We start from the raw sequence: 72,089 nt of genomic DNA on the forward strand, positions 1-72,089 counted from the left end.
TCAGTCCAGTTTCCCCAGTGGACTGCCATAGACCTCCCAGAGACAAATTATGGATTGGGTGACTACCCGTGGCAGTTCTTGTCCCACAGTCAAATGTACTTTTCTAGCCTAGCGAACCCCAAACCGGACAAGAGACAGTGGCTTGGGTTCATTGTGTTCCAGTTTTATATCCCGTCCCATGACTGTGCGGAGCATCTGGCCAGTACAGTGCCCTCAATAATATAACTCAATTTGTGGAACTATTCTTGAAGGAGTTTAGGCATCCAGGTCAGAGCAATGACCTGGATCATCTTTTTAGGGGAGTCAGTGTGATGAACAAGCTTGACCTGCCATTCCACACCTATTATGAGTGGATTGACAGGGCAGCCTCCACAGCTCAGCTTCAGGCCCCGGCTGACAGGGCAGTGGTGGAGGCGACTCCGATATGCAAGACCGAGGACTGCGGTAAAGAGGCCCAGCTACAGTGTCCCACATGCAGGAAACTGGGGATCCATGGATCATATTTCTGCTTTTGGGGATGTTTCAAGAGCAGCTGGCATACTCCACAAGAGGGCACTTGCTGAGCTCCAGCCTGAGGTCAATGTGGCAACCTCATCTCCAGAGCTACAGCTTGAGACCCACGAGGTGGTCTCACCTGCTGAGCTCCAGCCGGAGGTCAATGTAGCGACCTCGGCTGCAGAGCTCCAGCTCAAGATCCATGAGGTGGTCTCACCTGCTGAGCTCTAGCTGGAGGTCAACATGCTGACCTCATCTCCAGAGTTCCAACCTGAGGCCCACAAGTTGGTCTCACCCGCAGTGTTCATGTCAGAGGTCAACGTGGCGACCACATCTCCAGAGCGACAGCTTGAGACCCACGAGGTGGTCTCACTTGCTGAGCTCCAGCCTGAGGTCAACATGGCGACTTCATCTCTAGAGCTCCAACCTGGGACCCTCGAAGTGGCCTACCTGCTGAGCTCCAGCTGGAGGTCAATGAAGCGACCTCAGCTCCAGAGCTCCAGCTCAAGATCCACGAGGTGGTCTCACCTGCCAAGTTCCAGCCAGAGGTGAACGTAGCGACCTCGCCTCCAGAGGTCCAGCTCAAATTCCACGAGGTGGTCTCACCTGCAGAGCTCCAGCATGAGACGCACAAAGTGGTTTCATCCCCAGAGTTTTAGCCTGAGACCCACGAGGTTGTCTCATCTCCAGAGCTCCAGCATAAATTCAACTTCCTGCTAAGGGTCAATGAGGTGACCTCCCAAGTGAAGTTCATGTCTGAAGTCGAAGAGGCGACCTCTCAAACCAGTTCCTGTCCGAGGTCGAAGAGGCGATTTCTTAAGTCTGATTTCTGTCCGAGGTCGAAGAGGCGACCTCTCAAGCCAGTTTGATATCAGAGGTTTACAAGATGGCCTCCCAAGACAAGTTCCTGTCCCAGGTTGAAGAGATGGCCTCCCAAGCCAAGTGCATGTCTAAGGTTGACAAGATCGACGATGTGACCTTCAATGCCACGTTCCAGTCTAAAACCGACGTCATGACCAACCAAGTTATCCTCACACCAGAGTCTGTTGATACGACCAACCAAGTTTTCCTTATGCCTGAAACTGACGTCAAGACCAACCAGGTTCTGCTCACGCCTGAAACCGTTGTCACGAGCATCCAGTTTCTGCTCACACCTGAAGCCGATGTCACGAACAACCAAGTTCTGATCATGTCCGACTCTGCTGACATGGACAACCAAGTTCTGCTAACACCCGAGTCTGCTGACAAAGACAGCCAAGTTCTACTCATGCCTGAAGCAAACATCATGACTAACCAAGTTCTCCTCATGTCTGAGACTGATGACATGATCAACTGAGTTCTCCTCATGCCTGAGACTGACAACACAGCCAATCAAGCTCTGGGTACACCTGAATCTGCTGACACAGCCAACCAAGTTCAGCCTGCTAAGTTGATGGAGAACGACGCTCAGACTCTCTGCGTGACTGAGGATACCACACAGCACCACTCACCACTCCCTATACAGCTTAGGATGCCACTCAGCCACCCTGTTCTACTAAGAAAGTTTCTCCACTTCTCGTTGCAGCCAAGAACTCTGGTTTGCTTCCCTAATCTGCCGTGGATGCCACTATGCCAATGTCGTTCAGCCCTCCTGCTCCACTGAGGATGTCGATCCACCCTCCTGCTCTGCTGAGGACATCGCTCTGCATCCGTGCTCCGCTGAGGACATTGCGCCGCCTCCGTGCTCCACTGAGGATGTCACTCTGCCTTCCTGCTCTGCTGAGGATGCTGCTCAGTCTTCCGCTTCAGCTGAAGACAATTTGCCCAAAGGGCCAGGTCCGCCAAGGGAGGGGAGTGTGTTCTGGTGCTCTGTCATGACTTCCCCTTCGAGCAAGCGCTGCAATATTTCACATTTTGGCATATTTGTTGTTTGCCGAGTATGAAGTGGCTTTAGCTTTTGTGGTTCTATTATTGCGTAACTGATTTAGCAGTTGATGGAATAAAAATGGTAAATAACTGGGGCCCCAAGGGATGTGTTAGCCCCAGGCCCCACAAAGACCTCATTAACCCTCATGGTCAGGTAATTTTAAATTTAAACCATAATACTAAGCATTTTTTCATGCTTGGCTCTTTTTTCAGTTTTTCTAATGAACATAAATGATCATTGTAAAAAGTTTACCAGCTTCCTATAAGGGTTCTCATTTGGGACTGATAGGGAAACACCCTGAACACATACTGTAGAATCTATAAAGATTACCCCAGAGAGCTGACAGAAGAATCCCTAAGGATTCTAAAGTTTAGAACTGAGAGTGTGTGTTATTTTATTTATTTTTTTATTAAAGAATGATGACTTTTATAGTGACATTTAATATTGTGTAACATAAACAATACAAGTTCCTGTTATGACTTACATTGTAGCAGCTACATTATAATCAGTTCTTCCCTCACCGGCCTCAGTTTTCTTATTCAGCCTCCATTTTATTATTTATAATAATAATAATAATAATAATAATAATAATAATAATAATCATAATAATCATAATAATAATAATAATACAAATAAAATGCAGCTTGTTAACTGTTCTGTCCTAAAAATGTTAGAAAACTTAAAATTACAGCTTTCACTTCATGAAAAGAGCTGAAACCAGACCAGTAGACTCTTGTATACGCCACTGAAATTTGGACATATTTAGAAATGTACTATCCTGGGGTGGTAAATTTCACCCAGTTATATAACTTTTCGGGTGTATAGTGACTGATCTAACCTTCTGTGCTATGGCCATTTGTTGCCATGGAAGATAATCCTGTCAGGGGATGTTTTCACACCCAAGTGATGATTAACATTTCTCATCTATTTTTCATTCATCTAAAACTGGATTGGTTGCCCTTAAACTTAACTTGACAGCCATTGGGCCACTGTATGCATTGGCTTTCATTTTATCGCTTACACTCAAATTAGCCCATCCCAAAATATTGACAGATATTGGGTCACTGCATTGGCATTCGTTTTATTGGTTAGACTTAAAATCTGGCCCACCCAGGCCCACAGCCTTAGGTTATACACCTTGCTACAGGCTTTCAATTAATATTGTTCATAACATAAATTCTGAGACAATAATTTGGCTTTACATATCTTTATTAAAAGAATGAAACATACAAACTAACAGGAATAGTATGGAATGTCCAAAATATAACAAGATTAAAATATTAAATAATAACAATAATAAAATATCTAAATTAACAATAAAATATGGAAAGTAAAAAAAATAAAAATGTAATGCTAAAAAAGGAAAAAGAAAAAAAAAGGTTTTGAGGAGAATTTACCCTGTAAAGAGGAGAATTCAAGAAGACTACTGATTGGCTATTCGCAGTATTTCAGCCTTTCTATTGTTTTTTGTTGTTGTTGTTGTTCTGTTTTACATTTAGTGAATTAAAAACTGAAATTGGTTTTGATAATATTGGTTTTGATAATATTTCTGTGTGAGACCCCACATCCAGCTACAGAGGTGCCAGATCCATATAAAAAGGTTCCGGAATGCAGGTGTGCTCTATTTTAAAGGTGCCAGATAGACACACACACACACACACACACACACACACACACACACACACACACACACACACAGACCTATGAACAATGAAGAGACCCCAATCCATTTATTGGAAAGTTTTTTGGGGTGGGGGGAGGCCAGGGAACCTGGAGAAAACCCACGCAAACAAGAAGAGAACATGTGAAACTCTGTACAAACAGTAACCTGGGATCGCAGTCAAACTGAGGACTCTGGAGCTGTGAGGACTTCAGCTAAATTGTGTAGTGTAGTGCTGGATAAACTGTTTGATTAAGAAAAAAATTCCTGTGTTATAAGAATAAAAAATCATTCCAGTGTTCTGTGTTGTACGTTCAGATGCAAGGACATCACTTCTTTTTATCAGATGGTGTTTTATTTAAGAGAATAAAAACGATAGAATTGCCAGTGTTATTGAGGTCTAGACTGATAAGATGAGGCATGTCAGCGTAACATACAGGGCAAGGTCAGGAGAAGCGAAACAGGAGTGTGGTGATAGCAGCAAGCATCTAACCCCACTATAAACATTTTTGGGAGGGGCAGAGGTCAATAAATACCACAAGTGATCTCAGATCATCATATTCGGTCTGATCGTGTCTGATTTTGTTCCAGGATGGGCTTTTCTCAAGTTCTTTTTGGAGTTTTTTTGCTTTTTCCAAGCATCATAGCACAGAACACCACCACAGACATGTAAGATCTTAATATATTTTTCAGATTTTCTCAGAGAGCCTTGTAGATTTAATATGAAGAGTTTTATAGTACAACTAATATTTTTGTTAATATTGTATGAATGGAGCAAAATAGAATGATGAAGTGCTCATAACCTAAATAAATAAACTGAGGTTTGTTGAAGAGGCTGATGGAGAATTGGTCAACTCTATCAAATGAAAAATGAAAAAATAAACCCCATAATTACAGCTCTATACAAAGGTTTATCCAAGACTATTCCTTAAGTGAGGAAAATAGGTAAACAATATAAATGTTTACATTTGAGATATTCTGAATTAGTGATGCAGGGATTCAATGAGGCTTAATATACTTAAGTGAGGAATATTTTTTAAAAAAAAATATATATATATATGCATAACGCTGTACATACTTTAATCTGTAAATATTTATCACATCCTTTTTTTTTATTTTTTACTACTGAAGCAGGATTTCTCAACCTTTTTCAACACCATTTGTAATAGCAATTTAAGGTCTCAAAATTCTTCACTCTCCCATCCTCTGTCCCCAATAAAACCCCAACTCTAAGATGGTATTAGTAGAGATATTAGGATATGTAACTGCTGTTGTAGGCTACAAACTTAAATATCACCCATGTGTCACCCTTGTCCAGTGCAAAATAAGCTTTCAGTAATATTATCATATATTATATGCTTATAGAGTGCAGTTGCTGCTACAAACTGTAGAGATGGTAAACATAAGCTAAGTAGGAACTAATAAAACTATTTTCCCTTTTTTTTGCAATAGCTTTTACCTCTTGGCTGTGACCTCCCAGGCTGTAGGGGGCACCACAGAGACGCTATGTATCACGGTGGACCCCTATAAAGAAGTCTCACTGGAAGTGAACCTGGAGCTTAATGGCAACAGAGTGGTACTTCTGAAGGAAAAATCTATTAAACAAGAATACTACCGCTGTATCCCGTTCCAGGTCAGACGCCATCTTAAAACATTTCTCACCTCACAGGCAGGGATTCTTATCTCCAGTGATGAGTCTAAATGTTTCCCATCTTCTAGAGCTGCTGATTTTGATCCTCTAAATATGTTTACATGAGTTCAGGTTTGTTAATTAACAGATGAAGAATCAGAAAAACACCTCTGATTTAAACAATATTCAAGTTGATATTTGATGGAAATGTAATATGCCATATGAATAAACAAGCTATAAATATTGCCAATATTTTTTTTTTTTGCAATGTAAAGCCTGGTTTGCTGTATAATATTTAAAAAAATGGATATAAATAAATAATAGTGTAATGTTTTCTAAAGTTGCTATGCGTTATGATTTTGCCGTTTTGTTATTAACAGGTTCCTGTCGTAAGCGTGGAATCAGTGGCGTCTATTGACATTCAGATAAATGGAGAAAGCACATTCCTGAACAAGACAACAAAGATCCTCATCAAACCTCCGACTTCTCTGATTATCATTCAGACGGATAAACCCATCTACAAACCAGGACAAACTGGTAACACTGTCTACATGGATTTTCACACTTCCTGCCTTCTGTTTTCCTAGGTTCCTGCCCCAGAGCCACCCTTAAATTATTTAACCCTGTTTTAAAACCAAATCAATTTCAGAATGCAACAACATTATAGATATTATCTTTTATTCTCTGTAGTGATGTTCCGCATCGTCTCTCTGGATTCCAATTTCCTCACCTACAATCAGACGGTACGACAACTTTTACCATTTCTCTAAAATACTACAAAATATACAGTAGCAGTTTCAACAAAAATCATATTCATCAACTGTTATATCTGTCTTGCTTTGCTTTGTAAGCATTAACCAAACAATTTTAAATTAAACGTAGCATTAGTTGTGTTTTATAGTTCCTCAATATTAAGTTTAATAAATTAAGGTGAATAAGTTTGTTTTCCTAAAGTATTGAGTAAAAATATCTAAGTCCAAACCTAAGTCTAAGCTACTGCTGAACTTGAAAATCACAGGATTCATCAAATGTATTACTAAAAAATACTCTCATTGTATGTTTAACCTGCTTTTATCTTTTCTTATTGTTTCAGTTTCCGACAATAGAAGTGCAGGTACGGTGATGTGTGAAAGATTCAACACTTATTAACTGGGCACTTTGTGTATTTATGACTTGCTATGTCTTTAAAACAATAATAAGTGCATTTACAGGCTTTTGCATTAGAAATCTTATAACTATTATTCTGATGCTGCTCTCATTATGAGGTTAAAAAAACTGAACATGGTATTCTCATTAATGGAGGCTTTTGAGCTCATGACCTTATATGTGGCACTTTTCTGGACTGAGATCTAAGAGCAGTGTATTTTGTTTTTATTTTATTTCAGGACCCAAATTCGAACCGCATTGGTCAGTGGCAGAACGTGCCCTCGTACGGCAGTTTTGTGGATCTGTCATATCCCTTGAACTCTGAGGCCACACAAGGAATTTATGTCATCACTGTCCGGAGCCAGAAAAATGAAGAGAACACACAATCCTTTGAAGTCAAGGACTACGGTCAGGCTCAGTTTATCTTTATAATTGTCCTTAGAATACCAAATATATCTTATCTTTATTTAATGATTGGTAAGAACAATATTGATGGAAATACCAGTTATTTAGTACTTCTATTTTCTTAATATGTCCTGAATACAATGTTTGTATTACTGTAAGTATGAATTAAAAATGACTTTGATCCAAGTTGATCTAAACCTGTTTCATGAAAATAGTATAATGTTTAATAATGCGTTTTTTGTTTGTTTTTAACCAAAAAAAGAGAGTAAAATATCAGTTTTATCAAATTCAAAAACCACACGGTCTAGCTTCATTTCATTTAAAATCACTAATTCCTAATTATTCTGCAGTGAAAATACATTTCACCGGTGTTTTGCTGTTTTACTTATTAACCAGGTTGCCAGTCATTTCTATATTCAGGGCTCCAAGTTTCATGTATTCCTCGTAATGAAGATTAGGACGGATACAAATGCAGATAAGAATTTATTTAGAGAGAGGCAGGCAGACAAATCCAAACCATGAGACAATAGCATGCTCGAAATAACAGGCAATGGGTCAGCAAACAGGTATAAATGAGGCAAGGCAAGAATCGAGAGTGAGTAACAAGAAACTAGAACAAAAACCATGAATCAATACGAGGAACAAGGTACAACCACTTGGTATGGTGAAAGAAAAAAAAAAGTCTCTTTTATAGCATGGAGTGAGTGTGAGGTTGGTAACAGGTGTTTGTAATTAGAATTCTGGAGATGGTTAATGTGTGTGGGTGGGTGGAGGGGGGGGCTGTAGTCCATGGCGGCCATGTTTGTAGGCCACAGTGCAGGATGGGAAATGTAGTCACTGGTTTGCTGTGATATGCCACCAAGCACCTGGTCAGAAAATCTATGTGGATGAGGTTTACTGTATGGTTGAATAAAATAGAAAGAACAGTGAAACTTTTTATGAATAATACAAATCTTTATAATGTATTATTTCAATTAACAGTCTAAAATATAAAAACATTAATGATGTGAAAGCCAGGAGCGTGTTTGGACGGTCAATTTGGCCTGTGACTGCATTTTTCTAGATAGTACAGTAAATCTGTTATAAAGCTCCATGTAAAACATTTAGGGACATACGACTGGGTTCTAGAAATAATCCTTGTCAAATCTGATGACTGTGTTGAACACAGTAATAGAAGTAAATGAGAATAGAGTAAATTAAATGATCATCTACTAAACAACACAATTCAGATTAGCAGCTGTATTTTAGCACTGCGTTTATTGTCTCTTTTAGTTCTGCCCACGTTTGAAGTGACGGTCCAACTTCCTCCAGTCATAACCATCCTGGACACACAGGCTACGCTGAAAGTGTGTGCTAAGTGAGTGTTCAGTACTCAGTAATGTTCTTTCTCTTAATGTTTTTTTTAACAATACAATTGTAAGATACCCAACATGATGTCCATACTGGACATCTGACTTACAAAATTAGGAAATTATTGGAAGAAATGAACAAAGCTCAAACATTTATGTTGGAAAAGTTATTTTTACTATTGTTTCACTTACATTTTTTTTTCAGAATGTGTCATTTATGTTCTTATACTTTTTTTTTCCATTCTCTGCAGATATACATACGGGAAGCCAGTGAATGGGACAGTGAAGGCCAAAGTCTGTCATAACAGCTACAGCTACTTCTGGTTCCCACTAGAAAGCACAACCCTACCAGACATCTGCAAGGACTATATATTCAAGGTTAATCATCTTACTCTGAAACCAACCGAATATGCTCATAAGTGAAACAATAACGCCTACTCAGATACTCTTCTGAATCAAAACAATTTTGTTAGCAAATTTTTCCAAAGTTAGCTTTTGCATTACCTTCATTATAAACCATTTCATTCACTTTTGGACAGAATTTGGATGTATGTAATACAATGTTAGTTAATGTTACTGATGGTGTTATTATGCTGAAGTTCATGGTTTGTTCAGCTTAAATAATGAACTAAACAGTGCATGCATCAGTATTAAAACTACTATGAAAAGGGATTATTAAATAAGGATGTATTTCTTATTCATTTGTTTTTTTAATCATTTACTATTTATTTTTGCTTTAGACTGACAGGACAGGCTGTGGAGAAATTGTCTTAAATCTGAATGAATATGCTTTAACTGATTCACGCTATGAAGGTGTAATCAACGTTCAGTGTGATGTGGAAGAATATGGCACTGGTAAGATATTCCTAAAATCAAGCCTCTTGTAGTAATGCCTTCAATATACTATTTAAGATTGAAAGTTTATATTATTATTATTATTATTATTATTATTTACATTTAAGGGGGGCATGGTGACTTAGTGGTTAGCGTGCATGCCTCACACCTCCAGGGTTAAGGGTTAGATTCCCTCACTGACCCTATGTGTGCAGAGTTGATGGCAAAAAGATAGTAAAAAGATAAAGCTGGAGTTTAATTTCAATTAATTTAATGCAGTACATAATATCATCAAAAGATTCTGAGACTCTGGAGAAATCTCTGTGCACAAGAAACAAGGGTGAAAATCAATTTTACATGCCTGTGATTTTCGGGCCCTCGGGCGGTACTGCATTAAAAACAGGCCTGATTCTGTAATGGAAATCACGGCATGGGCTCAGAAACACCTCCAGAACTCACTGGCTGTGAACACAGTTCGCCGTGTCATCCACAAACGCTGGTTAAAGCTCTATCATGCAAAGAAGAAGCCATATGTGAACATGAACCAGAAACTCTGCTGTCTTCTCTGGGCCAAAGCTCATTTAAAATGGACCGAGGCAAAGTGGAAAATTTTTCTGTGGTCAGACAAATCCAAATTATAAATTCTTTTTGGTAACCATGGACGCTGCATCCTCCAAACTAAAGAGGACTAAAGAGGAGAGGGACCATCCGACCATTTTTTATCAGCATTCAGTTGAAAAACCACATCTCTGATGGTATGGGGGTGCATTAGTGCCTATAGAATGGGCAGCCTGTGCATCTGGAAAGGCCCCATCAATGCTGAAAGGTATATACAGGTTTTAAAGTAACATATGCTTCCATCCAGATTCCATCTTCAGAGAGAATCTGCCTCTTTAAGATGCTCTTTTTATACACAATCATGTTACTGACCTCTTGACAATTAACCTAATTAGTTACAAAATGTTCCCCCTGCTGTTTCTTTTTAGTCACACTTACTTTTCTAGCCCTTTGTTGCCCTGTCCCAACTTTTTTGAGACGTGTTGCGACCATAAAATTCAAAATTACCTTATTTTTTTCTTAAAATGGTACATTTACTTAGTTTAAACATTTGTTATGTTCCAATTTGAACATATGGGTTTATGAGATTTGTAAATCATTGCATCTGTTTTTATTTATATTTATTTACCGTTTACAGTGGGGTTGTATATACTACAGACACAGTGTGGTCAAGGTTTTGGCTGAGTTTCATTTTACATACAAGAAATCTGTCTGGGGGAAAACAAAAACTTCCAGTGTATTTTGTGCTGACAGAAAGCAGAATGTGAAAAGACTATGGGTTGGGTTATTTAAACATCATTTTAACTCTGTGTTAACCCTGTAGGTGTGACTCTGCCTGCTTCAGCCAGCTCTTTTATATCATCTAATATCGTGACAATTTCATTTGAGAATTCACCAACTGTGTTTAAGCTCGGAATGACGTATGAAGGACAGGTAATTTCATTACTGACCTTTAAAATTAATTGTATGTTTTGTTAATTCGCTTCTTTGTTAAACATTAATAAAGGCACTGATCTAACATGAACAGCCCCTAGCTATCTGTTATTACATAGCAAAGCAAGCAAGTGTGCTAATATTAGGCTAAATATTATATTGTTCCTAAAAATCTAGCCAATTTTGCTTGCTAGTGTAATTAAAACCAGTGTCCAGTTTCAATACCAGTTTATTTAATGTTTGGATAGCTGTTTTACTGTGTAATGCAAACTAGTATTTGACTAAATTAATTATAAACATCCAGCAAATTGTGTTACTTTGTAATTAAATCCCTAACATAAAATAAGTTTCCTAGCCAGATATTTAATATTGTGCAAACTATTGTGTAATTAAAAGCAGTATTTTGGGCTTAGTCAAGGTCTGTGATAAGTTAATTGATTTTTTTGATGTTTTTGTTTCTGATATTGTCCTCTGATGTTCCTGTCCATTTTCTTTAGGTTAAAGTGACCGGCCCAAACGCCAGTCCAATGATAAATAAAGTAGTGTTTCTGACTGTAAGTTTTGCTAATGTTAAAAATTCAGTCCAAAGGCTGGTTACAAATGACAAAGGCATCGCAAACTTTTCCCTCGAAACTCAAGAATGGGGTCTGGAGCAAGTCTCTCTTCAGGTAGGTGGAGTCTTTGTTTTTCTTTTCAGTTTTTTATTTTTATTTTTCAAAAACGAACTCTTACGTGAAATGTGAAAGGCGTCTCCATCCGCTTGTAGATTAAGACTGCAATAGAGATTTATTGTTTATAGACTGTTTTTTAATGGTGCCATAATGATTAGCAGTTGTTTGTTTTTATTCATAAAGCATGGGTGCTTGGTAAGGCGTGGCACATGTCTACTGGGCAGAAAGCGACCACTAATGAAATGAACTGATGAAATGAAACGCTAATAAATTCTGTGAACGCCCTCTTTTTCTGAGGTAATTTCTCTTGCTAGCTTCTAATATGATGTAGTGCCTTCAACTAAATAATTTATAAACAAATGTGATCGGATAGACATCAACACAGGATCTACAACAGACACAGAGTCTGTGAACTATATCTAGGTCCCATAAATTTATACGGAGATATATGATTTATTTATGTTGTTCAGTCCACTGAAATACTTTTCTGGTTCCACATCTAGACAGCGGAGCACCAGCTGATGAGGCCTGATATAACAGCTATAAAGATTTGTTGCCTCACTATCTACTGAATGTATTATGACGAAAGCTTTTTGCAGAATTCAGCAGCACTATGGTTTAAAAATGTGTAATATCTTAGTGTTTTATTTTTCTTCTTTTCTCTATTTATTCTTTTAAACAGGCAGAGTATGAAATGACCAAAAGACCAGTTTTATATGTGGCAAATCAGCTCACACCATACTACCCCACAGCCTACCTCTATCTTCAGCCTTTCTACTCCAAGAGCCTGAGTTTTATTAAATTGAGGAGCAGCTCGATGCCTTTCAGCTGTGATAAAAATGCTGTGATTGAAGCGGAGTACATGATACGTGACGAAACACGCATACGATCGTATATGTCCTTCTTCTACATGGTGCGTTTGGCTTTCACTCTAACATTTATTTATAATCAAGAAACTTTGTAACTCATTGGATTTCCAACATATATTGTATGATGCTTGCCTTTGTTGGAATTTTCACTAACAGAGTTGGAAATGACTGTTTCTGTACTAACTGAACTGAACACTTGTACATGCTTAAATGCTCAATCCTTGTATGTTTTCAGATTTTCATTTAGACCTTCCAAGTAGTTCTAACTTTTAAAAATGATAAAAATGCTTTTTTAACAATTTAATTGTAATTCATGCATTGCAATTTATGCATCTTAATTTTAATGTGTAGGTGATGTCTAGAGGACATTTGGTTCAGCAAGGACGTCTTTTGGTGGCTATACCCTCAGGAAGAGGTTAGTAAACATAACACCATCCATATATTAACTCCGCATGAATTTTTAAACCAATGTAGTTTTGCAAATGTAAGTGCTGGAAAACTTTGTTTTAAAATATCGTAAATTCTAATTGGGATATTTGTTTACTTTTTTCATTTGATTTTGTTGGCACTGTGTGGCTGGCTGTTGCACTTAAACTTTGAATATTTATCTGTTTTGTAGTGGAGATCAGAGGCACACTGTTTCTGTCACTGAGGAACATGCTACAGTTGTCCCCGGTTGCTCAGGTGGTCCTGTACACAATCCTTTCCAGTGGTGAGGCTGTGGCAGACAGCATGAATTTCCCCATTCAGCTGTGTTTGGCTGACAAGGTCAGAACTGAATCCTCGCAGTTTGCAAGCCTTTTGTTGTTGTTGTTGTTGTTGTTGCGTTTTTCGCTACCAAGGGCTATACAATGACCCAATTTCAAATAGATATGTGGATATAAGATTTTTTTCACTAGAGACAGAGCAGTGGCCCTAGTGTGGGGATCTAGTAGAATGTGAAGCTCCTTAAGCTAACAGAGAGTAAGGCCAGCATCCATTCAAAGGAACCTCCATCATATCAGGCACTGAAATCAGGCACTGCCCACAACTCATGACCATAGGTAAGGATACGGAAGTAGATTGACTGGTAAACAGACCACTTTGTCCAAAAACCAACCTTCTGCTTCAACACCATGGACCAGTACAACAATCATAACACTGTTCTGCTGACCCAATCTGTTTGTCAATCTTGTGCTCTGTTTTTCCATCACTCCAAACTACTTAAACCTCTGCCAGATCAACAGTCCTCTCCTCACTTGAAAGGAGATAGGGACCTAGAACTTGAAGGTGCTGATTTTCATCCCACCTCCTTCACACTTAGCAGCCAAAAGTTTGAGAGTGGATCATTGATTAGGTTTAGGATTATGCCAAAAGAACCACAACATCTTCAAATATCTGGAATAGTACTAGCCCCCCATACCAAGTAACTCTCCAGCCTTGGCTGCGTCTTGATGTCCCATCCATGAAAACGATAAACAGGGTTTAAGACAAGATACACTCTTGATGAGGTTCCACACCTACTTTTACAACAAGAATGCAGAAAACAGAAGTCTCACTGTGCTCATACAGAGACGATTCCAGCAGCAAGATACCTTACCTCGGCTCCTGCAATACCTTCCCCATCATTGTCAAGGATCATGATTATAGGCCTTCTCCAAATCCATAAACACCTGTAGAGTGAATTAGCATACGACCATTACCTTTCCCAAAGCTGTGCATGAGTAAAGAGCTGGTCCATGGCTTATGAGGAAACTACATAATTCCTCCTGTATTATAGGTTCAACTATAAGACGGAGTATCCTGCCCAGAACCCTGGCATAGACCTTTCCTCAAAGGCTGAGGAGTGTGATTTCCCTATAATTGGAAAACACCTCATCCAAGTTTTTTTTATAAATAGTGACCACCATCCCAGTTTGCCAGTCCAAGAGCACCAACCCAGATCCCCGTGCAACATTAAAGAGCATATTAAATGCATGACCACAACCTCATCCAGCCTTCAACTCCTTTCAATTCATATCTCACAAAATATCATCTCTAGCCTTGCCACTGAAGAATGAAGGATTCTACCTGCCATTTTAACCTCAGACCAGAGATATCTGGCAATGCCACCTGAAGGGAAAAATGTTCATAGGGTAAGGAGTTCCTCAAAGTGCTAGTCAACTATCATTCAACAATGTCCTAAGTTTTCTTTCAAAGGCCTAGCCCCACTTCTCTACTCCCGATACCTTGGTTAGCACCTTGTGCACATCAGTTTTCAGTTGGCTCTGCACTTGGGTTCTATCTGCCTCTGAACCAGTCACCTATTACACCAATAGTGTCTTGCATGAGTATTCACCTGTCTTGAACTCTTCCACATTTTGTACCGTTACAATCTGGAATTGAAAATGCTTTCATTTGGGAACTTTACTGTCAGATTGCGTGAAAAACATAAGCAAGTTTGAAGTATTGCTACAGATTCTCAATCAGTTTGAGGTCCAGGCTTTGTCTGGACCATGGTAACACATTCAAGTTGAGCAAATGATTTTGAACCACAGTGTAGCTTTAGCAATTTGCTTAAAGTCATTGTCCTGCTGGAGGGTGAACCTCCACCCCAGTCTCAAGATTTCCTTCTAGGATTCCCCAAATGCTAATGAAAGGCATCCTCAAACATTATGTTCCCACCACCATGCTTCACAGTGGGGATGGTGTTCTCAGGTTATTATTTTATAGGGATTCACAGTATTGATATTATTATTAATTAATTATTAATTATTATTATTGTTGTTATTATTGTTATTATTATTAAGATACTGATAAACATTAGATTTTCCATTTAACATAGCAACAAGCCAGCTCTGTGAAGCAGCAGTTTAATAAGTATTAGATTTAGTATTGAACTTGACAATACCTGAATAAAATATTGGTATGTTGGTTTTGATAAATGACAAATTCTTGCATTGACCAGAAGTTTATTTATTTATTTACTTTCTTACTTAATTACATTGTTGTGGTTCTTCAGGTGTCTCTGAATTTCTCACAATCGTCTGAGCTTCCTGGTGCTAAAGTGTCATTGATCCTGAGAGCCACCCCAGGATCACTGTGTTCAGTGAGGGCCATCGATCAGAGTCTGTTATTGCTGCGACCAGAGGAGGAGCTCAACATGGATTCTGTGTGTTTAATCTAACAAAATGTCTTTCAGTTTACTCATTTACATAATAACTTGTTTTCAATAGGTGCAATGTTGTTAATTATAACAATTATTACAATGGCACTCCTTTTGAAGAATTACATCACAGCCGATTATTCCAGGTGTTCAACATGCTGCCTGTGAAGACGTTATCAGGATATCCATACAACATCGATGACGAGTATTCATCCCAATGCTCTGGGAACCCACCCATCAACATATTTGCAAGACTACGGCCAATTTATATACCAACCTACGGAAAAATCGACGTGTACAAAACCTTTAAAGTAAGATATCATTCATTTTTTTTAAAATAAACTTTGGTGTAGGTACTTTATATTTTGTCTGTTGTGATTAGGCATGTAGTGATAATCAGTATTCTACATTATACCACAGTACTGTTGAATTTTGGATACTGATTGGACAGAAAATGTTGATTAATTTTGTATAACAGCAGTTCTGACAGTAGTGCAGCTGCAAATCACAGGTTTATATTAATGCAGTCATTGTAATGTGATATAATTTCTATAGGAACACCTCCTTCACAGGCCATTGGTGGATGCTCCACGTTATCTAAGACTAATGGAAAATGGAATAGAAAGGTGTTGGGAGGGAGGGGTAGGGGTGGGGATGAGGGGGCAGAGTCAGCACCTCTGCTGTACTGACAGTGGAGGATATACATTATTGTATTATTAATTTCAAGAGAGATAAAAAAAAAAGAGAGAGAGGCTGGTGAGGGAATGACTTTTCATAGCTGCTATAATGTAAATGGGAACAGGAACGAACTTGTTTCACAAATGGACCTATAAACAGTATGACATATTTTAATACTTTAAAACTAAATTAAAAACTGTCATTTTTGGCAAATTGCTGTGGTATAAGAGGTAGAAAACACCTGGAGACATGTTGTTATAGGAAAATAATCAACTTCGTGGTGGTAACCGTAATCCTGATTCATAACACCACTCCATCATTAATTAGTTTACAGCATGACATTGAGTGATTTATTCATTACTTATTCAGTAGTATACTGATTTTCATAGTGGATGATTCCAAATATCATTTGCAGTACAATATTATACCCCTTGCAGCACCTTCATGAGAAGGCTTGCGTAGTTAGGGCAGTATTTTTGGGTAGACATAAATTGGAAAAAAAATTACATGGAGTATTGCTTTTTCCCATAATTCTGTTCCTTTTTTGCCTATACAGGTAAACCTATACTTGTAGTAATACTATAAAACAATATTGTGAAAATGTCATAATCTATTATTAATTATCTTCAACATGCAAAAATAATTTTGTGTTCCCATTTTTCTTTCAGGATGTTGGAATCAAAATCCTCACCAATGCCATAGTCAAGAAACCTTCTGAGTGTTTGCCGTTTATGAGGAGTGAGTGGCTTTCTTCAGTCATTTCCTTTTTGACATGATATGTGTATGTTATATCACTGTACAGCTCCATCCGCAGATGAGGTAGCCATGGCTGCGCCAGCCCTCTTTGCCAGAGATGTTTCAGCTGACTCGAGTTCATCAACTGGATCAGTTGCCCCAGTCGTTACGATCCGCAAATATTTCCCAGAGACGTGGATTTGGGATCTCGTTTCAGTCAGGTGTGCATGTTTAATTGAATTTTGTTTCCACTTTCTTCAGACTGAGTGTTACTGAGTCAGTGTTTTTCCCTCTACAGTCAGACTGGAGCAACTGTCGTTATTAAAACGGTTCCAGATTCCATCACTACGTGGCAGGCTGGTGCATTTTGTACATCATCTGTTGGGTTCGGAGTCGCACCGAAAACCCAGCTCACTGCCTTCCAGCCTTTCTTTGTGAGCCTCACCATGCCGAGCTCCGTCATCCGAGGAGAAGTGTTCATGCTCAAAGCCACCGTCTTCAACTACCTCCAAAGCTGCATGATGGTGAGCTGACATGTTTAGTTATTAGTTATTTTCTGAAAAAAGATAAGGCATCACAGTGTTAAGAGAAAATGACATTCAGATGGGTTTTAATTTCCTACAAGGATTCCTCATGTATTGTATTGCCAACTGACTGATGTTAGCACTACATTTTGTGACTAATTAGATACCTTTAGCAACTTTATTAAAAAAAAAAAAAAGAGCCTGGTGACAAATCTAGAGATTTTTGAGCACATATTTGTGACTGTCCTGCACTTGATATGTCTCTCCAGCTCACATCACAGTTGCTGGTTATGAGCTGAGACAGCAGGGTTCACTTGACTCCACCAGTATGTAAAGTCAACAGCAAATCACTGCTCAGCATTGTTTATCCCACTGGCACATTTTCTGGACACCTCCTACTCCTTAGGACATGTTTTATTCCAGTCAGTGCGATTCAGTGAATATGCAAATTACTCTGTGATGTCATCTGTGGCGTCATCTCGTGTCACACTACTTTCCCTTGAATAAGGATCAACTGAGGAAAAAGTATGGTTAGTTTTCCGATAGCTGATGGAATGAAAACTCTGTTAAAGGTGAACGTGAGTTTGGCTGGCTCAAAGCAGTTCGCAGCACAAGTGTGTAAAAACTGCAGTTACACAAGCTGCCTGTGTGCTGACGAGAGCCAGACCTTCTCCTGGACCATCACACCACTGGTTCTGGGTACGTCAAACTTTTCAACTTAAAGTTCATAGAAAATGCTGAAATGGAAATGTAAACCTTCTCAAATTATATAATTAAATATTAAATAGTTTAAAATAGCTTCTGCTCTGTTCCACAGCTGTCTCCTGACATTTACAAACAGCACACTAAAACCAGACATAAGATACATTCTAATTTCTGACTTTTACATTATCACAAGGTCATCACTTCACCGTCAATGGGAAATGCAGATTAAATATTATAAATTCATCAAAGTGTAACTTCATACACTATTTTTTCTTAGAGATTTTCATGAGTGGCCTGATAATAACAAAAAATATAAACATTTTCCACATTATATTTATAATAGAAACAATTTAAAGCTCCCTGCTTGATCTTTTTCCTGAACTTTAAAGAGCAAAATATAAATTGGGAACCTTCCTTAGTTACGTTTAGTTCATTTGAATTTCTAGGGGTGCCAATAATTGTGAAACATGTGCAGTACTTTTGTTAATTAAAGATTAGATTTTTCTCAGCATGAGCTAATAAACCATGTGTATATATATTTTTTTCAAAAACTTTTTTGTAACCTTTACCAAGGGTGTTAATCGTAGAGTTGACTGATACATCATGTATTATAACTAACCAGTTAGCAGTAGTCAGTTCTCCAGTTTTAGAGTATAATTTGTGATTTCAAATGTGTGTGTGTGTGTGTGTGTGTGTTATAGGGGAGGTAAGCATCAATGTGACGGCGGAGGCTGTGCAATCATCGACTCGGTGTGGGGCGAGTGCAGTTACTGTACCACAGAAAGGACGCATCGACATGGTCATTAAAACACTGCAAGTGAAGGTGATTACATTATTATTATTATTATTATTATTATTATTATTATTATTATTATTATTACAGCCAGAGACCTCTTGAACTGTAACATACATTTTTTAGTACAGATTTTTTTTTTAACCTTTACCTTTACCTTTCAAATATTAAGCTCATTGTTTAAATGTTTACAGTAATATTCTGTTTGTTTCTTGGAGCTAATCCCTAATCAACTCAAATGACTAGTCAAACAGGCAAATATAACAAACTCAATAGTACTCAATAATAAATGAGTGATTTTCATTACCTTAACAAAATTCTTAAAAGTCCTGCAGATCCCACTCTGATAACCCCTCATATAAACGTACAGCGTTCCTGTACATTTCTACCAGTCTAAACATGGTAGAAAAAATACCTACTGGACAAAATATATACCGGTATAACATAACACTAATATTTAATATACTGTATAAATGAACACAGGATGCGTTGATTATATCATTGTTCAGCCTATTCATCATTATTACATTTCAATTATTATTATTTTTTTCTGTCTTTTTTAGAATTTGATTTTGTTTGCAGTAGATGGGTCTGGTCATAACTGATGCTGATTGATGCTGTAATTGTGAATTTGGTCCATATTTACAGTTGCGTAGAGAGAACATTTAGAGATTTAACTTTGGACTTCTGTTCAGATGTTGTTACGAAACAGGACTCAAACAGGAACTAACCGCAGGAGTAAAGTCTTTATTTACACTTAATTGCTGAAAGCTGGTAACCCTTCAAAGCACACCCTCGCACCTCTGCCAATAACTGAACCGGGCGGGTACAGAGCACGAACCAAAACAAGTGCACATGTCCATTGTAAACACAGTCTTATCGTCCATGCGCACTTCAAGCACGTGCACATGCTCTCCAGCTGCTCGTGAACATCGTCGCCGCAGCGCCATCTGCCGGCGAGATCGTGACAGATGTTCAGTGTGATGCACTTCATCAGTCCATATTTTCTATCCCTGATTTCTTTCTTTATTTATTTATTTATTTACAGCTTTTTTCTCTTTAGACAAGGGCATAAAGTTGTTGGTCGAGATGCTATTGAAAAACTCTCAACTCAAGGAACTTCATAAAACTTGCTAATACTTCAACATTTTCTTAACCCTCTTACCCCTAAGTTCCCACGGTATTATGTCCCATAACCCTATGTTCCCCAGAGAAACAGCACGCCAACCCTGAGTTCCTGGGCCAAAATCAACATTTTAATTTTTCACATTTTTAGGCCTTGAAACAACTTATAATAATGCATTTGTGTAATATTACTTTGAAAATGAAGCAGTTCAGTGTTTTTACTAAACTTAGAGCACGATTCTTAACTAGAGAATGGACGAAAAAATGCTCGTTAAAATCCTTCTACTCCTTTAGAAGTACCATACGAGCATCAGCGTGGTCAATGCCTTGCAATAAATTCAAGTAAATAATAAATAAATAAATGCATTTTAGCGCCAAAAGTCAAGTTTCTGGTGATAATCAGACCAGCACGAATGCACAGAGATGGTCAGGTCATGACTCCAGACCCCTGCAGTGTCAGTCGCTCTGGTTGATGCTGAAGATGAAGACGGGTCAGGGTCTGAATCAGGAGAGTTTGCGTCTCTATCAGTTTCGGTTTCGGTTTCAACATCGCCTGAACTTTCACTGCTGTCTCTATCTAGAATCCTCGCTCTCGCCTGTGTAACGGTGTATGTTTTCTCTTTTTTTCACTGTTTTAGATGTACCTGTGTTCACTGTAGGTGTAACTTTAGCTGGAACACGATTAGCTTTTCGCTTTGGCATTTTTAGTTCACTTCTACTATTACACCAATATTCACGCTTGGATCATCTTCATCGTAATGCCGGCGTAAAAACGTGATTACGTCGTGACGTCATAAACCTTCCAGGTCAAAAAGTAATAATTAAATAAGTAAGGAATCACAGCAGAGTAATGCCGGTACACCGGCCTTACGGGGATAACGTTTACACTGTAAAGCCGCTATATCGGCCTTACGGGGATTTGGCATAGACGACCAAGCCGGTATATCGTCCTTACGGGAATAGATCAAAGACGGGCAAGCCGGTTAGTCGGCCATATGGGGTAAGAGGGTTAATATACTGTATAATAAATATTAAGTTCATATATTTGAACTTAAGTTGTTGCTCTTAATACAGCTCTTTGACTCACGATGTAATTGTGATTAATGATTGGATTATTATTCTGTTGCCATTTTCAGGCTGAGGGAACCAAACTATGTAAAAGCAACAGTGAACTTCTCTGTCCAGGTCAGACTCACTTCATTCCTTCACCTTATTTATAACGTTTAACCATCTGATTCATATTATCATTTGTGTTTTAGAATTGTTCACTGATCATTTAGTACTTTAGTACAGAGCAGTTTATGATTTCATTGCTCAGAAATACATGGATTATTTGGAATTAGGGGTCAGTGCTCAGGAGGAGGCATGTGGTTAATTCTATACGGTTACATTTATATGACATTTACTTCTAATTAATCAAAGAATGCTTGCACAGGATGTGATCCATACACACTGACGACAGTTTAAGGGTCTTGTTTAAGAACTAAACACTGGGTCTATGCAGTTGTACCACATGTTTTCCCCTTGGCTTTTGTTTTGGTAGATGGTATTGTTCAGACGAATGTCTCACTGATTCTGCCTGCGGTGTTCGTGGAAGGTTCAGCCATGGCCTCAGTCTCTGTCCTGGGTGAGTTGAAGAACTGTTTCTATTTCATCAGTTTGGACCATTATTAGTAGCATTTGAATATAACATACAGCATCAAATCAAGTTTATAAGTAAGGGAAATAATTTGTGAAGAATATATTACAATAGATTTCACTTTAACATCCCAAAATACAAAAGAAAAAAGAACTAATTGTGGTCTAATCACTTAGAGATCAAAATTCTTGTTTTTTATAATCTTCCATCAAAATCCTTTCTTGGAACGAGACTTTATCATGGTGAAGGGGCTTGTGTACTCCTGTGAAATTCATGGCTATGTCACCAGGAGCTTAATGCTCTCAGAATGGCCACCCTGATAAAGAGAGATCCTAATTAACCCGATGAAAGGTACGTGTGAAAAGAATGTGTGTCCTGCCATGGTTATGGTTTCTTGGACCCACCCCTAGAGCTATGTCTAGAGGTCCATGTCATGTCTAAGCCATGTCTAAATACATCCACCCTTTCCCTATCCACACACAATAAGAACATCAGTACCAAAGTTCTTCTTTTAGGGGGTGGCATTTCTCCTACACCAGTGTTCACACAGGAGTCCCCACAGAAAATACTTGTAATAATGTGGTCATAAAGTGGTCAGTAATATAATGTGGTCATAAAGTGGTCATAAAGGTTGCCTCCATTAGGTTTCGAGTGTCATTGTTTGTGCATGTGTAAGAGGCCGCGCTACACCGCCAACAGCCAGCAGAGGGCGGCAGCGGCACTCAGTGAAAACTGGCGTTATGGAGAACTCAGTTGCCCAGAATCCTCCAGGCTGTTTAACCTGGATTGCCTGCACCTGACAGGCAGGATACTTAAGGCCAGCCTTTGATGCATCCTCTTGTCACACCTTTGTAGAGGGGTGACTGGTATGGTATGTCAGGGCTTTGCCCCAGGTAAGTGTGAAAGGAAAAAGAAAATATAGGAAAGGGAAAATAAGAAGTATTGAAGAAGCTGAAATGAAAAGCAGAAGGAAAGTGGAGGAAACAAGGGACATGATAAAGATCCTAAGATAAAAAAATGCAAGAAGGGTGAATTAACTCCTATATAAACTCTTCTTGCCCACTTATTCATAAGCAAGCAGGAGTTTTCACACTGCAGTTGGGTCCACACTGAACCGTCCCATAACACCAAATAGAAGTTCAGAGTAAATTTCATGAAGTTGTCTTGAAGAAGGTGGCATAGGTGCTTCGAGGGTACTTCTTACTGTCTCCATAATGCTCCTGGGGGACTTCAGTGTTCATATTGGAAATGATGGTGATACTTGGAGGGGTGTGATTGAGAGCAGCTGCTATGGCTGAGAGGCTGTCTGTGCCTGGTGGTGGTAATCTAGGACACGGTGGTGGAGAATCTCTTCAAGTTGAAGAGAAATGCAAACAATTGAGGAATAGGACAGAGGGGGGAATTCAGGGAGTCCATGAAAAGATGTTTGGGTGTCCCTAAAGATGTTCTGGCAAACCACTATGTTAAGGAATTGCAGGGGAGTGTTGAACTCTATCTTCTGTTTGTCTGTTTTTTTATGGACAGGATATGAATACACAACTAAGACGGGAAGCCAATTAATTAAACTATTTATGGGCGCCTATAAATAACATCTCTTTAAAGATGTCGTTCATTTGGCAGCATCTGAACTGGACCTCTGACATGCACTTGAATGTTTCGCTGCTGTACGTGAAGTGGCTGGGATGAAAATTAGCACCTCCAAGTCAAAGGCTATAGTTCTCTCCCTTTAAAGGGTGTAAAAACAGTTCTAGCTTTAACCCTAAAATCTTCCTTGAAACAGAAATCTGTTGTAGAGGTATTGATTCTTCCAGAGAGACAAATCAAATAACCAGTGACTTTTTATTTAACAAAAGTATTAAAAATAGTAAGTACACTAAAATAGTATGTTAAACGAAACATTAAAATAAAATATTAACTCAAGCAGAAACACAGTGCTAGCTTTAACACCCACTTTTCACAGTCTAATCAAAAGTAAAATCTAGAACTGCATTATTTCACAAACAAATATCCAATTGTATTTAGGAAGAAAAATTCACTGTGATTTCCACTGCACATTGCCTTTAAATAATCTTTTCTGTGCAGGAGATCTGATGGGCAGAGCGCTACAGAACCTGGCGAGTCTCCTGGCGATGCCGTACGGCTGTGGAGAGCAAAACATGCTGGTCTTCGCCCCCAACATCTTCATCCTGCTGTACCTGGAGAGCACCAACCAGCTCACGCCCCAGATCAGGAGCACTGCCATGACCTACCTCGTGAGCGGTGAGGACTGTTTCAAATAAGACCTTTTTGACATCCACCTCCTCTACCATTTCTCCTTCAAGTGTCCCTTTTGCTAATCCTTTTTTCAATGGAAAGAAGTACATAATAGCTTTAGATATTTCTGCTTTAATTTTATAATTTATTGTTGATGACTGTACTGGTCTTGTGTTCATCCAATTAATTTCTGTCTCTTCCCCTCCCAAGACTTAGATAGTGGGTGGGAATAGCTGCATTTAAATAACAAAAATAGACGTACATTGCATTAACATCACACAACTCCTTGTTTGTCCCATTTCCTGTACAGGATATCAGAGAGAACTGACCTACAAACACACTGATGGATCTTACAGTGCTTTTGGGATGAGTGATCGATCAGGCAACACATGGTGAGTCTCATAGAATGCAGCTGTAAAAAAAGCTGAAACTAAACAAGTAAAGTCTGAAATACAATAATGTTGTGGAAAGCCTACTAAAGTTCCTGGTCTCACTGTTATTTTGGCTATAAACGGTTGTCTCACTGTTACAAAGCACTGACACTGGAGACTCCTTCCATAAATAAACATCTCACAGAAAACAATTAAAAGCCATATTAAATCATTATATATTTATTCAATTGTAATTAATCCGATGTTTATATATTAATATTAATTTATATATAGATGCATTTAAGCTGACGTCTGAAACACAAATGAGTCCTGTAATGTTTTCTACATTCCAAATAATATTGTGGTTTTGATTTCAGATTACAGACCTGATCATGTTTGTGTTCTCAGGTTGACGGCGTTCGTGATGAAGTCTTTCGGAAGTGCCAAGCGATATATTTTTGTAGATCAGGTGTTTGTAGATCAGGCGAAGGCCTGGCTCGGTCAGCAGCAGCAGGCTAACGGATGCTTTGCCTCAGTGGGACAACTCATCCACACTGACATGCAGGTCAGGAGACCAGTCTGAGTCCAATACCACGTGCTGTTAGAGGACAATAATTAACAGCAGGTGGTGTGATGAAATGGAGTTAGTGCTACAACCTTAATGTTGATTTTCTTCTAACAGCACGTTCTGGAGTGTCTTATTTTTCTTGTAACTTTGTGTGCCAACAATTACGTTGTTTTATGTATTAAAGATTGACACTTTTACACACGAGCAATTACACTTTTTTTTTTTTTAATCCATTTATGTATATCATCCACTGTACGAATCCCTGTGAATAAGCTGTTTATTATAGAAACGATATCAGATTAGAATGAGTGCATTAATATAAACCTGCGATTTGTAGCTGCACTAATGTCACTATCTTCCAGTGCTGGGATATAAACTATTTAATTTTGGGACTGAAGAATTACAGTAATAATCTCTCTCGGTCTCTCAGGGAGGGGTGAATGATGAGGTGACTCTCTCGGCGTACGTCGCAGCTGCAATGCTGGAGCTCAATTATACAAGTGCAGTGAGTAAACTGTTTCACTGATGAACTTTTACACACACAAATTCAGTGAATTTTGGATCATCACATGGTAATGTAGTGTACGTTTATCAGTGTGTATCTTTACAACACGTATGGAAGCAAGTGGTGATTTATTATTATTTTTTAATCAATGTAAAAATATTTTACAATGAATCGGTTTTTCTAACAAAACATGTTCATTAATGCGTAGTTTAAAGTTTTATATTTAAGGTGTTTGCTCAAAAAAAAAAACCACTTTGAGTTGAGTAGTTATCAAAGATATTGACTTGTCTCTCGTGAATCGATCATGATCTACACGTTAATATGTATACGACAGGATCCTGTGGTGAACAGGAGTCTCGCGTGCCTGAGGAATGCGTACACTCAGGTGAACGCCACCTACGCCAAGGCTCTCCTTTTCTACGCCTTCACTCTAGCTGGAGATCAGGCGATGAGGAACACGCTCATCTCAGACCTGGATGCAAAGGCCATAGTCTCAGGTTTGATGCTCCAAGTCTGTCTGTCTATCAAAACACCACACAAGGAAAAATTGACAAACCTTCTCCAACAGCTGACATAGGGCCAATATTTAATAATGGTGTAACATAATGACACTGTCTCTATCTGTATCTGCTTAGTGCTCTGAATAACCGTATCTGTATTTATACTGGTACTTCTTCCCCTCCTCATTTTCTTCCCAATTTGATCACCCAATTCTCACCCAGCATCCAGCCTTCCACTATCATAAGACATCTATTAAGCAGAGAGGGTGAAGGCTAACACATGATTCTACCAACATGTGAAGCTAACCAGTTGCAGCTGTTGCTCATGCTGCGTAACAGGGCAGTTTAACACACTCGCAGTGTGCTATCTATCATCTTCTGCATACACAAGCTCACAGGCACCAACAACCATCTAGTGTTTGTGATTGCCAGGGGAATGAGTATACCATCTCTCCCACCCAGAAATCATCCATATGGAAATGTACACTGCTCAAACACATTCAGACCGTTTTAAACCTTTTCATTGGACAACCTTGAGTCAATGGCTTCAGTATTTCTCTAATATCTCCTTCAGGGGGCGGGAGGCACTGGAGCAGAGTGGATAGTGGGTCTGTGACGGACTCTTTGGAGGTGGAGATTACCTCGTATGTGCTTCTGGCTCTGATGTCTGGACCCCAGCTCTCCGGGTTTGGCCTGGGTTACAGCAGCAGCATCGTCCGTTGGCTTTCTCAGCAGCAGAACCCCTTTGGGGGCTTCAGGTCTACACAGGTACAAAGCTTCAACACATCAGTCTCATACTTTAGTTTCCATGAATTTTCCCCTTTTAACTTCACACCTTTTACACAAAAAATGTACTTGTAATACTTGCTAATTATCGCACAAATTCTATTAAATTTACAACTATGTTGTATCTTGCGTGACCAGCTTTTACAATGTACCGAATTGAACAGTAAAATGAATAATCCCAAAGTCTAGACTGCATTTTTATGCACTGCATCATTAAAGCATAATTCACTTACTGACACAGTGGTCAGTTTATTTAGCTTAATTTCTCACCCATATCTCGCTCTGTCCAATGACTAAATTACTTTCCCTGTGCTTTAACCTATAGACTTATTTTCTGTGTAGATCCAGCACTGACAGTTTAAAATCTTAATTACTATATATAGTAATTCATGTATTTGTGTGTATATATAAGTTACTGTGTAATAATTTTAATTATAAACATTAATTATATTTATTTAATTATATATAAAAATAGAACATCAGTGTACTTTTTATATTACTAGTGTTGGGTTTAAGCCCACCTTTGAGTTCAAGTCGAGACCACGTCATTAACCAATTGAGTCTGAATCCGTGTCCAAAATGGGCCGAGTTGGACACAGGTGAGGCCTTACTAGTTTCCTATACAAATGGTTTATATAAAAAAAAAAAAATAAAAAAAAAAGGATATAGCGGTATATGTAAAACTTGTATTATATTTCTAGGGTATGAATTGGATGAAATGGCTGTCTGTTGTTTGATTTCCATTAATGACACAAACAGCAGCAGGTTTATTAGACCGCGATCACTTTAAGACCTAATGCACAGGTCCAACATATTATTATATACTGTATTGACACCTGATTTTCCCCCCAGTTGTTTCCATTCATTTAAGACATAACTGACTGTGTTTACATGAATACTCAGCCAGACCTGCATGTTGACGTGTGTATGTATTTATTTGACCGTCCAAGCGTAATAAGCCGCTAAAGAGAACTCAATCCGGTACTCGCACGATGAGAGCGAGGGAGACCTTCATTCATTTCTAGTTACCTTAACTTTATGTTGCTATTCATTTATGTTTATTTTCGTGTTACACGTGACGTGGACTTGACTGTACTCTGAAAAACTTCCGCGTCCGAAATGCACGAGTTGTGTCAAGTTTGAGTACAAATTTACCCGAGTGTGAGACATGCCCAAGTTCGATCATAATTGGACTCTACTTCGGATCGAGTCCCTCTAACTATTACTGTACTTGTTAATATTTGTATCATAAAATAAAATTTTCTATTATAGAAGCATACATCTGGTTACTACAGTTAAAATGTTCACTTGGATAAAACCTCATGAATAGTTTGATCACATTTTTGTTCTCTTTATACTCTTATCCATCATACAGGACACTGTCGTGGCTCTCCAGGCTCTGGCGAAATACAGTATCATCACCTACAGTCCAGCAGGAGATGTTAATGTTACTATAACATCACCATCAGGGGTGATTAACACGTTTAACATCAATCAGAGTAACAGGCTGCAGTATCAGGAGAGTCAGCTGGAGGAGGTTCCTGGAGATTACAACGTCACAGCACAAGGGAAAGGCTGTGTGTACGTGCAGGTCTGTACATCACCATTTCCCACTTTACTTTATCACAGTTCCTCAGGTGTAAATATGAGTGAAAGCTTCATGTAATGGGACATTTCACACATTTTACCCAATAATTCTCATCAGTTTTTTCTGTTTGATGGTTTCTCTCTCTTCCTCACCGTGCCCTTGTCTTTGCAGGCTGTTCGTATGAACATGTTTGCTTTCAGTTTACCCATAAACATGTGTACATGGAAGATATACACATTCAAAATTTACCGTCTTTCTCGAACACCAATACGGATCAACAATTTTGATGGCATCATTCTACACTTCAACTTCATCAGATTTTCTGTCCAATTAAATACTGTCTAGAATCTGAAGTGTCCCGCCCACAACATTATACAAATCCATGGGTATTAACTGTCAAGCACGTTTTAGCGTGACTATGACAAACAAGCGTTACCGTACTGGTCACTTTTGTACATGCACAATTTCTCTCCCAATAGATGTTTTATCTGGAACAATGGTAATTTCACATGTAACAACAAGTCACTGTCCATGGAGAATTGGTTCCAGCATAACATATTAACTGTAAACGAGCCTATTGACAAGAATGGGTAATTATACACTTCTAACTGGAAAAAGACTTTTTAAAAAATATTTAAGACTATCCCCAGTGGCATACCAACTTTAACCAAATCTTCAGTTATCGATATTAATGATTCAACCTTACAAAGTCCCCAACTTTTAGTAAATGGTCTTATTGTTTTTGATAAACTTTTTAGTAATAATTTTTATAATAAACTCCATTATTGTTTGATCTAATCCTTCATGCAAATCAAGCTGGCTTAAACCTCACCATTTATAACCTGGACAGAACGTTTTAAATATAAATCTGTCTTCTCTACCTCATTTAATGTTCACGTTAAAATGGACCCTTCAAATAATTAATTAAAACCCTGTGATATTTTACTTTTCTGAAACACAAAATTACATCATTAATCTTTTCATTATTTTAGTTTTGCATTCACAAGATGAGAGGAACTACAAAAAGAAAAAAAAAACCTTCATATTACATTCTATAACACTGATCTTAAGATATACTTTGAAGACCTTTTGAACATGAGCATATAAAAGAAGAAACTTAAGAAAACGGTAAAAATGTTAAAGCTCCCAGCACATTTCTAGTGTAAGGACAGGGTCCTCATCTCTTCAGTGCTCCCTAAGTAACATGTTTCAGCTGGTTTATAGATTTAATGTTAACTGGCTAATTAACCAAGATCAATTAAGTATGTTTTAATGTAGTACGCTCACTGTTTGCAACTGTGACCTCACGTTAAATGAAAACTAAGCTAACGAGTTTACCGTTACCTCAGGATCGAATTTATTAAAATCTAAATCATGTATTAAAATAATTCTTTTTTTTTAGATGCATATTTTGATTTATTTAGAGATAATTGTTTAAAAGATGTTAAAACTACAGGTATGTAGTAAATCCTACGAGCAGATTTGTGACTGTTGTATTTTTTACGCTGGCTTCACTTTTAATATGTAATACATTTGATAGATGGCGTGTGTCTCCTGCCAAATGTGTGAAACTTGGCAACCCTGATAAAAAAGAGGATTAGTTGTGCTAATATCGTTGGGTTTTTTTTCCTTCTAGTTCACTTTGTGCTACAATGTCCCTCCTCCTCCTGACCAGTCTGCATTTACTATCTCGGTCTCAGCATCTGGAAAATGCAAGGTCCCAAATCTATCTTTTGAAGTGACCATTAGTGTCAGGTGAGCTCCATATACAATTAATGTATGCATGCATATTTATGTACTATTGTAAATAATGCCTGTTACAATTATTACATTGATGCCACAATATAGTTGACAAGGAATGCAAAAGTTCTTTCCTTATAAATTGCTTTGACACTTAGCAGCTTGGAGAAGTTTTCTCTAAGGAGACGTTTATCATTTATTGAAGGAGTCTCCAGTGTCAGGGCTTTGACAATCAGAGGTAAAGCTGTAACTCAGTTTTCCGAGATCTTCAGGACAGAGTTTACACTTTGCGGTTTCTCAATAACACGACAAGCTGGGTTTTATTTTTGTTTTATTAACTTCAAGAGAGGAAAAAAGTGAGGTGGTGACGGAATGAGGGGTTTATAGCTGCTATAATGTAAGTTACTGTAGGGCCACGAGAGACAAAACAATTATTCATGAAATAATCTATACTTATTGATTTAGATAAATATAAATCTGAGTCATTGTATAAACATAATGTGCAGATATCAGTTTTAACTGAGCATGTATATGTATATTTATGAGGATTTCTGACACAGTTAAAACACTGAACTGCAATAATAAACATAATCTGAGTATAATAGTCATTTTTCTCTGGTAGAATTAACTTTTAGAAAGCAGAGTTAATTGTATTAGAAAATGTTTCATAACCTTTGATGAGCAAATCATAAAATGTGAGGGCTTTAATGATCTTTTGATTTCAGGTATAACGGTCAACGATTGGTGACCAACATGGTGATCATTAACGTCAAGCTTCTGTCTGGATTCAGTGCGGACAAGACGTCTGTGATGCTTGTGAACAGCAGTCCAAATGTAACGTAGACCTTTAACTTTAATTATTATTCACTGAACATTGAGTATCAGGGAATAGTTGTTCAGCCGTGGTGACGGAACAGTTTTCATTCCACAAATCGAACACTTTTACTCGTTATCATATTAAACTGGATCAGTTTGTATTCACATACATGGTTTTGTTCTTACAGTTGACTGATGGATCTGTGAAACGTGTGGATCAAGCTGATGGTGAAGTCATTATCTACCTGAATGGAGTAAGAGCACACACAGCTTTATTACAATGTAACACAAACCACAATAGCATATTAGAACAAGCGCATTCGTATAAACCTGTGATTTGTAGCTGCAAAACTGTCAGAGCTGCTGTTATAAAAAATGATCACAGCTCTGTGCTGATGAATTTCCTATAACATAAACAGATTAAAAATGCATAATTGTTGATATAGTTTTCTGTAAAGAGACATTGGAAGGAGTCTCCAATGTCACTGCTTTGTGACCGTTCGAGTTAAAGTTGTAACATTAAAAAAAAAAAAAAAATTCCAACATCTTCAGGAAGGGGTTTACATGTGGTTTCTCAGGAACATGTCAAATGTTTTCTTATTTTTGAGAGTGAGAACAGGAACTAACATGTTCCACAGAATTAAATGTAACTATAAATTGATCAAAAGTATGACGTTCTCTAATAAAAATTGTATTTAACAGTATTTGGAAATCGTTGTGGTATAAAAGGAATAAAACACATAAACAGGAATAAAACATTACCAGCATTGGGCTGGTAACAGTAAGTCCGCTTCATCACACCACCCTGACACTTAGTATTTTACTATAACAGCACCACAGAGTTTTATTCCTTCTGACCAATCACAAGCAACTTCATGGTGTAATAAAATATTTAGAAAAGGTGGTTAGTTTTAATCTCATTTTCTCCGCCTCTTAATCTGTCATCAGCCATCAGTGGGATCGGGATCCCTGATCACAGACTTGATTTCCATCAATATTATTTAAATGAAGATTGAACTATTATTATTATTATTATTATTATTCTACATTGCTATAAAATGTAATGAGATGGTCTGAACAGAACAGGAGGATTAATTTAGTTTAATATCTCCTGTCTGTTTCAGCTGACAAAAGGAGTGGAGAAGGTGTACACCCTGAGGATCGTGCAGGACATTGCAGTGGCGAACCTGAAACCAGCCGTTGTGAAGGTTTACGACTACTACGAGACCGGTACGCATCATTCTGTTAATCTTTATCAATCATTAAAAGCAGATGTTTTTCTGTCCAAAAAGCTTAGTGTATGAACTTAACCATGCTTTCTATTTTTATCTTTGACTTTAGGTGACTCGGCTGTAACTGAATACGCCTCACCATGCACTTAATACAGAAAACGTGCGCTTTAATCCATCTCTTTTCCTTTTCAATTTTTTCTCCATATTTTACTTTCATCTACAGTAAAACTTTGCAATTTCATAAACGTTTAGTAAGTACTAAATGATTTGTTAAAAATTCCCGTTTCTTTATATTGTAGATCATCTACTTAAAAGTCTTTATTCTGCAGATGTAATCACGAGGCAGTTCATGAGGTGCTGAGCAAAAATGTTAATGAAATGATTGAATGTGTCGATCCTGAGCAGCACAGCAGAAATGTCTTCACCATATTGTTCACATTTTGAATTTGAACTCTGACGTGAAAATTCTGATAACTACTTACTTTTTTTTTCTGAAAACGATCAGTAGCATGAACATAGTATGACGATGTCTGTTCGGATGAATTTCTTGAAGATGACAAAATACGGATTAAAATCTGAACGCTAAATATCATTTCGTGGCTTTTCTTGATTTACCTGCACGTTGTAAAGCTGTTCATTTCTCTTTAAGTAATGTAACTTTCAAAAGCACTTGAACAGTGATGTATATGGCGTGTGTAAGCACTAAAACCTGTGCCTTCATCTTTATTTAGTGTCTCTGTACTGTATGTGTTGCTTTGCTCCAGAGGATGGCAGTGTTCGCTCACTCACCTACACTTTCACAGCTCGCAAATTTCTCTCTCTTTTGAAAATGAACCTGATGAGCAAGAAAATTATAATAAAAATATAAAATCGGTATATAATTAAAATCAAATGTAGATGTAAAAATAAATAAAATAAAAGTTGACCTGATGGTCATTAGATTGGTGTCTGCTGATCAGGTCTCTCTGTAGGAAACCCGAGATGAGGTGTGATTAACCTGTTCTACTTCGGTCTTTTAAAGGTCCACACTTCATATGAGACATGTGAGGGCCATACAACAGATATACATGTGTACATACAGTACATTTCCTCCAGCTCCAGTCATCATTATTTTCACCTGTGTCTTGTTTTCTCATCTCGTCTATGTATGTATTTTATTTAATTTATAGTCAGTTGTTGCAAAGTCTTGTTCCATGCTTCTAGACTGCAACCTTGTTCATTATTGATAGTTTAAACACTCATGGTTGTGCTGTTGTAGGAAAATAATCACTGAGATGTGATGTGTAGAAGAGTTGATCAATGTGTACCACACTGAAGTTGATTATTTTCCTAGAACAGCATGCCCCAAAGTATATTATTCCTCTTCTACGCCACGCCATAGCTTTTATCCGTTTAAAGTTGCATTTAATATTGTGAACAAGTTAATTCCTGTTAAGCTTATTGCTGAGAAACTGCAGAGTGTAAACTCCTTCAGGACCGTCTATCCTGAAGACTTCCCCAGCTACGTCTTTACCCCTGACTGTTACAAAGTGCTGACACTGGAGACTCCTTCCATAAATGTTAAATAAATGGCTCCTTATCAATGAAAGTGGCACCATATCAACGATTACAAACACGTTTAAGTCTGTTTATGTGCCATACAAGTACCTGTGAATGAGCTGTTACTATAGAAACAATTAAACATATTCATACAGGCTCATTAGTTTAATTTAATTCTAATTTTACTTTGATATAGACCTGATTGCTGATATTTGAGCTTTATATATAGCTTTAAAGTGTTAGTATACTGATTCAGACCTAATTCTAAGTGATTTTACTCTAGTCTTGAATAGGCGAAAAGGATGCTTCTAGGATAACCTTAATAATCTAGCAAAGCCTTGTTTCTAATTAAAGACAGTTTTATTAAGATTTCATTACTGAGCCTGATGCTTTCCTACAAGATGCATTGTGTTCTCTTATACAGAGCGTGTTTTCTGTAATTTGATCGCTCTGCTGTTGCACACTGGTGTCATGTTCAGGGCAAAAGAACATTTACTGTATGGTGGTTGTTGTTGTTGACAAAATGATAAGGTACTTACCGGATAAGGTACAGTCAGTTTAAATACCCTATTTTCCTACCAACATCTTCAGCTAATATAGTTTTAATATACTGTATGTCGTGACACAGGTATGCATATGAAACAAAGTCTTCAAAACAGGAGCTCTAATTTTAGAAAAGGGTGTGAACTAACAGACTGCATAGCCTGAAGACCCAGCTAAGTTATTAATTAATCATTTCTGTTTCTCATAATTCGGCCTTGGTTGCATTAGCCTATAGTTCATTTTATAGTTTATTAAGTACTAGATGTGTTGGAGAATTTAACATAACATTTTAATTATGTGCTGCAGAAATGAACGAAATGACTCGGAAAAAAAGATTCGTTCATTTTCTGAACGAGATTCATAGATCTGAGTCAGTAAAATGATCTGAACTTCCCGTCACTAGCACTGATGGCTAGATAAATGGCAGGCGAAGCTCCGCCTCTCCCGAAAAAAAAGAAATTACAGAGGGAGAGAATTTTATTCACACACATTCTACTGGAAAAGCAATAAAATACACAGAGTACCCAAATGATGCCCTGTCTTTTCTTTTCTTTTCTTGAAAACAATTTGCGCCCCTCTTCCGATCTCTCCGCGCCTCCCGGGTTGAGAACCACTGGGATAGATCATGTTAGCTAGCTAGTGTCAGCAGTGATGATAAATATGGAAGTTTATTAATTTGATTTAAAATATATATATGTATATGTATATCCTCTTACAAACATCCTGTCAGGTGACTCTATGTATGCTAAATAGCATTAGCAATAAAGATGATCAGAAATGAGACAGCTGACAGAAATACCTCATATTGCCACACAATTAGACCACAAGATTAGACTGTGTGCTGCTTCAAAACATTTATTAATCACGAAACATTGTTATTTATAAACTGACCTAATAACAAAGACACCATAAGCAGAGCTGAAGGAAAGAAAAAGAAAAAAAAAAGCAATAAAGATAAACAAGTGAGACAGAAGATTTGTGGAGGATCTGTGTGCAGACCACAGGGTATGTTTTTGAGTCCATGTGCTATATAAACTCACTGATATCTTTACAACATTTATAAATATCAACCTGTCCTATAAAAAACTAGCTTTCTTAGAAATCCTGTCAGGTAAGCTCATGTTAGCTAGCTATGTTAGCAGTGAAGAGTTTGAATTGAATGTGAGGTAAAAATCCTGTCAGAGATGCTGCTGTTAGCTATGTGTTAGCTAGCTAGTGCTAACAGTGAAGATACTGAATGCTTATGAATTTGGATTAAAAAAAAAAAAATCCTCTCAGAAATCCTGTCAGATTAGTTTGTAACTGCTAATGCTAACTGCTAATACTAGCTAGTTAAATATGAGCTAACATTACAGAAATGTTAAATTCACAAAAGTTACTGATTTTTTTTTTCCTCTGCTAACACTAGCTAGCTAACAATCTAACCTGATAGTATTTTCTGAGAGGATTATTAAATCAAATTGATAAAAGTCTTCACTGCTAACACTAGCTAGAAAATATGAGCTAACATGACAGGCAGTGATTAATTTTGACTGATATATGACAGCATTTCAGAAAAGATTTTAAAATTAAATTGCTTCCCTGCTAAAGCTAGCTATAGAACATGACCTAACCTGACAGGATTTCTGTCATAAGACTTAAATCCTGTCAGGAATCCTGTCAGGTTCGCTCCACTTAGCTAGCTAGCGGGTGAACATGAAAACATTAGCAGGTTCATTCTGCTTTCTGTGATCTGCAGTCAGAGCCAGTCGGGAAAATTAAAAGAAAATGTAGAAAAGAGGAAGACAAAAATCATTTGAGAACATCCCTCCTTGTACATACTGTAGATTTATATTTCTATCACTGTAATTAATCCACTGTGCTAACAATTTAAAGGGATGTTATGATACAAATCTAATAGCAGGACAGACTTTAAAAATGTCTTCATACATCTTTACGACTTTGGGAATGGGTTGAGTATAAATAGCATTGTTAAGGCCATCGGTTATATCATTGTGGCATATTTACATACACAGATACAGTTATTTACATCAGCGATGGACTTCACGTCTACGTCTGGCTCTTAAAATCTGTGGAGTTCAGAAATCGACACCGGATTTTCAGAGAAGATTTCAGCGAAGACTGGGAATGATTAGCAGCAGACATGATGTTCTTTACAGCGGATAAACAAACTAAATACAGACAGGAAACATAGACAAAAGCTCATCTATACCTCTATTATAAGATCTATTATCATCAGGGATGGTTTGAAAAGAAAAAGCAATGTACATAATGTTCCACTTATCTCAAATATAGCCAATCAGCCAAGGCATGTTTGGTGCATAACTATTATTTTATTTAGTAGCTCTGTAGCTAAGAGTTTAACAAGTTATTGAAGACTATCTCAACCAATATCATATCAATATACTGTGCCTTTACGCATTTTAAGCAATATTGCTAAAATTCTTCACACATGCTGATGGTTTTAGTAGACAGCAGTGTTTCACATATATAGGCTCTACTTGGACGGCCCGCCCAGGTAGATTAAGACCCACCCAGGTAGATTAAGACCCACCCAGGTAGATTAAAACCCGCCCAGGTAGATTAAGACCCATCCAGGTAGATAAAATACGAATTCCAATTTTTCTTTTGAACCAAGACGCGCAATCGTCAGTCCGAGATCCCCAGGACTGAACTGGACGGGGCGGAGCTAATTTCTGGGCCAGAATAATTTAAACAGAAGGCAAACAAATGTGTAATATTCATTGTACAGCAATAGTGATTATAAATATTTTTGGTAAAATTATTACAGGTTTAAGAACAAGTTTTAAAAAATATGTGCTCAATACGCAAAGAAACCAATTTGGGACACCAAACACGTCTTGGCACATCGGCTCAAGTCTGGGCAAAGAGGAAAACGTGTGTCAATTAAATTTCTTACGGTGTAACGTAAAATCATGCAGGACCGCAAATGTTTGTGCCTTTCTAACACACGAGTGTGTGAAAGATATAAACTCGATCTTTCTAATCTTATGACGAGTGCCATCATTTAATCAACAGATAAGAGGATGTACAGTAGCAGTTCAATCGAACTGTACAGTGGACCGGCTCACTGAAACGTCCAAATCTCATACCGTAGGGGTCGAGCGTCCGAGTGTGTAACCATCATAATGTATCAATGATATTCAATATTCTTTGATTATTAACAGGAACACGTTGTACTAGTGTTTAATAATAATTATTAATATTACGTCCTTAGTTGTGGATCCAGACTTTAATGTACTATTGTACTAGTTGTTTATATGCAGCAGTGCAACATGGGAAACATGTAAATGTGTTCAGCAGAGGCTGTTGTACTAAAAAAATTACAATATTATAGTGATAAACAATCACGCAGCACAGATTGTGTGGAAATAACGTGCTTTATATATTTATATATCATACAAAAACACATTTCTGTTGTGATGACATCACAGCTAACTCGTTAAGGGTGAGTACATCAATAGCCGTGAGCTCTGATTGGTTGACAGCGATGTGATTAATTGTGTTTAATATTTTGAGATTTGGCTGAAGGAGATTATTTTGAAAAAATTATTAAATAGTAGTTACAATTTCAGAGACTTTAATCCATTCCTCTTGAACAGACTTCAACATTTTAGGTATTATCTAATAATTATCAAAACTTTCAGCCTCGTAAGATTGGGGCCAGGCAAAACTTTTACATCAGTCAGGATATTAATCAATATCCTTCAGTTAGCATGTGTGTGTGTGTGTGTGTGTGTGTGTGTGTGAGTGAAACATTCCTAGCAGCCAGACATTGTTAATCCGATTTCAACTCCTTTTCTTAATTATATTTTATTCCACATGACCTGAATGCCTGAATAAATGAGACCTCAAGGCCTCACCCTGCTCGCTCTCTCTCTCTCGCTTTTACACACACACACACACACACACACACACACACTAATAGTACGTGTGTGTGGGAGACAAAAAGAAATAAAAGGTCATGCAAAATCTCTTCTTATCACATGACATGTCTAAAGAATAGTTTGTGTTCCGTTTAATCTCTTTATGGGAACTGTCAGGCATTGTGTGTGTGTGTGTGTGTGTGTGTGTGTGTGCGCAAGAAAGACAGGAGCTCAGGCTATTTGTGCTTATCTAATGACTAATATAAGGATGATAAGTGTAAAGGTGTGTGTGTGTGTTAGGGCTATCAGAGTGAATTTGACCGTTCAAATAATATTAAAGTTTGTATTTAAAAAAGGGGGAAAAAAATGCACTGAAGAGTTTTAGATCTTACTCGCCTACTCCATACATTTCTAAACTATGTACTAACTTTGTAAATAAATATAACAAAATGACCAAACAATTTGTCTGAAATCAACATTTTTCCAACTGGCCCTTACTGATATCACTTTATTTCAAACCCAAATATTATCTCATTAGGCATATAGCCCATGATGTAGGGTCTACAGCCCCATTATACTATAACCTCGGTAGGGAACATGTTCATAGGAAGCCATTTTGGATTGGATCTAACCTTGTGGTGGAGGATTAATATAAACAACAACAACAACAACAACAAGTTCAGTGTGAAGATGAGTTATTAGGTAAATATCAGTACAAAGAAAACATTTTGGGTTTTTTTTTGGTGGGTTAAGAAGTAAAAATATGAAATATTAAAGATAATGAGAGTTATCTGCCCTATACAGTTATTTTATTCGTATAGTTTAGCAATCAAGTTAACTTTGTATATCTACGTTAACTGTGGCAGGATAACTTTCTAACCTCGTTAATATTCAAACGGCTACTGAATATTGTTTCATTTAAGAAGTTTTACAGCCAATATGTGCGAGTGTGTGTGTGTGTGTGTGTGTGTGTGTGTACAGCAGTACAAACGAGCGCAGCCCAGTGCAACACTGCTGCATATTAACCTTTGGTCCTTTTAAAAGCTGCCTTTAAAAGTAACGGACATTCCACTGTAACGAAAAACTCAGAAATGAGATCGGACCGAACGGAGAAATTGAAATAAATACTTATAAATATTAAAGAGAGAGAGAAATAAATACATCGTGATCGTGATTCATATATATATTAACAGATCTGTGAGGTCTGCGTTTGTGGGAGAAAAATCACTGACGGTGTGTGTGAAGACTTTTGATTGTAGAATAAGGAAAACGTGCGTGTGTGTGCGCGCGTGTGTGTGTGTGTGTGTGTGTGATCATCTGTGATTGTCCTTGCTTATGTCAGCTCAACAAACCTCCAGTCCTTCAACAATAAACCAAACACAGTGTCGAAAAAGTGCTAATCATCTCTCATAAAGCATTACACACATCCGGCCATTCCATAAACTCCAAACACACTCCAAACACACACCAAACACACTCCAAACACACACCAAAACGGAAATACTTCATTAACACCTCTACGTTAACACCTCTGTGAGCGTTAGAATCGAACCGATGCTGCATTCGTGTGCGCTTGTGATTCTAAATATTGTACATGAACGTCTCTTCAAGTCGTAATCACATGCAAGAGTTCAACCCGAGATTCTAAACGGCTAGCTCCGCCTTCTTTATCTCATTACAGCTAACAAGGCTCATAATATGGCAGATATGAACAGCCACGAAAACACACAATAATATGAATCAAACATTCCATTACCATGAACTGTTCATTTCACCAGCGGTCATGTGTTTAACATCACATTCCCCTTAGTACTGTAATAAAAAAATCAGCCAGTCTCTGCTGTCATGTGATTCTGGACCCAATGTTCTAAAGAGGATTTCTTCCAGTAGGACAGTGCGATGACTTAAAGTGGTTTTTCCATCGACGTGCACCTCGCAATCCTCCCACATAACAATCGCCTCCGGGTCACGTTGAACAAAATAAAACTAAACAATTAACTGTTGACAAACATTGTTAGACAAGTTTAACATGTTTATCTGCAAACATGAACTCTACTAGGCGCTGCGCTTGCTACCAACACAAAGTCCTCATTTTCCTTCAATATTTTGTGGCCAAACCAACCTAAAAACATCTCGCCTGATCCAAAATGTTTCACTGATTTTCATCGCACAAATCTGTTGTAAATTACCAAGCACATTCACGGCATACCTTTAGCCACGCCCAGAAAAAAGCCTCCTGATCGCAGTGTGCGCCGAGTCCTCCAGTAATGCAGCTCAGCCACTGCGGCGCATCAGCTACCGTATACACACACACGCAATCTCTGACGCCTTTTATAAGGGCGCCGTTACTTTCACAGCGTAACCCGTACATAAAACGGCAGTAACTCCTCAACAATTCTATGTTTTGAAGCCGATCAGTCGAGGTGAATTTACAGGACGTCAGGAGCGAAAAGCGTTTCTCTCCACCTGACTGGATTTTCACAAACACCACACGTGTGTGTAAATGTTCCTGGAAATGAGTTACGAGTAAACTTGTTATATTCAGCTTTAGAAACGAGGCCCGTTGGTCATACGTTAAAGACACGTGATATTCCGTATGTGGCGACGGATGGGGGTTCGATCACTGCTGAAACAGAAACAGCTCATGGTAACGGTTTAGACTTCAGTGTCCCGCTGTATATTTGGCGAACCTCAGTAGTAAGTCATCACAGGAAGTGATTCAACAAAAGCAAACGAGTCACAACTACATAGAGAGAAAGCTCACACACACACACACACACACACACACGCACACAAACGTCCAAGACGGTCTCTTAGGGTTTCCTCAAAATAATCAGTCTTCCCAAATCTAGAACCTAGTCATGGTCTTCAGAAAGGCAGAACAGACTGTGGCAGTAAAGGAGAAGCATAAAAAGACACACACTCACGCACACTACACAGTTAGCGTGTTTAACACGTGTTCGTACAGAGACGCAGATCATCTGTTGGCTTGCGGGTCGTCGACGGCCGGCGTGGGAGCGTTTGTGGCGGGTGTGTGAGTGTGTGTGTGTCCCTCGGGCTGGACGTTCTGGACCGTTTCCACCAGACTCCCGCTGGGCAGAACCACGTAGCGGGCGGAAACACACTGCGGCTCCTTCAGGCCTTCTTTACTGTGCCAGATACCATAACCGAAATACACCAACAGCCCTGAGAGAGAGAGAGAGAGAGAGAGAGAGAGAGAGAGAGAGAGAGAGAGAGAGAGAGAGAGAGCGAGAGAGAGAAGAGAGAGAGGGAGAGAGAGAGAAAAGAAAAACCTTCTCTGAGATAACATCAAGAAATGTCTGCACACAAAAGCACCTATATGTGTGTGTGTGTGTGTGTGTGTAAACTGTTCAGACGGATGTTAACCGGAACTAAAGTTGATCCTCTTTCCTTCACTCACTTGCTCTTTCTTTAATCAATTAACTCTCTCTGCATTTGGTCCGGTTCCTGTACCGTACTCATTACACCATTTGTTAACTTCCCCTTCCTGTTTCCTGTCGGTTGAATTACTGCGGCTCTCACGACCACGCCATTACTTCATTCGCTCGTCAAGGAACGAGTCGACTTGAATCGAGGCTGGAGCGTAAACGTGAGCTAGAAAATAACCGATAGCTGTGTGATCGCTTTAGAGTTTACATTTCACTTAGGAACGCGAGAGAAAAAAATATACATACGGACGAGACGATGAGTAAAACGAGTGCGGCACGATGCACGGCCGCGAGTTTGACACGTCTCGGACACGCCCGGTTCGCACTGAAACTCAGGGTGTTGTTTTCCGTCTTTAGACTCCAGGTTGTGGACGGCTATGACATCATCGAGACTCGATCTCACACGATCCTGCGGATCTGAAGAAGGTTTTAAACCAGAGCACAGCCCAAACACCGCGACACACACCCGTGCTACAACGATCTGTTAAAATGACTTAAACACTCGGTGATCAGTCAGTAAACATTAAAGCAGCTCACTGCTGATCTGGGATAACCCTGAGCTTACAGAGTGTGTAATGAGTGTAAACATGAAGAGTCTTCAGATATTACACTATTTAAACAAGAGGTGAGTTTGTTCACTTGTTTATTTACGAGGTGTATTTGTTTACTTGTCTGTGTATGTGTGTGTTTTGTGTCTTTTTACTGTTTGTGTAGCGGGTAGACGTCTGGATTAAAAACACTTAGCTGTGTGAAAGGACAAGGAAGAGGACTAGATGCATCACTCCGTGTGTGTGTGTGTGTGTGTGGGTGTGTGTGGGTGTGTTCACTGCTCCATGTACCTGCAGCTACCCAGATGGTGAATCGGACCCAGGTGAGTGGACTGAGCTTCATCATGAGAAACACATTCAGCAGGATGCTGGCACCAGGTACAAACGGCACCAGGGGAACCTGTTTAAACCACACACACACACACACACACACACACACACACACACACACACACAGGAAATGAACACAGAAAGGGTCGGTTACCAGGAACTTGTATAGCTTTTATATTTCATCAGATATCAAACACCAATGAAATGATGTTAGAGTTTGTTTTCTCAAGCATCACATCTCACACCCAAACGCTGTGTGTTCTTACTGCCTAAAAGCAGGGTGGGGTGGGGTGGGGGGTGAATTCACCTCATGATGCACTGTAGAAGACATGATATATTATTTACAACACTGCGAGGCCATATAACGCCTCTCTACAAGTCCAGAGAGTTGTATTATGATTTAACCAGAAGGTTTAACAGTGACTCGGTGCATTGAACAACAATAAAGTTATACGAGTACCAAGATACGACGATATGGACCGTTTCTCACGCTAACATGTCACGAGACCGGTCTAAACGAGTCCACGTTCACACCATCACGTCGTTCGTGTCGCTCCTTATCGCGTCTCTCGTGAGCGCGTCGCGAGCGCTACTGTTATCGTGAACGGCCGTGCATAATCCGGCGGATTAGCAGATCATACTAGCTACGTACACGCACCAGACCAGATGCACGAACAATCTCCGCTACATCTTTTTAATCCATGCTTTTATTTTGCATTTGTAACGTCTTATAGACGTTTAACGAGACGTCGTACGTGACGGGAAAAGACGAAAAAGTTTTAGCGCGTCAAACGGTGCACTCGGGAATTAAAGTCGGACGTGTGGAACTGAAGAGACTCTGAGAGCACACATCAGACCTAATCTGAATAGAATTAACCACATTTTTTTGTTGTTTTTGTTTTTTTTACAGCATTTGGAAGACGGACGTGTCGAGACTAACAATTATCTCCGAGCAGCTGAAGGTTAAGGGTCTTGCTCAAGGGTCCAGCAGTGCCAGCTTGGCGGTGCTGGGATTTGAACTCATGACCTTCCAATCAGAAGTCCAACGTATCGGTGTGTGTTAGGAGTTACCACATGATGCAGAAAAATACTGCATCAGAGAAATGTATTTTTTAAAAGAAAGGAACGAATACCATGCGAGTGTGATTTCTTCCTTTATAATCAACAGACTATTTGAAGCTCTTTTAGTACTCCATATCGACCCGAGTGCTCCATTAGTGATGTTTGTCTCTGCTATAATGCTGCTCTTTGTTACCGCGGGTGAAGCGTCCTCTTCCTGATGGACGAGATAAACGGCTCTGCTGTGACTCATGCTTCCGAATTTGCCTTTTTTTTCTTCTTTTTAAATTAGAAGCAACTGAGACTGGGTTTTTAATAGCGTCTAAACCGCCACAATGCTTTTTAACTGACTGACTGGAGCACTGGCTTGGCTTTTCTGCTGTAATCCTACATCAGAGATTAGATTTTAATTAACAGGCTGTGAAGACTATTTAACGCCAGACTCGCACTTCATGGCTTCTTCAGGCATCAGGCATCATGCAGGGTCATGTGGTGTCCCTCAAGGCACAATTCTGTGTCCGCTCTTGTTCAAACTCTAGTTTCTCCTACTCAGTAGGACAATCATCAGATATAACGCATGCTTTGGAAAGAAAAAACAACCTCTCGCTGTCTCAGAAGGATTCACAACTAAAAAATAAAAGGCAAATGTTTTTGTGATTGAGATTAAACTGCAAAGAACGGACAATGGACTATCATCACTCTCAATCTGCGAAAAAAACTAAAAGATTGCACAGAATGTAGGAGTTTAAAAAAAAATACATTATTTCAAATTGTACTTGAAGAACCACATGAACAATATCTGCAAAACAGCTTACTATCATATTTGCAAGATCTCCAGAAGACTTTTGGTTTACCCAAAAATGTCCTCAGAGCTCCTACTCAGAAAGTTGGGAAGGTCTCCTCAACCCCAGGTTCTTCATGTGGCATCAAAACAACACGGCTGCTCACATCAACAAGAAATGTAAATAGAAATACAGCGCTTTAGAATCGAAACTGATTATCTAGCACCGCTTTGCCCGACAGCACAAAAGAAGAAAGCCACCAGCGAGCAGGACGGCTTGACCCTCTTGGACTCCCGTCCACAAATATTCACGCATCGTATTGAATTCAAACCCGTGATCAAACTGATGGACCGCCTGAGGCTTTCAGCTTATAATAACGTGCTACGGTTTCTCACCTGGAAGGTCTTGGTGTTCCTCTGCTGCTCATGGACGGAGATGACGAAGAGGGTGAGGAGGAACGCCAGGCTGAAGATGACGAGCAGCAGGACGAAGCTCCATGTAGGCAGCTCCAGGTAGCTATTTCCAAAAACAACCACTGCGGAGAGCGACACGGCGCTCACCATCAGCGCCAACACACTGAACGTCACCACCTCGCCCGGCGCCCAGTCTCCCAGTACAGTACCCAGGTATGGCTCCCAGCGGGCACTAAGTGCACCCGGGAACTTCTGCCTCTCCACCAGGCGCAGTTTATCCGAAAACGACTCGTACTCCTTCAGCTCGCCGCTGTCCTGTTTTAAAAGTATATATATTTTATACTCACTAAAATTTCAGGTCAGTTTCAGCTTTATTTGCATCAAAAGTGTTTCCATGTGTATAATAATCACACTTCAGGAAAACTGGGGTTTGTATTATAATCATGCACTGGATCTTATTCATTTTGAAATAAGCTCCGCCCCCTAAACGGATTTTTAAAAAACATCACGTAAACATGATCCACGATAGATTCTTGTTTCATACCTCCTTGAGCTCGGAGCCGGAGTTGCTCTGTTGACCTGGCGAGGGCGCCGGCGCATCTTTCTTAGCCGTGGTATTTTTTTCAGGCTGGAAGCGCAAAACGATAACGCTCGCAGCTACGAAGGTGTACGCTAACAGCGTGCCGATGGAGAGGAACTGGACGAGAGCCTCCAGGTCGAAGATGAGCGCTAGGACAGACATAAGGCTGCCGAAGACCAAGATGGCAATGACGGGCACTTTGGTGACGGGATTAACACGTGAGAAGACGGAGAAGAAGAGGCCGTCCTCGGCCATGGCGTACACGATACGAGGCAGAGAGAAGAGGTTGCTGAGCAGCACCGTGTTCATGGCTGGACAGGAACGATAAAAAAAACACTCATGTAAACAATGTATAAATATATAAATAACATGAAATATAAACTAATAACCGATGCTACGAAAGACCACAATCTAACAGAGTGGCGTTTAACTGTGCATCTAAAAGATGTACAACAAAATGAGTATGTTATAATAATAAATAAACAAAGTGAATCACTTCATTAATAATCCCTTCGGTTTGTTAGAAAACATTTCCTCCAGCATATGGAGTGACGGATAGAGCCAAGCATAAACACACACACGGTCATACACACCGCAGATGGATCCCACAGCCACAATAAAGCCGGCCCAGCTGTACCCGCGCCTGAAGAAGGCGTCGGAGAATGCCGAGTTCGGGTCAAGTGTGTCCCACGGGACCATCAGCGTCAGAACCATCGAGACCAGGATGTAGGCTGTGGCTGCCAGGGCGAGTGAGATCGCTGTTGCAATGGGAACAGACTTCTGAGGGTCACGCGCCTCCTCGCTGGACGCAGCAATCACGTCGAAGCCTACGAACGCGTAGAAGCAGGTGGCCGTTCCTGCCATGATTCCCGAGAAGCCATAGGGGGCAAAACCGCCTTTGCGAGCGCTCCAATTGGCCGGATCGGCCAGTGCGAAACCAAAGACCAGGATGAAGGCAATGACTAGCATGCTGATGGTAGAGAAGATGTGATTTAGCCAGGATGAGACGCGCACGCCGAATGAAATTAAGAAAGATGCAACCAGCAGTATTCCTGCCGCGAGGAAGTCTGGATATCTGGCGAGGAAAGGTACTTCCCAGCGCAGTACGTGACTTTCCGTGAAATTCCGGATGCGGTGGTCAAAGATGGAGTCCAGGTAGCCGCTCCAGGCACGAGCCACCGCCGCGCCGCCGATCATATACTCCAGAATGACATTCCAGCCAATCAAAAAGGCCCAGATCTCACCGACGGAGACGTACGTAAACATGTAGGCGGAGCCTGTCTTGGGGACACGGGCGCCAAATTCAGCATAGCACAGAGCCGCCATGAGCGAAGCCACGCCCGCCACCAGGAACGAAATCACAACGGCTGGTCCCGCCATATCCTTGGCGACGGCTCCGGTGAGGACGTAGAGACCCGAGCCGACCATGGCACCCACACCGAGCAGCGCCAGGTCCAGTGTGGAGAGGCAGCGCCTCAGAGACGTGGCCATCATGTCCTCTTCTAACGTCTTCAGCCTGTTCACCTTCCGGTAGAAACGCACGACTGGAGAGCACGACGCCATCGTGAGGTAGTGTGAGGACAGGAACGAATAGAGACGAAAACAGTGCGGACGGAAAAGATTCGTCTCGCTCAGCTAATCCATTTCAGCCAGAACCGAACGAGTTCCGAAGACGACCTGAGAACAAAGCGAGAGAAAGACAGAAGTTCATCAGAAGTTCAACAGGATGGCTTGCTTTTCAGACCCAGCCCACTGCATGTATATTTTTAGCATATTATCTTTATCAAAAACAAGATGTGAGCACAGAAATTCAAAACCATTTGATTTAAACCTGCTATAAATGGAGCGCCACAGGGGTCCTTCATTCTACACCTCACAGATCCCCACAGATCTGGAACTGCCCATGACCTGAGTGGAACTTTAATACTTATCAGTGGTAATTACATGCCTTGTTTCTAATTAAAACACAAAGAACACCACAAATAATAATATACATACTGTGTATATATAAACTGAGAATCAACCGCAATGAAACTATCAGCACCATTCAGTAGATTAAACCGTTTACACCACAGTCCTGTTGATTAATCGGGTATAAATACACCTTTTATAATACATTGTCATTTCTACAGTAACAGCTCATTCATAGTGGCGTGTACGACAGACGCTCCGCGTAATCTAAGGTTAATGATCAACAGCTTTAACAAATAAAACGTGTGTCGTCGTCGATATGGTGACGTTTCCTGTAAGGAGTCATTTATTTATCTAGCATTTATAAAAGGAGTCTTCAGCGTCAGCGCTCCGTAACGGTAAGTTTCCAACACTGGGAAATGTTCCGAACGGATGAGTTCACGCTTAGCGGTTTCTCAGGGACACAACAAGATGATGTTTTTGTCTTATTGACTTCAAGAGAGAAGAAAAAAAAAGCATCTGGCGATGGGAAGACCGTTTATAGCTGCTATAACGCAAGTGAGAACGGGAACTAACTTGTTCCCTGGACGTTCCACAACATTACATGAATGTAACCATAAACAGCTAAAAAAAGTATACGTCTTTAATTAATATATTGAAAAACTTAATAAGTTTGCTGTGGTGTAAGGGGAATAAAACACTTACGGATGTGCGGTTATATAAAATCGCCAACTTCAGGGTAGTAACAGCGACTCCGCGTCATCACACGACTCCGTCGTTGATTATTTTCCTATAACGGCACAACGCAGTGTTTTACTCCTTACTTAATTACAAAATTTTTGATTTAAACGTCACTACGGCTCTAGATCCATTATATTAATCGCTAGGATAACACTGACACGTACATTTTATACCGCATTATTTTAAATAGTTTTATGTTTATATAGTCTTACATATGTCGATCCTGCTAGAATATTTTAAACAGCGTCGACTATTTTCATTACAACCGCTTTGGACTATTTGTTATGCCAGAATGACGGGATGAGGGGCGGGGTTTTCTATTTGCATATCATGAATATTCATATAACCTTTGAAAAGCATTTTTAACGAAGGTAAGGCGTAGTGACCACTTTTTTTGTAGATTCCTGGGCGCTGAAATAATTTTTTATTTTTATTTTTTTTTAAAGTTTCTAAACAGAACAGTTTATTATTTTACACCATTTTATTTATTTTTGTTTATTATTTATTTCCGTTCTAATATTGAGGAGCGCGTGCATGGAAATGCTGACGTATTAACGCCTAGAGATGTATAAACAATGGCGGATGGGGGTTCTGTGTACAAACTCCAGGTTCTGCTGAGAACCCAGGTGCGCAGAACAGCTCGTGCGTCCAGAAGATGCTCGTTTCATGACGTAATAGCGTTTCAGATCTCACAGAGGGATTTAAAAAATAATGATAATTGAAACGCTCCAGGAAATTGCTAGATAATATTCTCATGGTAATAACTGTGGTCTGTACCGGCTTGGTGAAGCGATTATTAATCATTCAGATTGAATAAAACGCAGAAACTAATGCATAACGTCCCACATGAATATAATCCCCCGGCCTATAATATTCCCCATCATATCACACACACTCGGGTTATGTGTCAATCCGCTGCTGCTGTCACGAGCAGAAAGGTACAAACCCAGGTGAGAAACTCCCCAACACTCACCTGCTCACACACACATACACACACACGTTAGATATGAAACACGAGAAGAAAGCGATGGGTTTGTTTTATTACCTGCAGAGTAACAGGGCGTGATGATCGGTGCGGATGTGCTGAGAGCTGCAGGGATCTATATTTCTCTGACCAGATGCCGCACCGGCGGAAGAATCGAGTCGCTGTTCGGCTCTTAAAGGGCCAGTCACCTTTATTCGCGTTTACATTTATATTGACATTTATTCATTTAGCGGACGCTTTCATCCGAAGAGATTTACACATGAGGAAATACAAGCAAAGTGATATATCAAGCAGACAACTATACAAGTAGTGCGACTGTACACGTTTTATAATTGAGTGCTAGAGTAGTGCGCAGAGACGAGGTGTAAGATCCAGAGTAAGTTTTTTTATTTATTTATTTAAATAATGTGGGGTTGGCGTTTTAGGGTTTAGTTAAGTCCTCAAGGAAGAGGTGGGTCTTTTTGAAGATGGTGAGAGATTCTGCGGTCCGGATTGAGGTTGGAAATTCATTCCACCACTGAGGAACAGTTAGCGTGAAGGTTCTGGAAAGGGACGTTGAGCCACGCTGAGTTAGCACTACTAAGCGTCGGTCGTTAACCGATCGCAGATTGCGTGAGGGAACGTAAGCCTCAAGGAGAGAGTTGAGGTAGGAGGGTGCTGTTCCAGACAAGGTCTTGTACGTGAGCATCAAGGCCTTGAATTTGATGCGGGCGGCTACAGGAAGCCAGTGGAGGGAGATGAAGAGGGGTGTGACGTGGGTTCTCTTGGGCTGGTTGAAGACGAGGCGCACTGCAGCATTCTGAATCATCTCAAGGGGTTTCATGGAGCTGGCTGGGAGGCCCGATAGTAGTGAATTGCAGTAGTGACGTTTTGAGATGACAAGAGCCTGGACTAGTATCTGTCTAGCCTGTTCGGTGAGGTAGGGTCTGATTTTCTTATTGTTGTACAGAATGAACCTACAGAATACTGCAGTTGTTGAAATGTGGTCTGTACAGGTCAAGCTGTCATCAAAAGTTACCCCAAGGTTCCTGGTTGTCCTGTTCAAACAGCGTAGAATAGTGCGGTCTCATAACCGTGTGCAAGGGGGATGCAACCAAACACAAATAAATGATTCGGATTAAACAGATTATGTGTCCTAAACATATACAAATGCATTTTGTTTTATTTCATTTGCGTTAACTAGAAATATCAGCCACTGATTCCACATTTCAAATGCTGTGAGATCTTAAAAGTAGATGCTTATATTTGCTTAGACAATTTTTGTCCAGCAGTACTCTTGCCATTGTAATAGCTGACACGTATGTGCATAAAGACAACAGTGCGTCTCAAATCGCATACTCGTGCACCATTCGTGATAGTTATTACAACTTGAGCATAAATTATAGGGTTATGTTCAATCTAATACGTTCTTATAGTAACAGCTCATTCACACCATGTAAACCTAATAAAAATGTTGTTTAAAAAGACATCACAACACGAGTTGTCTCTCTGGCTTTCATTATCTTTATATATAGGATATTCAGCATTTTATTCTTTTGGAAATATTAACAGATTATTAACCCTATGCTGAAAACGTGTGGAGGAAAACTAAAATGTCCCTCAAATGTACAAGGGCATGATGAACAATACTGCAGTGTTACCTGTGTGGAAAAGAGTTTAATCCTTTATGCTGCGATGTGATGATCGCAACTAAAAGACACCCAGAAGACACTCATATATTCTTTATAATGAAGAGTTTATGAGCCTTTAGCATACATACTGTACATGCAGATTATCCAGGTGATGTGTAAAGCAATACTCATTTTATTACTTTAAGTACATATACTTACTCAAATTCACTCGTCATCATGAACATGAAGTCCCAGTAGCAGTCACTTCAACACAATGCAGACAGATCTCTAACAGGTAGCCTCTATTCCTAGTTATTAAAAATAACCTAATTAAAATAACAGTTTGAAATGTCTTACTTGTTCTGCAGATGTTTTTTTTTCTGGTATAGAATTTCATCAGTGGCATATTTTATGCTAAATTGATGCCTAGATGTCGATTATGGTGTAGTCTCTCATGAGTTTGCTGCCTCTGCTGGTTGGCCCTGTGTAACTGCTACTAATTAATTGCTCCAAATGATGTTGGTGATGAATGAATTGCTCCACTAGAGGGCACTGTAGATCTGATTGATGGGTACTCATGGCTGTTAAGTGGTAGATGTGTGAGTTAGTAAAAAAAACAACAACAACATCTGGATATATGACTATATGACTAGTTATTCTGATTCCCTACAAACTGGAATAGACACTTGTGTAAAATGTACATTCATGTGATATGTGACATCACAGGTGTCTCTGTGCGTGTCAGACACTGGATATGGTTTAACCCGTATCGCTCTGAAGCACCTCAGTGTCTAATAATATTCCTCTAATACTATGTATATGTGTCATTTTGTTAGATTATATGATATTGTGATATAATTGTACTGTTACAACGTCACCAAATGATTTTTTTCAAGTTAATGCATGCCAAAATGAACAAAATTATTCGTAAATCATTTTTTAACAGGAGCGTTTAGACACACACACACACAAAAAAAATGCAGCGTTCATTAAAAAATTCCAGATAGTTAGGAGAAATATTCCCTGCAGTTTGCTCCTGAGTGTGTGTATATTTCAGTATAATGAGACTCGTTCATGTGAACCTCGACCGATCGTATGACTGCTGACGAACTACTGTGAACGTTTATACGGGTTACGCCGTTAAGCCTAAATCACATTCACTTCAATTACACACCGATATGGTTCGTTCGGAAAACAATCCAAAATAAAACAATAAATTCAGACTTCAGAGTTCAGTTAGGACAAAAGTAATGGCACCCTACGGCACCCAGCACTTACAGTAGGAGGCGCTCTTTCACCTTTTGGTTGTCATTTTTGTTGCTTTCAGCTCTTTGCGAAGCACTGCCTTTTATGGAGTTTTGTGGGCGTGACTAAATGTGAATCAGCGCCGCCGTGAACGCTCGGATTCCTTTATGACTGGTTGACTTTTATCAACATTGTAGGAAAACCAAAAATTTTTAGTAAAACATTTACACACAGCTTTACTACAAGACCTGACGGTCTTATACCTGTACTGTACTGGTGCACATATTATCTGACGGTGATGCTTCAATACCTCCACTAGATGTCCCTGTTTTTATTCGTTATGTGTTCACATGCATGTGTTCAAATAAAAACAGACAACGTTAAGACTTACTCGACTTTAAGACATTATACTTCTATTAATAATACAGACCTACTGTAATGTACGTAATGGCAGGTGATACATGCTACGTATATATAACTACAAAATGAGTTTGATTGTACATTATTTTACGGGGCACGAAGAAGGGGTTAATTAAATTATTGTTATTTGTTGAACCTAAATTCACATCGTATTAGTCTTAATTCTTCATGTTAGATCTTTAAGTTGTAGCTAGAGGCGACTGACTTCTGCGGTTCATGGCTTTAAGAGATAATAAAAGTTTAATAAAACGGTAGTAATGTGATGTGTGCTCCATATTTTAAAATAAAATAAAAATGTTAGACATCACTAATTACGGACTAAAGTCTGATTTACTGTTCAAAATAATTATTATTTATAACAGCAGGGTTGAATTCCTGAATCAGAAGGACGTCGATTCGTTTTCTGTAACGGATCTGACCGTCGTTCCGGCTGTAACGTAAATCACTAGCTCACATTACTGCACTCATTCTCATTCACACGTAATCTAACACTAATTATGAGTGGATATGAAGTGCTCCTTCAGGGAAGAATCTTCTCTTTCAGAAGTTTACGCTTCTTTGCGGTTTCTCGGCTACGTGACGAGCTGCGTTTTTTTTCTTCTCTCCCGTTGACATGAAGCGAGAGAAAAGAGGCGCTGGTGAGGGGACGACTGTTTACAGCTGCTATAGCGTAAGTGAAAAGAGAAACTAACCTGTTTCTCAGGCGTTCGACAACGTTAAATATAACTAGAAACGGATAAAAGTGCTATGTGTTGTTCAGTAATAAATAGAAATGTGTAATTGCTGGCATGTTTGTGTGGGGAAACAGTTGGAGCTGTGCTGTTATAGGAAAATAATCAACAGTATTAACAGTAACTCCATTTCACACGCGTCACGTCGTATCACACCACCTCGGCGTTGTTGTTGTTGTTGTTGTTGTTTTCTATAACAGCATGGCCTGTTGAGTGTTATTCCTTACTGTGTAATTTATTTATTTACAGTTCCCACAGTTCACTCCCTGATAGCTGATGAATATCAATCCGAACACTGAGATCTTATAAACTTATGAGCTGCAGAAGAGCATCAAGTCTAATGATATGTCAGATCTGGGTTTTTAGTTCCTGCTCGATCGATGTTGTATCACAACGTCTCTAAAGTGTTTGTTATGAAGTTTCACATCTTATATCACTTTATTTGTTCCTTAAAATTAAGTGTTTATCACGACTTCCGATTCTCGCTCACGCTATAATTTCTCGCGTGTCCTGTGCATTTACAACAAACCAGGCCTCGACGTGTTAAGAAGAACAGAAACTTGATATATCGTGACTGAGATTCACTTCCGAGTCCGAATAACAAACTGGTTCGCTGAGGTTTTTCCACAGAAAGCTGACATTACGGAATTAAAACCAAAATAATACAAAAATAACACAATCTGACGTTCATCAAACCTTTTCCACATGCGAGCCAATCACAGGACAGGTGTAATATTACATCATCAGTTACTGGGGAAATATATAATATTACCAAAGCTATTAACTGTTTAAATAAAGGCAAAAACACTTAAATACACTACAGTGAGGTGTTGTTGTGGAACAGGTATAAATATTACTTGGTGAGGAAAGATAACGCAGCATCAAACCCAAAGCAGCACGACGGTGATGCTGTAAAATCCTATAATTTTGACGGCTTCTTAAAGCCATGTGAATGGTTTTAAATGAGTCGCAGGAATCGTGTTAGCGTGATGCTAATAAACGCATAAGCAGCATAGCTACTGAAGCCAAGCGAACAAACGAGACTGAAAGATGCTGATGTCTGATTCCCAGCATTAACGGACACATCCGTTATTACAAGTCCCTTTAAAACTCCAGTTATGTCGGATAAATACATATAAATATCATTAAAAAAAAATCCTGCTTGTGTTAGGCGTAAAAGTTAGGCATATGGATAAACATAGATGGAATCTCTGGCACTATTTTAACATCATCTCCACTCTTTACTCTTAAATAAATAAATAACTCATCACTACAGAACATTAGCACTAATTAACGAAGAGATTTACACTTTAAGAGCGAGAGAGACAGAGAGAGAGAGAGAGAGAGAGAGAGAGAGAGAGAGAGATGAAGCTAATAACCGTTACTAATTCGAAGAAGAACCTCCGAGGAACCCTTTTTAATTGTTGATATGCTGAAGAGTTCCATGAAGAGATGGTTAACATGTATGGAAGGAGTCTCCAGTGCCAGCGCTTTATAACAGTCAGAGGTAAAGCTGTAACTTTAAAAGACTTTAAAGGTGAGTGAACGATTGTTTATAGCTGCTATAGCGCAAGCGAGAGCAGGAATTAACTTGTTTCATGAACGTTCCACAACACTGTATGTAACTACAAACTGATAAAAAGTATGATCTGTTGTTACTATTAAATTTAAAGCTTTAATAGTTGGCAAATTGCTGTGGTATAAGAGGAATAAAGACACTTTGAGACGTGCAGTTATGGGAAGATAATCATCTTCAGGGAGGTAATAGTGAACGGTCCACACGGTCATGGATTATTTTCCTATAACAGGACGACAGTGTTTATTTCTTATGTACAAGGCCAGAAGTGGTTCATCTATGTTGTAAAGAACCCTGGTCCTGAAATACCAAAAAATTATTTTTGCACCACTCCAGTATTATTATTTATATTTGTTTTTTGTATTATGATCACAGAAGCAAGGGTGTGTTGAGTTATTCTGTATTTTGCCTTCTGGGTCCATTAGGGCGGCGCTGTTTTACCAGACTGACCCTCCTCAGCAGCTTGCTGTAGTAATATTTCATACACAGCAGGCGGTGTGATGTTACAGTCCATTCATCTGCACATTTCGATCCGCGGTTTACCCGGCAACATATGAGTTCTGCGTATTCGTGCTTTATGATTGGCTGTTTATTATTTATAGAGAAGTACACATTACAGGGGACTTTCTGCTCTCTTGTGTAACCTGGCCTGCTTTCAGTTTCAAGGACAAACAGACAAACCACAACCAAACAATAAATCATAGACATATTTTCTAGCAAATATTATGATAAAAATATATATTAAATATAATGAAAAATATCCAGACGTGTTTCCATAACACTGTTTTTAATGCACACATTATAACCTCCAATATCTACAGTACATGATTTACTACAGCATCCTGTCTAAATATGAGTGTTGTATTATATCTATGCAGTTGATTACTTGTACTTTCTTCCATGTTAGTTTGCATGGGCAATTAAGTTTTTTGTTCAATGCCATGAGTTTAAATATTGAAGAATTTCCTTAAAAGATCACAAAACCAGACGGTGAACTTTCCTGTATGAACAAAATCACACCCTTGGGGATTTCTGTTCACACACCCAGTCTGTACTGAGGGATTTCACCCCTAAACACACTGAATGCCATTCACTAAGAACTGACCCATCTTCCAGCAACAGATGACGTGATAAAGATGGTGATTTTCTATTGGCTGAGCAGAGCACCATCATCACCATCATCACCACCACCACCATGATCGGGACTTTCTGAGCTGTTTGTGTAGCTCTGTTTTTGTTCTGCAAACACTTTCAGTTCACTCCCAACCCTGAGAAATCACAAAGATTAAAACCTGAATGTAATCCACATCCTCATCCTCGTCGTCCACAGAAACCCACAGAGAACAACACTGACCTGGTGTATCAGAATCCGAATCTTTACTGCTCAGGTGCACGTACATGTACTAGGAATTGGACAGTGATGGACAACATACTGTATAACAGTGCCGATCATGGAAGACAGGTCAAGTAAAAGTAATACAAAACAGTGCAGTGAATACAAAGCAATTCCAGAGTAAACAACAGAACGTGTTAGTATGAGACAGTCACGGTTTAATGTAGATATGTTCATGTAGAAATAATATGTATTACCGAGTGCACAGTACACTCCTAAGTGAAAATGTCCAAATTGGGCCCAATTAGCCATTTTCGCTCCCCGGTGTCATGTGACTTGTTAGTGTTACAAGGTCTCAGGTGTGAATGGGGAGCAGGTGTGTTAAATTTGGTGTCATCGCTCTCACACTCCCTCATACTGGTCACTGGAAGTTCAACATGGCACCTCATGGCACAGAACTCTCTGAGGATCTGAAAAAAAGAATTGTTGCTCCACATAAAGATGGCCTAGGCTGTAAGAAGATTGCCAAGACCCTGACACTGAGCTGCAGCACGGTGGCCAAGACCATACAGCGGTTTAACAGGACAGGTTCCACTCAGAACCGGCCTCGCCATGGTCGACCAAAGAAGTTGACTGCACGTGCTCAGCGTCATATCCAGAGGTTGTCTTTGGGAAATAGACGTATGAGTGCTGCCAGCATTGCTGCAGAGGTTGAAGGGGTGGGGGGTCAGCCTGTCAGTGCTCAGACCATACGCCGCACACTGCATCAAATTGGTCTGCATGGCTGTCGTCCCAGAAGGAAGCCTCTTCTAAAGATGATGCACAAGAAAGATTACTGGAACCATGTCCTGTGGTCTGATGAGACCAAGATAAACTTATTTGGTTCAGATGGTGTAAAGCGTGTGTGGGGCAACCAGGTGAGGAGTACAAAGACAAGTGTGTCTTGCCTACAGTCGAGCATGGTGGTGGGAGTGTCATGGTCTGGGGCTGCATGAGTGCTGCCGGCACTGGGGAGCTACAGTTCATTGAGGGAACCATGAATGCCAACATGTACTGTGACATACTGAAGCAGAGCATGATCAGTATGCAGTATTCCAGCATGATAACGACCCCAAACACACCTCCAAGACGACCACTGCCTTGCTAAAGAAGCTGAGGGTGAAGGTGATGGACTGGCCAAGCATGTCTCCAGACCTAAACCCTATTGAGCATCTGTGGGGCATCCTCAAACGGAAGGTGGAGGAGCACAAGGTCTCTAACATCCACCAGCTCCGTGATGTCGTCATGGAGGAGTGGAAGAGGACTCCAGTATAACCTGTGAAGCTCTGGTGAACTCCATGCCCAAGAGGGTTAAGGCAGTGCTGGAAAATAACGGTGGCCACACAAAATATTGACACTTTGGGCCCAATTTGGACATTTTCACTTAGGGGTGTACTCACTTTTGTTGCCAGCGGTTTAGACATTAATGGCTGTGTGAGTTATTTTGAGGGGACAGCAAATTTACACTGTTACACAAGCTGTACACTCACTACTTTACATTGTAGCAAAGTGTCATTTCTTCAGTGTTGTCACATGAAAAGATATCATCAAATATTTACAAAAATGTGAGGGGTGTACTCACTTTTGTGAGATACTGTATATATATTAAAATACAAACATATCAAAACATTTCATTGGGCTATATGACAAAAAGATCACATTAGCATCATTAATGTAGAAAACACACACACACACACACACACACACACACACACACACACTTTACTCTTTATTTCTGTTTATACACACCTGTAATCTTTTCTAATAAACTTAGCTGGTATTTTCTAAAAAAAAATACAAACAAAATAATGCTTTAATTAATAATTGAGCCATTTAATTAAACCACAGTAAACATAACTGAGATGAAGCATTGAATAAATAAATAAATAAATACATACATAAAGTAAGAAGAAGCACGGCGTCAGTGCTCCTGTCATTCTTTGTTCTGCAAGAGCTTCGTAGCCAGCGTGATCTGACGTCTAACGTTTATGGCTTTACGAGCTATTAAAAGTTGAATAAGTCACTAATAATTTCACTAATCATGCATTTTAGAGTCTAAAGTTGTCATTATTACTAATTAAGGAATAACAGCACTACTGAATTCTCAAATCAAAAGGATTCATTTTCTATCCCGGCAGCTCTGACAGTCACATGCTTATATTAACGCTCTCGTTCTGATAGGTTGTCGTTTCTATAGTAACGGCTTGTTCACAGTATGTAAGGTTATTAATGAGCAGAATTAAAACCGTATCGTTATTTTTTACAAGGAAAGACGTATAATCGTCGATATGGTGATGTTTTCTGTAAGGAGAGGTCTATGTAAGATTTATGGAAAGAGTCTCCAGTGTCAGCAGAAGTAGAGGTGTAGCTTCAGGACAGGAGTTTACTCTGCGGTTTTTCGTCTTGATATTAACTTGAAGAGAGAGAATGAAGAGAGGGCTGGAGAGGGAACGAGTGTTTATAGCTGCGATAACGTAAGTGAGAAGAGGAACCGACTTGTTTTGTAAATGTTTGATAACATTAAATGTAATTATAAATGGATAAAAACTGCGATGTCTCATTCGTTAATAAATAACATAAAATTGATATATAATCATTGGAAAATTGCTGCGGTATAAGAGGAATAAATCATGGGGGGGGGGGTGGGGGGGTGCTGTTATAGGAAAATAATCTACATCATCACACCACCGTCATTGTTTATTTTCCTATAACAGCACGACCCACAGTGCTTTTCTCCTTACTTAAGATGCTTATTCGCTCGTTTTTGTTGGTGATAAAATAAATAATATTCTTAAAAATTCTGTGGAAATATTCTTAAATCCACTTTGCACCAGGCGAAGGTGTCGATTATTTTCAGCTGATGTTCACTGGGACAAACACAGAGAGCTCGTAAAGGCGTAAACTGCATCACTTGATGCTGAACTAGAACCTAAAGCTCTAACATGGAGCGTTAAGTCTAATCTTTAGTGAATTTCGGTTATTAATTCCTGCTCAATAATTTATATGACAAGGTTTTTGCAAGTGTAAGTGGAGTATTATCACACGTAATACTGCACTTAGTCATTTTCACATTACAACTCTCCAACATAGCAATACAGGTATTTATAAATAAAGGCTAATACATCGTGTATAAACCTTTAGTCTAATTTGAGCTTTATTAAGCAAATAACAAGAGCTTAATTAACTCCTTATATGTTCCTCAAAATAAAACCTTACCATGACTTCTGATTCTCGCTCACGCTATAATTTTGCGTGTCTTGCACATTTACTACAATTCAGGCCTTGACGTGTTAATAAGAACAGAAACTTGATATATCGTGACTGACGGTTGGAGATTCACTTCCGAGTCCAAATAACAAACTGGTTCACTGAGGTTTTTCCAGAGAAAGCTGACATTACGGAATTAAAACCAAAACCACAACCAGTGACACAGTCTAGACTTTAATCAAAGCTTTTTCACATGTGAGCCAATCACAGGACAGGTGTAATATTACGTCATCAGTTTGTAGGAAAGGAAAATCATAATGGACCTGGAACAAAACGTAAACGCTTCCCAGTCCAGACTTAATAAGAATATTATTATTTGAAAAATAAAGGCAACGACGTTTAAATACACTACAGTGAGGTGTTGTTGTGGAACAGGTATAAATATTACTTGGGGAAAAAAGATAACGCAGCATGAAACCCAAAGCAGCACGACACTGATGCTGTAAAATAATATACTTCAGACGGCTTCTCAAAGCCATGTGAATGGTTTTAAATGAGTCGCAGGAATCGTGTTAGCGTGATGCTAACAAACGCATAAGCAGCGTAGCTACTGAAGCCAAGCGAACAAACGAGACTGAAAGATGCTGATGTCTGATTCCCAGCATTAACAGACACATCCGTTATTACAAGTCCGTTTAAAACACCAGTCATATAGGATAAATACATAAAAATATCATAAAAATGGTTGTTCCTGTTATCTGAGGTGTATATATGGAATAAGAATAATCAGATGTGCGATAAATAAAGAAGGAAATGCAGACACTATTTTTATATCATAACATGACGTATGTTAACAGGAGAAAGTTTTATTATTTCAAGAGAGGCTGGTGTTTATAGCTGCTATAACGTACGTGAGAGCAGGAACTAACTTGCTTTATGGATGCTCCACGTTAAACGTAACAATAAACAGGTAAAAAAGTACGATTGTTCATTAATATATTTGAAACTCTAATTGTTGGCAACGTGCTGTGGTATAAGAGGAATGACGACATTTTGGGACGTGCTGTTAAAGGAAAATAATCTTTAATCTTTAATTAATAATAATCTACCACCGTCAGGGTGGTAACAGTACCTCCGCTTCATCACACCACCCTGTTGTGGATGAAACACTTCATAAATGATACAGTATGTGCACTCTGGGTCCATTAGGGCGGCGCTGTTGCACCAGACTCAACCTCCTCAGCAGTTTGCTTTAGTAATATTTCCTACACAACAGGAGAAGTGATTTTTACGATCCGTTCGTTCGTACGTTTCGATCCGAGGTTTACCCGGCAACAGATGAGCTCTGCGTATTCCTGCTTTACGATTGGTTGTTTTGTTTAAAAGGAACTACAGGTTACGGGACTTTCTGCTCTCTTGTGTAACCTGACCTGCTTTCAGTGTCCCAGACACAAAGACAAACCACAACCAAACAGCAAATCATAGAAACATTTTCTATGAAATATTATGGCCAAGAAATTAAATATAAAGAAAAATATACAGTCTTAATTATTATTAAGCATCCATTTTTAAGTCACTATTTAAATTTAAGCAAATTTATGATTGACCATGTTAACTGCTTTGTACAAAAGGTCAGATTTTCCATGAGTTTTATACAGTATATCTCTTATATTGAAGCATGTGTTCAGACGACACATCACTGTATATAATTGTTTACTTTGCAATATTTTTCAATTGTTTGAAAATGAATGGAATGGAATATTGGGCTTTTTTTCAATGACATGAGTTTGAATATTGAAGAAATTCCCAAAAATACATAAAAATCACAAAAGTAGATGGTACTTCCATGTTAGTTTGCATAGGCAATTAAGTTTTTTGTTCAATGCCATGAGTTTAAATATTGAAGAAATCCCTAAAAAGTTCACAAAACCAGACGGTGAACTCTCCTGTATGAACAAAATCACACCCTTGGGGATTTCTGTTCACACACCCAGTCTGTACTGAGGGATTTCACCCCTAAACACACTGAATGCCATTCACTAAGAACTGACCCATCTTCCAGCAACAGATGACGTGATAAAGATGGTGATTTTCTATTGGCTGAGCAGAGCACCATCATCACCATCATCACCACCACCACCCTGATCGGGACTTTCTGAGCTGTTTGTGCAGCTCTGTTTTTGTTCTGCAAACACTTTCAGTTCACTCCCAACCCTGAGAAATCACGAAGATTAAAATCTGAATGTAATCCACATCCTCATCCTCGTCGTCCACAGAAACCCACAGAGAACAACACTGACCTGACTTATATAATAGTGCTTGAACTGCAGCACTGGATCACAGAATAACTGTGTTGATATTATTAATACAAAAATATCAGCAGAGATCAGTGGTATACAGTCCTCTCTGAAACTACTGGAACAGCAAGACAGAGTCATTTGTTTTTGCTGTAGACTGAAGACATTTGGGTTTGAGATCAAAATAGATGAATATAAGAAGCGAGGTTTAATTGTTATGTGTTTTAATTGTTATACAACATAGAACCTATCACATTTTGTATCTGACTGCCCAATTTTTAGGCGAGAAACATACTGGAACATGGGACTGACAGGTGTTTCTTGTTCCCCAGGTGTGTCCTGTTAGCTAGATTGATTAAACAATAGATAGCTCTGAATATCTACTCTTGGGTTTAGCCTTCAGTTTCACCTGTGACGACTGCATTTGTTGTTAAAAAGGATAAACCAGCATGAAGATCAGAGAGATGTCTGTGGGAGAAAAGCAAGCCGTTCTGAAGCTGAGAAAAGAAGCCATTGCACTAACATTGTGTATAGCCAATACAACAATTTGGAATGTCCTGAAAAAGAAAGAAACCGCTGGTGTACTGAGTAACGGACACCGAACGGGTCGGCCAAGGAAAACAACAACAGTCGATGACGGAAACATTGTGAGAGCTGTAATTAGATCATTTTAATATTATGTGAATCAATCACACTCACTCTACATAATTCAAACTAGTAATTAGAAACTTGATTAAATAAACAATTTTGTATAAGCTATTAAATCCTGTTTAAGAAGAAATTTCATATTTTTAATCTACGCTGCCTGGCCAAAGAAAATGTCGGACACTAAAATTTAGTTGCACGTCCTTTAGCTTTGATTCCAGCACGCATTCATCACGGCAATGTTTTGACAACCGTGTGCAACGTGACAACGTTTATTTCCAGCCAGAGTTGCATTCATGCCAAGATCATGTATTGAGGATGGTAGAGTCGAACCACTCCGTAAAGTGTTCATCCTGAAGATTTCAATAGGGTTGAGGTCAGGGCTCTGTGGTGGCCTCATGTTCATGTGTGAAAATGATTCCTCATGCTCCCTGAATCACTCTTTCACAGATTGAGCCCAGTGAATTTTGGTATTGTCATCCGGGACTATACCTGTGCTGTCAGGGAAGAAAAAATGTATTGATGTTATTTATTGACGGGATAACCTGGTCATTCAGTACGTTCAGGTGCTCACTCAGCTGACTTCATTTTTATTGCTGCATAATGTTGCTGAACCTCGACCTGACCAACTGGAGCAACCCCAGATCATAACACTTCCTCCACAGGCTTGTTTCATGTGCTTCTCTTCCTACCCGGACGCACCCATTGCTTTGGAATAGAGTAAATCTGGACTCATCAGACCACATGACCTTCTCCCATTGCTCCACAGTCCAGTCTTTATGCTCCCTAGCAAATTGAAGTCATTTTTATTTGATTAACCTCACACAGATTATACCACACAGCTGTTTAGTCCCAATCCTGTAAGTTGTGTGTGCCACATTGTGGATTCTGCATGTGGAAACGCTCTAACTTTCACTATTAAACATAGCCATGAGTTTGTTTGTTTTTTACGATGTGACTTCACCAAGCGGTTTTAAGGAGCTCCGATCACGATCATTCAAGATTTTTAACATTATTTTTTTTACCGAAACATTTCTTCCTGAAAGTTTCACCGCAGTTCACCGCTCTCCTTCCAGCTTTTAATAATGCGTTGGACAGGTCTTAACCAAATTCCAGGGTTTTCAGAAATCTCCTTAGTTGTTTTCTGTGTTTGATGCATGCAGTCGTGTCATTGCAGTCGAGTTGCTGTCATTGCCTTGTCACTGTAATGTACTCTACATGCACAAGCCCACTGATTTGTATTATTTGGAAGAAGAAATAAATTTCGGGGACGTGAGAAAATACTGTGTAAGCACATTTGTAATTTTAACCACAATGACGGTAATAATCAGGATAAACCATTTAGTAAAGATGAATATATAAATGTAGAAAAAGGTGTCACACAGCGTGGTATGAGTGCTTCAATATGTGTTAATGTGTATTGCCGTTCTTTGTCCTGCAAGCTTCATATCCAACCTCCTGTTCTCACCTGTATGAAAGTAAAAAACGCACTAACATCCACTCATGCAGAGGTCCCTCTATCCTGAATACGTGTACACAACACTGCTTCCTGTTCACAGACTATATAAAGCACATGCAAATATTCAGAAGTCTTGCCAACATTCCCTGTTTGTGTACGTTCTAAGCCTGTGTGCCTGTGATTGCTGTTTCTGTGTTTAACCCTTGCCTTGTTCACGACTGCTGTTTGGATTTTTCCGGTTTCATTGTAGATGTCTGTGTTTGACCGTTACCTTCTTCGATTCTGGATACTGTTTTTGATTTAATAATAAACCTCCCATCACATAGTCCTGTTCATTATACACGCCCTTCCACAACATTTTTGTTGGGTCCAGTGGGATCCGTAGGTGCTCCGTGATGATATTCGGTTTCAACCTGTATCACTGATGAGGTGTTATGAAGATGAAATAAATATAACATGCAAATCTCATATCATATTATAAGTAGACGTTATTTATTTAATTAGCTAGAAGAAGTCTGTCTCCTATGGTGAAGTCTCAGGAAATTTTGTACTAAACTGATCCCTTCCTTGTCTTTGTGGGCATATCCTTATATCTACTGTAACTTTAAAAGCATAAAGTGTAAGTTTAAAGTTTACCTTTAAAAGAATGGAGTTACATAACTGGACTGTAATCCCCTAAGTTTTGAAGGTAGACCATGTGTGTGTAGTATGGTAGTATGTGTGGGTTACAGATTAGTGGAAGAATATAGGGTCACAGTTCTGTTACATTACATTACAGCATTTGGTAGACGCCCTTATCCAGAGCAACTTACGTTTATCTCATTTATACAACTGAGCAGTTGAGGGTTAAGGGCCTTGCTCAAGGGCCCAACAGTGGTATCTTAGCAGTGCCGGGATTTGAATTCATGACCTTCCAATCAGAAGTCCAACGTCTTAACGATCACAATCACAGTTGCAAATTCCACATAGCGAGGCTCCATTTAACCTTTTATCTCTTTTAATGTGATGAGAGACTCTGTCACGCCAAAACAACGTTCATCCTTGATCTTTACCCTTCTAGTTATGTGTTTACAGCACCCTTAATGTAGGTGTCGCTACCACAGACAAAAACATGGTGCTGTAAAACAAACAGAAAACCAGTTTAATGTATTTTAATTGCACTTATAAAAGACTTCTAAGGGCAGCTAATGATAACCACTGATAACCACTTATGGGAAACGGTTATCTTTGTAGAAAGATCTCTGGAGTCTGTATAAGTTGTCCCTGCATAGATGGGACTAGTTTTCTCAGTGAAAAGAAGTTTTAAATTTATATTATATGGCTGTTCATTTTAAACATTTATTGATGGAATTTAACCACTGCCATGCTACTGCTTCATCACCCTTATCTTCATCACTGTGGCCTTAAACGGTCACTGCTGTAACATAACGACAAAAATACCATCGATATGATTTAAGCTGACTACATAACTTTTTATTATTTTAGTAAGTCTAGTGTTTATTGATATATGACAGTAAAATCTGATTTAGTTATGAGGAGAATAAAACTCTTCACTTTTAAGAGTCTAAAACGAGTCAGCCAATACACTTACAGCGCACACACATCTACTGTATCTAAGTAAAGTTGTGTAACAATTCCCTTCGGATTCAGAGGGAAATCGCTTTTCAGTGGGTTTTGCTTATTCTTGCTTTTCAGCAGTTTTATCTCACACACGCATCGTCCACGTCCATAGCTGACGCTCGACCACGCCCCTGCCGAAGGGAGGGCTTAGCTCTCATGGCTTTGATATTTACTTCATTTATACAGTCATTAACACACTATTACACACACAGCTCTATGTCTTTTAGGTTGCGTCCTGCAGGACCCCAGCCCCGATACACACCTCTAGTGTCACCCTTATCGTTTGTATCTTTAATATATAAATCTATCTGCCACCTGGAAAGGTGCATATAGAATGTACTGTACGTTTACAAACTATTGAAAGTACATCATTGGACCATAATTAGCTTTTAGAGTAAAGATATGCTACAAAGGTATACTACAAGCATCTTTCTAGTTGAAAAGAAAGATGCTTTCTTGCCCCCAGCCCCCCCTCCACGCATATTATTTCAGCAATTCTTTTTATTATTCGTATTCTTCTTATTGGTATTCTATCTGATTCTTTTTTTTCATGCATTTTTCCACATAAGAATACATGAGCAATATTTCATTGGTCCTCCCATGATATTCGTTCACCTATTAAAAGCTATTAAAACCATGTTGCTCTGCCAACTAACACCCCAGCCACTTCCTGAAACAAAATAGCAAACCTTTAACATGGTAGCAACCAGCTGATAATTCACAGCCTCCACCTGTGATGGCATAGCGACTACCAACACCTGGAATGGCATAGCAAACCTCTAGGAACATCCTAGCAATCAACCAGCTACTCGCTAGCAACCACCTGGAATAACATAGGAATCCTCGAGCAAATATCTGGAAACATCCAAGCAACACCCTAGCAACCACTTACAATACCATAGCAACCACCTACCCACCACCTAGCATCCACCTGGCATGACTAACTACATTTTAATCTTTTCAAACTTAGCATGTGACATTTTAAACATTAGAAGTATAACTTTTAACTTTTTAACATATGCTAAATGGTTTAACTGTTTAACATTTCAGCATTTTAATGTCAATAAGAAGCAAACATTGTAGTGCTGTTTAAGTCTATTATTGTGATTGGTTGTTGACGAGATAACACAAAGTTCATCCATGAACTTTACACTTCTAGTTGTGTGTTTACAGCACCTCACAGATACGTAATATTACATCACTTTCCTCAATAAATAAATAACCAAGTATAATATTTTCTACTTTTAGGACTTGTGACTTTGTGAAAATCTGAAGATGTTTTAGGTCATATTTGTGCAGATACACAGAAAATTCTAAAGGGTTCACAAACTTTCAAGCAGCATTGTAAATCACTCTGAATGAGAGAGAGTGTCAAGCGCTTTGTAGAACCACTAAGGTTAAAAAAAAAAAAAGCGCTATATAAGTGCAGACCATTTCCCATTGACTCTCACCCAAAACAATTTAATACAGCATTTTATTGGGATTAGCGTACTGAACACTTTATAATACACTTAACATTTAAATAATAAACTGAAAAGAAAATATTCATTTTTCTCCTTCTTTACAATTTAGAAAGCTGACTGTTGGCACATGCTCTCTGGTTCATGCTGTCTGGTTCAGTGGGTTAGAAATGACAATGACCTGCTACTTCTGCTTATGAGTCTTTTACATCGGCATTTAATTCAGTGTTGCTCAACCTGAAATCAGAATCTCACCTCACCCTTAATCCAATATGGTGCTCTGGAAAAAAAAAAAAAAAGCCCATCTTATAAGAATGGGTGCAAATTGGAGCTGTGTCAAAGTGACATCATGCTAAATAATTTTCTCACTCTCACTATATATATATATATATATATATATATATATATATATATATCATCTGACCAGTCCTGATCCCCGCTCATGAATTTAGGTCGTAACCGAATAATGAATATGAACACGGTAAATATATCACACAGTGCAGCATAAGTAATGCATTAAGCTTCATATCTGATCTTCTGCGCCGGCCTGCATGAAAGTAAAACGCTGTCACATCCCCTGGGACATTACACCTCCACACCTGTAGAGGGCCCCCTCCCCTGAATACTGATTTAACGTGCAAACCTCTATACTAACCCTCTTATTATTCTAAATAGGTATTGTTTATTTTATTCATTTATTAACCCGATAAGAGTTTGACCTATGTTGAGTGTAAACCTGCATGGTCGGAAAAAAAACTAAATGAGTATAATTTTTAATACATAGGCCTATCCTACACTTGGAAATATGGATGTATTGTACATTTAAAATGATTAAAGTACATAATTTAACTGTAATTTGCTTTTAAAATAAAGACGAATATAATGAAACTGCATCGCTCCAAACACTGACACGCTAGCAACCAGCTGAGATTCCTTAGCAACTGCCTAGCTACGACCTAGCTAGCACCTGGGATAATATAGCAACCACTCCATAATCACTTGAGCAACCTCCTAGCAACCAACTGGAATGCCATTGCAAACACCTAGGAAAACCCTAGCAACCACCTACGCACCCTGTAACAACCACCTAAAAAAAGCATAGCAACCACCTAGCAACACCCTAGTAACTTACACAGCACAATAAATGACATTTGAATTGAGATTCAGGTAAGATGTGAAGAAGCGACAATTCCAAACAATTGGCTTCAGTGATTCCTCAGACTAATCCTATGAGGTATGTGGTCTGGTGTTTCTTCAGTTCCCCTCTCACGAGTTTAGTTCCTACATGCACTTAGTTCTCATTTACTGTCTGATGTGCAAAAATGTAAGAAATGTTTATAACTGTGGTTTCATCTTATCCTGTCTTATCCTATACGACCTCTTATTAAATGTGTATAGAGACATTATTAAGGAAAATAACGCTGAGAAGAATGTAACAGAGATCTTTGGTGCCTATGGAGAGCCTAGTGCAAAGTCTGCACATGATATGTAAATGTACATTTTACACAACAGTTCGGGCTTAAATTCAGTTTATTCTGAATTTACTGGAAAGGAAACGTTTATTTTAGCTAATGCTATAGAGTTGGAGAAAATCACAAAAATGCAATACAAAAGGAAACACCTCCTAGACACTCCTAGATGGTTCACTTTAAAAAACAAAAGCAATGAACAAAGTGCACCACCAGGGATTTCAGTTCACACACACACACACACACATAGGCTGAGAAAAGGGATCTTAAAACACAGTAAAGCCGTTCAGTTAGAACTGACCCATCTTCCAGCAACAGATGATTCCATAAACACAGTGATTTCCTATTGGCTGAGCTGATCAGCACTGTCAGGACTTTCTGAGCTGGTTGTGCAACTGTGTTTTTGTTCTGTAAACACTTTCACTACAGCAGCCCAGAAACAGGAGAAAGATGTAGAGCTGAAAATATTCCACATCTTCATCCTGTTAGTATTCCAGACATGAAAAGTGTGTTTAAATGATATGGCTCATTTAGAATAAATGTAAATGTCTCTCAGAAAATAAAGAGATGGAGATTTAAATATTGTTTACCAATAATTATTCAATATTAGTGAATATCAGTAAGTGTACATAAAGTCTAAATCTGGTTTTTAATTTCACCAAATGCTGTTTAAAAAAAATAAATAAAAAATAATTTTTTTTTACATTGAATTTCAGGACACAAGCAATCTAGTGTTTATTTCCTGTTCTGTGAAATTCCTATTTTTGGCTTTAAAGTAACTTTTAGAGAAGGGATTGTCTTTAAGTTAGATGTGTGTTTGGTCTTTGTCAAAGGTCTTCACTACTTGTCCACTTCTCCTGTATCGAACACGTCAAAAATATGAGAACCAACTGTTCACGTACCGTCTGAGATCCCAGACAGTGACATGCTGTTGTTAGATAATCAACATTACTCACTTCATCTGTGAGGGCCTTAATGCTCACTGCTGTAAATATGTATGTGAGAAATTTTACAAATTTTACAAACTGTCTTAATCATGTAGGAGACCCAGTTTTGGGAGGAAAAAAAGGGGAAAGGGATTTATACCCAATCATGTTACTGACTTGTCCCCAATTAACCTCCAGCTGTTTCTTTTTACTAACACTTACTTTTCCAGCCTTGTTGCTCCATCCGAACATTTTAGAGACGTATTCGGCTGTCAAATTCAAAATTACCTTATTTTTTCCTTAAAATGGTGCATTGCTCAGTTTAAACATTTGCTATCTTTTCTATGTTCAATTGTGAATAACATACGGGTTTATAAGATTTGCAAATCATTGCATTGTGTTTTTATTTACATTTATTTACATTTTACACAGCATCCCAACTTTTTTGGAATTGGGGTTGTATGTACCAAAAGTAAATGATGTCAATTATGTGTGTCAGGTATACTTTCTTGTCATCCAGATACAGTGTGATGAAATGTCATGTGACAAAATACACTTTAACAATCATTTAAAGGAAATCCAGCTGTTGCCCCTCTTCACAGCCTCCCCCTCGATGTAAATGGGTGTTTGTGCTGCTACCTGTTTCCTGTAGTCACTCAGAGGTTGTTGTTCTGGCCCCCTGTTAACCGCCTCATTGTTTTTTATGATAAAGTGGGCAAACTTTGTGATGCTATTTGCGCTGGACCAACCCACACAGTCGTGTGTGAACAAGGAGAACTGCAAGAGGCTCAACAACACATATTGAGAGTCACAGAGGAGGAGGTGTTCTTGCTTTTCTGCACATGTAGAGGTCTGACAGCGAAGATGTCCTGAACCCAGGACAGGAGAGGGACCTAAGTCCTGAATCCAGACGCTTGTGTTTGGGGTCAGGTTGGTTGGAATGGCCGTGTTACACACTGAGCTGTAGTCCACAAACACATCCTCAGTAGACCTGTTTTCATGGAAGTCAAACTGCAGTGGATCCAGAGTCTCTGAGAGTTCGTTTTTAATGAGTCTCATCAGCACCAGCCTCATAAAGCACTTTACTGCAATTCAACTTGAGTTGTGTTTTAAGTAGGTCTGTCAAGTTTCTTAAAAAAAATAATAATTTTATTGAATTATTGAATTGAATTGTTGATGTCCTCTGATTCTGGCGCTACTTCCATTCTTATTCTTCTTGATCTTAGAGCTGCTTTCAATACTGTGGATCATGGTCTTTTACTTACCTGCCTTGAAAGTGTTTTTGGTGTGTCTGGGACAGTTTTAAACTGGTTTAAATCCTACTTTACTGATCATTCCCAGTTTATTTCTATGGGTGGCTACAGGTCTGACACTAGCTCTGTGCTCACTGGTGTTCCTCAGGGTTCAGTTTTAGGCCCTCTACTCTTCAATATCTATCTATCTCCACTTGGGCATCTGCTGCGATCGCTCGGCCTCCATTATAACTTTTATGCTGATGATACCCAAATCTACATTCACTCAAAATCTGGTGAAAACCTTGATGTTTGTTTTCTTTCTGAATGTATTTCTGAGATAAAAACATGGATGAATAATAACTTTCTGTTCCTGAATAGCGGGAAAACCAAAGTTATGCTTATAGGTTCCTGTCATCAAATTCTCAAGGCTGGTCCACTGTCTCTGTTTGTTGATGGCTCGCTTCTAGAGACCCAAAGTAAAATAAGGAACCTTGGAGTTATTTTGGATACCAGTCTTACATTTGATTCTTTTATTCAGAGCACCATGAAGGCATCCTTTTTTCACCTCAGAAATATAGCTAGACTGCGCCCAATGCTAAATTTGGTTGGATTACTGTAACGCCGTTTTAGCCGGAGTTTCTAAATTCCCAATCAACAAATTGCAGTACGTACAAAACTCCTGACGGGAACCAGGAAATGTGAACATATTACTCTTGTTCTGGAGTCCTTACACTGTCTCCCGGTCAGGTTCCGTGTCGATTTTAAGATCATGATGTTAACATGAACATTACATGGATTGGCTCCGCAATACTTATTAATCCCTTACACCCCAAATCTCAGACTGCACTCCTCACAGTGTAATCTGCTAACTGTTCCACAAACACACCTAAAATCTATGGGTGACAGGCCTTTTTCTGTCTCTGCTCCTTCACTTTGGAACTCGCTTCCTCTGGAACTCAGGGAAGCCCAGACTTTTGGCATTTTTAAAGCTCGACTTAAGACACACTTTTTTAAACTTGCATTTGCTTGCTGATGTCTTCTTCTTTTATTATTATTATAATTATTATTATTATTGTTGTTCTTATTAACTTTTATAAGTTTTGTTTTTCTGTGTACTGCTTATTTTGTGTACAGTGCTTTGAGAAGCTGCTTTTAACGGCGCTTTATAAAATAAAGTTTATTATTAAATTATTTAAAACTATTAATGAGGTTATAATTGTATACTGTCACAATCAGAGTGAACATTAGCTGTAGTACACTGTATATTGCGATATCACAATTTTATTGGAAACTTTAATGTTTCAGATGTTTTATTTGTTTACGCAATGTAAACTGATATTTAGACATTACATGTCAGTACATCTTCACAGAGGAAGAATTCACGCGGTGTCTGTAAAAACATCAGAGGCCGATGTGGATGATGTGGAGAATCAAACTGAGAACTCATTTCCCATTGTTAACTTAGAATTCTTTCAAATTTGTTAGTAATCTTTTTTTCCATCAGTAGATTAGGTTATAAATTTTAGTGCATTCTTATTGGACAGGAGCTGCCTTCATAACTGCATCCTTTTAAGGCAGAATATTATCCATCCACCCATCCATCTTCTACCGCTTACTCCTTTTCAGGGTCACGGGGAACCTGAAGCCTATCCCAGGAAGCATCGGGCACAAGGTGGGATGCAGAATATTATGTTTTAACGTAATATAATATTATAATGTTGGGCGGCTGTGGATCAGGTGGTAGAGCGGGTTGTCCACTAATCGTAGGGTTGGAGGTTCGATTCCCGGCCCACGTGACTCCACGTACCAAAGTGTCCTTGGGCAAGACACTGAACCCCAAGTTGCTCCCGATGGCAAGTTAGATCTTTGCATGGCACACTCACACACCAATGTGTGTGAATGAGCCACAGTG

General features: G+C 39.0%; 2 protein-coding genes across 2 annotated transcripts; one reads left to right on the forward strand and one right to left on the reverse strand.

The window, feature by feature from the left end:
* The first annotated feature begins 311 nt into the window (after positions 1 to 311).
* Positions 312 to 32,288, forward strand: LOC128607272 (alpha-2-macroglobulin-like protein 1). Its single transcript, XM_053623946.1, has 34 exons — positions 312 to 444; positions 5,477 to 5,694; positions 6,072 to 6,273; positions 6,785 to 6,805; positions 7,039 to 7,355; positions 8,472 to 8,599; positions 8,843 to 8,969; positions 9,332 to 9,446; positions 10,795 to 10,916; positions 11,414 to 11,584; positions 12,270 to 12,500; positions 12,808 to 12,871; positions 13,058 to 13,224; positions 15,437 to 15,586; positions 15,727 to 15,891; positions 16,927 to 16,996; positions 17,061 to 17,214; positions 17,292 to 17,517; positions 18,090 to 18,216; positions 18,924 to 19,045; positions 21,277 to 21,325; positions 21,684 to 21,767; positions 23,862 to 24,038; positions 24,343 to 24,424; positions 24,812 to 24,968; positions 25,402 to 25,476; positions 25,811 to 25,973; positions 26,551 to 26,744; positions 28,138 to 28,353; positions 29,987 to 30,105; positions 30,816 to 30,924; positions 31,095 to 31,160; positions 32,031 to 32,136; positions 32,248 to 32,288. The coding sequence occupies exons 1-34, from the start codon at positions 312 to 314 to the stop codon at positions 32,286 to 32,288; spliced, it is 4,668 nt and encodes a 1,555-aa protein (XP_053479921.1).
* An 8,483-nt stretch (positions 32,289 to 40,771) lies between these two features.
* Positions 40,772 to 46,831, reverse strand: slc7a4 (solute carrier family 7 member 4). The gene is made up of 5 exons (XM_053624061.1): positions 45,862 to 46,831; positions 45,233 to 45,579; positions 44,671 to 45,003; positions 42,396 to 42,504; positions 40,772 to 41,293 (listed from the first exon to the last, which is right to left on the reverse strand). Exons 1-5 carry the CDS (start codon positions 46,829 to 46,831, stop codon positions 41,085 to 41,087), a joined length of 1,968 nt encoding a protein of 655 aa, XP_053480036.1. The 3' UTR covers positions 40,772 to 41,084.
* Between the last annotated feature and the right edge of the window lie 25,258 nt (positions 46,832 to 72,089).

The sequence above is a fragment of the Ictalurus furcatus genome, chromosome 5 (assembly GCF_023375685.1).
Source record: "Ictalurus furcatus strain D&B chromosome 5, Billie_1.0, whole genome shotgun sequence".
Taxonomy (NCBI): Eukaryota; Metazoa; Chordata; class Actinopteri; order Siluriformes; family Ictaluridae; genus Ictalurus; species Ictalurus furcatus.

Coding starts and splice junctions, on each gene's coding strand:
- LOC128607272 (XM_053623946.1), top strand. CDS start 312: ATGAACAAGCTTGACCTGCCATTCCACACCTATTATGAGTGGATTGAC. Junction 19,046..21,276: donor TTAAAACACTGCAAGTGAAG/GTGATTACATTA, acceptor TGCCATTTTCAG/GCTGAGGGAACCAAACTATG. Junction 31,161..32,030: donor TCATTATCTACCTGAATGGA/GTAAGAGCACAC, acceptor TGTCTGTTTCAG/CTGACAAAAGGAGTGGAGAA.
- slc7a4 (XM_053624061.1), bottom strand. CDS start 46,831: ATGGCGTCGTGCTCTCCAGTCGTGCGTTTCTACCGGAAGGTGAACAGG. Junction 42,505..44,670: donor GGAACACCAAGACCTTCCAG/GTGAGAAACCGT, acceptor TGGTTTAAACAG/GTTCCCCTGGTGCCGTTTGT. Junction 41,294..42,395: donor CACCATCTGGGTAGCTGCAG/GTACATGGAGCA, acceptor TCTCTCTCTCAG/GGCTGTTGGTGTATTTCGGT.